The sequence below is a fragment of the Phocoena sinus genome, chromosome 8 (assembly GCF_008692025.1).
Source record: "Phocoena sinus isolate mPhoSin1 chromosome 8, mPhoSin1.pri, whole genome shotgun sequence".
NCBI classification, from domain to species: Eukaryota; Metazoa; Chordata; class Mammalia; order Artiodactyla; family Phocoenidae; genus Phocoena; species Phocoena sinus.
In genome coordinates, this window is record NC_045770.1 from 28,576,482 (window position 1) to 28,648,570 (window position 72,089).

Below are 72,089 nucleotides of genomic sequence, written 5' to 3' on the forward strand. Positions count from 1 at the left end.
AGTGGTGCTGGCATCAGCTGTCCTTAGTAAATTCATTCAGTCTCCAATCATAGTCTCTTAAATCATTCTTGAATGAATATCTGCTTTCAGTCTTCTCTAAGAGGAAGATGGCGGACTTTTCATCCCATCATTTTTTTTTCACTTACCTTCCAATCCTTTTTATTTTTACTTTGCTTATTTAAACAGGAAGGATATTTTTACTTGAAGTGTAATCAGTAGAACATTAACTTGACTTTAATAATTTTCTTTTATCTTTCCTAAGCAAAAATCCTGATAGAAAAAGAGAAAGTGGACCCAGGCAAAAATCATAAAGTGGAATGTAATTTGACTCTAGTGTGAGGCCAGTCCTCCATCTGCACTCCTCTATTGTTAGTGGTTTGGGAGCAACCACTATTACAACTAAAGCAAAGCTTGACCCTCTCAGAATGTGGTCTCATATTCCAAAATTAAGATATCTCTTTCTCCATCCATTCTCACCCTTTAAAGTTATAATTTCAAGTGACTCTTTAAAATAATAATAATTGCCAATATTTCCTGAGTCCTTACCCTATGTCAGGTACTATTCTAAGTGTTTTACATGAACTAGCTCATTTAATATTAGTAAACCCATCCTGTGAGGTAGGTACTATTATTCCTAGTTTACACATGATGAGTCTGTGTTCTAGTTTGCAAAATTGAATGCAGGCAGAAAACACTTTTTGTGGTGTTCAAATACAGTATTTCAAATACTATTTGCGGGTTTAAAAGTTGGTGTTGTAAGATATGGGTCTATATGTATATGTATAGCTGATTCACTTTGTTATAAAGCAGAAACTAACACACCATTGTAAAGCAATTATACTCCAATAAAGATGTTAAAAAAAAAATTTGGTGTGAATAAATATACTACATGAGTATCTGTCTCAGTTTTTTTTACCTAAAATATATGAAGAGGATTTTAAAAAGAGTTAAAAATAAAACTTCTGCTAAGACCTTTTTTATAGCAATAGAAATTATAGCATTTTTCTGAACCACTCTTAAAAATATATATTTAAAATTTTTTTTCCAATCTTCTGTTAACAAGTTTACAAGTGTTCAAATACTAGAATGCTATGTTCAGATTTAATTGCCCTTGCAAAGCTCTTTCTGTATAAGGTTTATGTAGTTTGCAAATAGGCTAATATACAGGGAAAATTTACTTTCTAGCCAGCATTTTTCTCTAAATGAGGTCATCTTTCTTTAATTCTCTGAAGATAAAGCCTAAGAAAACTATATTTGGCCGGGCCAACTCAAATGGCAGACCAGAAAAGAAGCTGTAAAACACAGCCTGACAGGGTTGCCACAGCTCATTTTAGTTCTGTGTACCTCCTTCCTACCCACCTGACTTCATGACAAAGAAAGTCCACAGGGAACCTGGGGGGAGAAAAGTGCTGTGGTCTCTGATCATTTGATCTATTCTGTATTAGACTAAATTAAAATTTATTTTGTACTCCTTTATTAAAACCTTTATCAACAAATGTGTTCTATATTTCTAATGTACATTTGATTCTGGCAAGAGGTAACCTGATTTTAGCTATTCCCATGATACAATCTCATTCTGACTATAAAAGTTTGAAAGATAAAAATGGTTTATGTTTTTCTCTAACGGTACATCTGTTCAGCACAAAACATAAAGAGAATCAGCTACTTCACATGATCAGTTTAGACAAATATTTTTTAAAAGACTTAAATATGAGTATTTGTGTTTGTATTTTTTCCCATTATTCTCTAAATTAGCTGGTTGTGTGATAGCAAACAATCAAAACACAATGGTTAACTTATTCTTCCTCTTTATGCTAACCTGAGAAAGGAACTATTCATATGAATATAGAACCACCTATTGTGTAGCATGAATCTTTTGACAACAAACTCCTTGAGTAATATTGATCTGGACATCTTATCCTGTGGATGGGTAGAAGAACAGTGTTTTTAGTGTATTAGATATGACCTAAGTGAAGCTTTATATACCTCATTAAATATCACACTTTTTTTTTTTCTTTTTAAGGGGTTCAAACACAGAAACACAGAAATAGAGGCATTTTCTAAAAGTACCAATGTGAAGAAAAACTCAACATTTTTACCGCAATATTCAAAAACAAAGATAACTTGTAGCAATGATCCTGCCCTATAAAGATAGCTTAGACGTAGCATTTTTTAATGCAATTACCCTGAGTACTTCAAGAAGAAGAAATGAATCACAAAAGGAAAATTTCTTGATTGCCAGACTTACTAGTTTCCAAAAGGTTATTATTTATCTTGACTTTGTTTTTTCTGAGTCACATTGTCAAGTATGGATTAAATGCTTGTGTATTATTTGCCTATTCTTTAGGAATGAATGAAGGGTTTTTTTTTTAAATGATTCTATAAAAAGAATGTATGAAATCATTATACCTTAAAAGTCTAAATATGTGGAGGCAAAGTTTGATTCTATAGTTTGGTGGTAGAAAGAAACCTTTATGAAGTAGCCCTTCAATAGACGCACACATTTAATTTATGACATAACTTCCTTATGAAGAGAATTTGAATAATCTAAGAAGAATGTATAAAGTAATTATAAAAACAATTGGGTTTCTCATATTTTTTATTGTTTGTAGTATTACCTTACATCCTGAAAACAGATGTTTCTCCTTTCATAATGTACCTTCCTTTTTCTACACTACCTCTCTACAAATGTGCAGGGCTTCTTTCCCTCCCATTTTTGACTTGGGTAGCAATAAACCTAATCTCCTTTATTCTATCACAAAATCTTTTATTTAAAACCTCTTATTTTTCTAAGAGAACCACTATTAACTTGAGCAGCAGTGCTAAAGTATAAATAAATTTTGGGTGCGGGGTGTTGTGCTGGTTTTGGGTGTGTATGAGCACTCATGCATTTTTATGCTGTTGCTTTTCTCTTTAACATAATTATTCTTATTAAAAGAGCTGTGGTCTCAATCCTGTCTGCATATTAGATACACCCAAGGAGTTTATTCAAATGACATGGACCCATCCCAAACAAACCCCAGAATCTCTAGGCATGAAGCCCTGGTGTTGTTATTTTCAAACTGCTCCCCAGGGGATAATAAGGGCAGATAGGTTTGATAACCACTGACCTAGAGCCATCAAGCATTCCCAGAAAATCAAAATGATTATAAGTGAAATCACTGATCTACTTGTCACTTATGTGTTTGTCTCTAAATCACAGTTAAGCAGGTAAAATCCATTTTATTAGGATTTGTAATTACAAATCAGCCTCAAAATTTAAGTGCCCACAAATGTAAACATTCCTATGTGATGGGCTACTATACACCAATAAATATGTGAAATCATAGAGAAGGAATTAATTTCCTATTATTCTTACCTTTATTTTCTCTCATTAATTCTTATAATCTACATGTATACATTAATACATCTGGAGGAATAAATATAATTATAGCATTAACAACATCTTCAAACTTTTTTTCTTTTTTTTGAATGACTTACAGAAAATAAAATTATATAAGACCTTAGCAGAGTCTCCCTTGGGATAATGACTCCTTAATATGAAAAAAAAAACTTTTTAGAATTTGTGCATTAGTATTCTATAACCACTGTTCCTAAAGCTATTGTGCTTTTTTGGCTAATAACTAAAAGCATAAATTTTATGAATTAGAAAATATTGTTGAAGGTTTTTGAAATCTGATTCACCAATCAAAACTCTCTCTCAGCCTCTCAATCCCCACACAATTATTCCTCTCCTCCATCTCTCTCACTCTCTTCTTCATGCACGTGCACACACACACACTCCAAAGCACATTTGATTTTTTTTCTTTGATTCTATCTTTATACTTGGTACTTTGGGGGCCAGGATCAGTATAGATAATAACTCCTCTTTTTACAATATTATTATTTCTCTTACTTCATTAACATAGGTTAAAATTGTCTAAAGGAAAAATAGCTATCAAGAATCAACAGAGTGGAATGGGAAGAATATATGATTAATTCCACGCACTTTAGTTTCACTTTATATGACCATGGGCAAGTCAAGTAAAATTGGTGAATCTCTATTTCTTCATCTCTAAATTGAAGATAAAATTAAATCTTCCCTGTTTATCTTATAGAAATTGTGGTAAGAGCAAATGATATAATTTCCCTGTGAACAACAATGTGCTGGTGAATTTTTAGTTGTAGTTCAAATTTTGAAAAGAGATTTAATAATAGAAGCAACCTAAATTCTAATTTCTTCACTTCTTGAGTGTGTGTGTATATGTGTAAACAATAAGAGCAATTAAAATCTTTACATCACCAATAGTTCATACCTCTAGTATAATTGGGAAAGAATTTACTGTGATAATAAATTTACATATAACTGGGGATATAACAATCCCAACCACAGGGCAGGCTCAAGAGATTACAGCACAGCAGAGAGTCAGGTAGCACTTGGCTTTAATAAGGGAAAGAGTGGCAAGCTTATGATTTTATAAGAAACACTAAGTAGAGTTTACACCCAGAAGCAGATGGTGCCATACTGAGTGGCTAAAATCTGAAACTTTTGCTCTTCATAAGATACTGTGATTAAGCTGAAAAAGCAGTATAGAGATGATGAGAAAAAAATATATATGTATATACATATATACATGTCTGTGAAAAGATTAAATTTAGAATATGAATAAATTGATAAGAAAACAAGCAATCCAATATAACATGAGCAAAGATTTCAACAACTATTTCATTAAAGAAGATATATTAATGATCAATAAAAACACAGAAAGCCACACAACATCATTGGTCATTGGGAAAAAAGAAAATTAAAACCACAGTGTGATGCTACTACACACCTGTTAGAATTGCTGAAATTTAAAGGCTTGATAACTATAAGTGTTGATCCAGACATGAAGTCACGATAATTTTCTTACAGTGGGAGAAATATAAAATGCTTCAACTACTTGGATTAAAAGTTTTGCAGTTTCTTATAAAGTTAAATAACATAGAAATTTCACTCTTAATTTTTAACCAAGAGAAATGAAAAGGTGCATAAAGATATACACATGGATGTGCAAAGCACTTTTATCCACAATAATTAAACCCTGGAAATAACCCATATGTCCATCAACAGGTAAATAGATAAATAAGTTGGAGTATTTCCATAAAATGAAATATTATTTAGCAATACAGGGGAGGGAGAAACCTACTTATACATGCAAAACTATTAATGAATCTCAAAAATATTCAGTGGAAAAAAAGACAGACTCAAAAGGCTACATAGCATATTATTCCATTTATATGAAACTCTAAAAATGGCAAAACTAATCTATAGCAACCAGAAGTGGATTGATGGTTGGCTGGAGCTGGAATCAATACAAGGGGAACAGGAAGTTTGGGGGGAATGATAGAAATGTTCTATATCTTGCATGTGGTTGTTGTACATGCATACATTTGTCAAAACACATCAAAATATAAACTTATCATGGATACACTTTATTGTAAGTTGTACCTCAATAAATAAGTTGATTTATAGAATTTTTTTGGAAACAAGGAAGCAGTGTTGTTATTCTGTTATCTAACAAATTAGAACACAGGCCAAAGACACTTACCCGGAAAAATAAGTCATTTTATAATGCTAAAAAACACAATACACAATAAAGATGTAACAGTTATCAATATCTTAGAAAAAACACAACTTTTATAAAGCAGAAATTATAAGAGATGCAAGGAAATATGAAGAATAGCACCAATAATTGGAGTTAACCGGCCACTCTCAGTCTAAGACACATCACATGGACAAAAGTAATAAAAGATATTGAAGATCTAAAGTATATAATCAGTGGGATAGATATTTTGAATGTATATGAAATGTTGTATCCCTATAATAGACATACACTTTCAAGTCCATACTAAATATCTCAAAAATTGAACATATTTATTAGGGTCATAAAACAAACCTCAATAAGTACCATAAATTGAACATTATAGAAATCTCATTCAAAGAAAGAAACAAAAACCAAGGAAACACCTTTCCTAAAAATTTATATGTGTGTATTTGTGTATGCATGTGAGTGTGTGTATCATCCTGAGTCAATGGAGTCAAGTCAATGCAAGTCAATGCAAAATTGATATTGCAGACTTTCTAAAAAATAATGCTAAAGATAACACATAAATCATAATCTATAGAATAAAATTGAAGCAGTTATATACAAGATTCATAATTTTAAATATTTAACTCAAGAGAAGTTAGGAAGAAATAAAAATAACTAAGTAACTAGCTATTTAAAAAAAAAAGAACAAAGAAAGAAAGAAAAGACAAAAAAAAAAGATAAAAGTAGATAGAAAGCAGAACCTAAGTTAGGAATCAAAAAATCCAGTAAAATAATTAAACAACAAAACTATTTCCTGAAAAAGCCATTGAACTGAACAGATAGGTAGGTAGTAAACTTAATTAAAAATAAATTCAACTTTAAGAAAAAAATAACAGGAAAATAACCATTGAAAAAGGAGATTTAAAAGTCTATATTGTGTTCATCAATTCAACTGTACTTGAAAACCTAGATGAAATGGTAATATTATAGAAAATTATAGTTTACCAAAATTGACCCAAGTGTAGAAGGAAGTATAAACACTAATTTTCTATAGAAAAAATGGAAATTTTCTAAAAACCGACCACAACACCTGGCCCTGGGAAATTCACAGTGGAATTTGATGAAATCTTCAATTACCAGAGAAGGGCAGTGCTCTTTAAACTCTTCTGACCAAAGGAAAAGAAATTTTCCAGAAGTGTTTTGTTGGTGACTAACTATAACACCAATACTCAAAACTGACAAATATTGTTAAATATAAATAAAAGAAAAAATTAAATAATGATATAAATAATAAATGCCTATGTAATTATAAAAATTTGTAAAATTATAAATAAAATATGAGCAAACATAACCCAATAGTGTACAATATAACATTACAAAGTAATACATCTTTATCATGTGGGGTTTATTCCAGGATTACAAGGTTGACTCAATATTAAGAAATCCATTAATATATTGCTAAAGTTAAAAATGATTACCATATTCAAAGACATTCAACAAATTCAATATCCAATCTATTAAAAATAAACAAATTTTCTTACTTAATGGAAATAAAAACTGAATTCCTGCTAAAATCAGGAATAAGAAAAGAATGTCTGAAAACACTAATTTTTTTAAACATCGTTATTGGACTATAATTGCTTTACAATGGTGTGTTAGTTTCTGCTTTATAACAAAGTGAATCAGCTGTACATATACAATATATCCCATATCTCCTTCCTCTTGCATCTCCCTCCCACCCTCTGTATCCCACCCCTCTAGCTGGACACAAATCACCAATCCGATCTCCCTGTGCTATGCATCTGCTTCCCACTAGCTATCTATTTTACATTTGGTAGTGTATACATGTCCATGCCACTCTCACTTCATCCCAGCTTACCCTTCCCCCTCCCTGTGTCCTCAAGTCCATTCTCTAAGTCTGCGTCTTTATTCCTGTCCTGCCCCTAGGTTTTTCAGAACTTTTTTTTTTTTTTTAGATTACATATATATGTGTTAGTATACAGTATTTCTTTTTCTCTTTCTGACTTACTTCACTATGTATGACAGTCTCTAGGTCCATCCACCTCAGTACAAATAACTCAATTTTGTTTCTTTTTATGGCTGAGTAATATTCCATTGTATATATGTGTGACATCTTCTTTAACCATTCATCTGTCGATGGACACTTAGGTTGCTTCCATGTCCTGGCTATTGTAAATAGAGCTACAATGAACATTGTGGTACATGACTCTTTTTGAATTATGGTTTTCTCAGGGTATATGCCCAGTAGTGGGATTGCTGGGTCATATGGTAGTTCTATTTTTAGTTTTTTAAGGAACCTTCCTACTGTTTTCCATAGTGGCTGTTTCAATTTATATTCCCACCAACAGTGCAAGAGTGTTCCATTTTCTCCACACCCTTGCCAGCGTTTATTGTTTGTAGATATTTTGATGATGGCCATTCTGACCTGTGATACCTCATTGTAGTTTTGATTTGCATTTCTCTAATGATTAGTGATGTTGAGCATCCTTTCATGTGTTTGTTGGCAATCTGTATATCCTCTTTGGAGAAATGTTTATTTAGGTCTTCTGCCCATTTTTGGATTGGATTGTTTGTTTTTTGATATTGAGCTGCATGAACTGCTTGTAAATTTTGGAGATTAATCCCTTATCAGTTGCTTCATTTGCAAATATTTTCTCCTATTCTGAGGGTTGTCTTTATGTCTTGTTTATGGTTTCTTTTGCTGTGCAAAAGCTTTCAAATTTTATTAAGTCCCATTTGTTTATTTTTGTTTTTATTTCCATTTCTCTAGGAGGTGGGTCAAAAAGGATCTTGCTGTGACTTAGGTCATAGAGTGTTCTTCCTGTTTTCCTGTAAGAGTTTTATAGTGTCTGGCCTTACATTTAGGTCTTTAATCCATTTTTAGTTTATTTTTGTGTATGGTGTTAGGAAGCGTTCTAATTTCATTCTTTCACATGTAGCTGTGCAGTTCTCCCAGCACCACTTATTGAAGAGGCTGTCTTTTCTCCATTGTATATTCTTGTCTCCTTTATCAAAGATAAGGTAACTGTATGTGTGTGTGTTTATCTCTGGGCCTTCTATCCTGTTCCATTGATCTATATTTCTGTGATAAGACTACTTTTAAACCATTTTATTAGTGATTTTTAGCCAAAGTGATCAGTCAAGTGAAACAATCAGAGTAGCACTGTGTTTTGTATTAGAAAGGAAGTGAAGCAAAAACTCTCTCTACTTGCAGGTGTTATGGTCCTATATCTGGAAAACCCCAAGAGTTCTACCAAACAACAGAAATGAATTTTCATTATAATTGTTAGTAATTTCATCTTTATATTGAGAAAAAGTTGTGTCTCCTTAACAGTTAATGGTAGTCTTCATTTTGTTCTGTGAAGCCACATAGGATGTCTGAATATTCTCTCACAAGATACTTTCTTACAAATTTGACAAAAAAAAAAAAAATCTTTGCCATTTGCCAAAGTCTGATCTTTTCCAAGAGGGTGCCTGAATCTTTCAAATAGTTCTTATAATGGTTACCAGACTAGGAAAGCATTTAGCGACTGTTTTGCTCAGCATGAACTAAGACCTAACCTATTGCTCTAATGAATCTGAAGGTAAACATATAATTTATCATTCATACTGTTACACTTTTAAGAGTGAAAGGGGTGTTATTAATAACTATGCTGGGACAACAGAAATAAAATGAGTCCGTCTTTTTCAAACAGGAATCTATGTGTCCTCCTCTATTAATCTGCATTATATACTTCTTTAATCTTTCACCAGCCTTCTTAGTTCATGAGAGGTACGGTATTATAGGAAAAAGAATCCCATCTGGCGACTGACTTTCATTCATTTAACAAATGTGTACTGTATATGGGTAAGTATATTATTAATAATAATAATAGCAAAGTGTCACCATTATTGAGGGCAGGCACTTTACATTCAAGTGACAGGCACTTTACATTCATTACCTTTAGTCCTCACAAGGACACTGTAGGAGATTTAGTAAGAGAACTGAGGTTCAGAGATAATAGCTATAATTGCTGCCCAAGCTATAATTGCTGAAAAGTAGTGAGACTAAACTATGCTGACTTTTTTGTGTGCCTTTTTAAAAACTATGGTATAACTCAAATATTCAAAAACAATAGAGAGTAATACGGTAAGCATTAATGCATCAACCATTTATCTATAATAAATCATAATATTTTGCTGTTTGCCACAGTTAGTTTTTATTAAGAAACAAACATAGACACACTGAATTTCTCCTAAATTATATTCACTACCACCTTCCCTAGAAGTAACTACCAGTCTTTGTTATTTTGTTCTATAAACCTCTATACAGTGTCATTTGTGTTTTGTGACATTATATAAGTGAACTATGTTTTATGCGTTCTTTAGCACTCCATGTTTTTTCAACTTTATATTTTTATGATTATCCACTTAATACCTGAAGCTGTATTCGACTCATTTTTTCTGTATTTCTGTATTATCTTGTCAGACATTTAAGTTAATTTCAATGTTTAATAATTGTAAATAATGACAAGCTGAACGCTTATGTATGTCTCCTCTTGTAGATGGGATGAAGTCACTAAGCTACACACTTCCCTAATCCTTCCAAGACCTGACACTACCCTTTTACACTCTGTCTTGTAGTTCTGGAGTTGGGACTCCTGGCTCCCTTGCCGAATGGCTTCCCCTTAGTTTCTGACAACATGAAAAACTGGCAAAAGATTTGGAAAGAAGGAGAAGAGGGGAAGGGAATATGCTTTCTGCTTTGAGGTGAAGCCTGAATCTCTCCAGCAGCAGAGGATTTGAGTAGGACTCCAGTCTCAAACTCCTTTCCACTCCCCAGCTCAGAGTAGAAGCAGCTGCTCCGCAGGGAGGCTCCAGCAGTCTCAGAACCAGTCATGATCAGCCCCAGCCACAAGGGTTGGAGTATCAGCCATACCATAACCTCTACTGAAAATTCATATAGGAAACTTTTCATATTGGATAGAGGTTATTCCAAATACACACAGATCCATAAACTGACATAGACACACATATGTACTTGTCCCTTACTAATTTATGTAGTTCTCAATGTTTCTACATGGTCCTTATTAAGAAATAAGTAAATTATTTGAACAAGGAACTATTCAAGATGGAAAATTGTAGGCTTCAGTAAAATAAATAACCTTAAAATTCAATACATCAATTTATGGAAATTTTCTTTTCTATTCATTGCTTGAGTGCTAATGAAATACAACAATGAATATTTTTTATTTATTTATGTTACTAATATTTCACACCCCTTGAAAGTATTCCAGAATATTCAGAATATGACAGGCACACTAATTAAAATGGTAAAGAACATTTTCTGCATGCTGATGTTTTTAAAAGACTTCACATCGTGAAATGTGTGTTATTAATTTTGTAATGGAAAGAATGAGAATTACATTATTATTTTAAAAATGACTGCTGGACTAAAGAGTTCTATTTAGTTTTCTTGAAAAGTAAGCTAATATTGGAATATAAAGTCTAGAGATGACTAGATTTAAATAAAAGCAAAATGCCTTGTAAAAATTATGTTTATAATGGTATTTTATGACATTAACTATGCTGTGACAGCTAAAGTCTGAGATGAGCTTTGATGCATAATTATCTACAGTCTAGTGTCTCCCATTAGGTAAGTCCTCACATACCTGTCAATGGCACTATAAGACTTACAAGCAGTAGTAACTAGTCAATAGAGGTTAAATGAGAATGACATTGAAAATCAATGATTAGACTTAAAAAGAATACGAAGCTGCTATGAGATTTTGGATCTTCTGAAGGGATTAAAGATGTATGAGTTAAATTTGTAGCTTAGCAGAAGACATCTCTGTTTCTGCTACTTTGGCAGGAATGTTTTTTCACACATTGGATCTTTAATCATCTTTAATCCATCCATCTTTAATCATGGATCTTTAATTATAAACATATCTGTTCATAATTTTGTAATCTGATCATCATCCTGTTTTGCATCTGTCTGGCTTTGCTTCATATCTCTCATTACCTAAAGGAACTTTAGAAAGTTTGGATATTTAGAACATTTTAGAGGATTCTGGTTGTTTGAATAGGCGTTTTGTTGACATGTAGGGTTTTGGTTATGGTGAATCAGTGTGTGTGTTGGGGGAGGGGCGAGGTTGGAGGGAGTGGGGCAGGTAGAAGAAAAAGAAAGAGAAGGTTACTGTGTAGCGTGCTAATCCATGTTAGTTTCCTACTGACAGGTAATGATCAGCCTGGATGAACATATATTCCCCTGTGTGTTTAGCAAGAGTAATATGTAAAGGATCATCTATTTATGACAAGGAAAAAAGATGTGGAAGACTTGAAAGAGAAGAACAAAAATTAAATATTTGCAGACTCTGTGCTTTTTATAAACACAGCCTCTTAAAGAACATTTGTTCAGTGATGAATAAGAGGAGGACCAGTGAAAGAAATAAAATGGAAGAGAAAATTTCCTGATTTAAGAGTGTCCTGGGTTCCAACCCCAGTTCTTCCCTCAAATATTAATGGAATTTTGCAACACATGACTGCTTAGGGTCAACTTCCCTAATCTGAAATATAAAGTAATTCAGAAATTGTTTCTAAGGTACTCTACTCTGACACTACTACACTGTGGGCACCCAGATATTTCTTCGTGTGTTTGGGCTCAGGATAAGAGTTTCTACAAAGGAAATTTGATGAAACTCACATATTTTATACTTTGGCTGAGAAAGGATAAATAACAATCAAATAGGAAAAAATTTAGCTCAGCAAGCTAACTACTAGTTGAAGAGCCCAGAAACAGCCACTTCAATTGACCTCAATGACTTTTTAGTTACATTCTTAACTTCCTTTCTAGTTGTTGTAGGGGAAGAAACAGAGAGGCTTAATATTTTATTTAAATCCTAATCAACCTAATACAAGATGGTATTTGGATTTTCCCACATCCTTTCTTTCAGCAAAAACTCATGAAATTTTTGAAAAAAATATTTTAGTAGTGATTTATTTCACATTAGATCATAATAACCTAAGCTTAACACTTTAGATGATTTACGAATATAACCAGATGATGTGAGAAAATGAAGAAGAGATTGATGGTTTGGAAATTTTAATGCTAAAACACTTCCAATGAAATACTCTCTCCTAAAGTCTCTCTTATAATGACTGAAAAACAGTAGCTCATGAGAAAGAATTATACTCAAATTGAGAGTGCTTTAGCTTTTAATAGGAAATCACTACACTTCAAATTAATTTATAAAATGTTTTTTAAATGCTTTTCATGCTCTTTAAATTTTATGATAATTTCATTACCATAATCTTTCTTTTCTAATTAATGATTGCAATTTCTTTTGGGTGATTAACAGTTCTTTTTAAAAATTCTGGCTAGGGCTTCCCTGGTGGCGCAGTGGCTGAGAGTCCGCCTGCCAATGCAGGGGACACGGGTTCCTGCCCCAGTCTGGGAGGATCCCACATGCCGCAGAGCGGCTGGGCCCATGAGCCATGGCCGCTGAGCCTGCGCGTCCAGATCCTGTGCTCTGCAACGGGAAAGGCCACGAGCGGTGAGAGACCCACGTACCGCAACAACAACAACAACAACAAAATTCTGGCTAACTTGAGTGTTTCTTAAAATATGGTTATGCTGTCCTGACTAGTCTGCAGTGCAATAGTGGAAAATACTGACAATGCCCATCGTAATGTCATAAAGGTTAAAATTTAAAAGAGCCTAACAAGCTTTTTCCCTACCTGTGTAAAAGGGATTTCTAATAATGCTTTAATATCTGAACTTAGCTCTTTATGATGACGTGGCTAGAATTTGAAAAGAGATATTGAACATTAGTTTGAGATGATAATTTGAAACATTTTGCTATAAAAATAACATACACATACAAAGTAACAACTTTCTAATGAGCCCCCATGTATCCATCACAGATTATCAACACAATTCCTTCCACCAAGGTTTTTCTTTAAATATGAAACTTCATATTTAGATCATCATGAAGAAAAAAATAAATAGGATTTTGAAAGAAAGGCAGAACATTCTCTCAGATGTGCTCCGGTTTAGGAAATTAACATAGCGAGCACCACGGAGTGGAAGGAACACCAGACCAGACACCATGAGACCAGGGTTCTGGGGTTGGGAGTCATTTGACAATACTGTGGACTTATGTGATTCCTGTAACCTTTCAGTGTTCTTATCTGTATAATGGAGGTAGTATTAAGCATCCTACTGACCTCACAGTGTTGTGAAGAAAAATGGAATTCATAGTATTATGGGAGTGCTTAGCAAACTGCATTATATTCATTTACTTATCTGACTTCCCTACTAAACAGAAAACTTCTTAAACTCAGGTATTACATCTGATGCTTCTTTCTACCCCAGCACATTGCCTGAAACACAGTAGGTTTGATTAATAGTTATTGAGTAAAAAAAATACTTTAACCAAATAAGTATTATAAAGCAGGCTATTGAAATTTTAAAAGAATACCAAATTATCTTCTAAAATAAAAGCTACCATGCTACCACTACTGAGACTTGGATGTTGGAGGGGTCAGCCAGGCTTCCTCATTTATGAAATTTGTGAACACAAGGTGAGGAAGAAAATATTAGAACTTAAAATTTTTTTCATCCAGACTTTTAAAAAGAAAGTTTTGCTGACATTTAATAATCTGTTTGAAACTTGATACCTCTCTTTTTATTTCAAATAAACACAAGTCCCATTAGTTTCAGGAAAAGTGGTTATTCCTGAATGTGTGGGTGTCCTTACACTGTCACATACTTTTTGTATATTGCCACACATTACAAACCATTAAATAGACTTATGTATCCTTTTATCGGGTTTAATAAAATTAATCATCCAAAAATGGATGATTAGTTTTAAAATAATTTTACCACATGCCACAGAGCAACTAGGCCCGTGAGCCACAACTACTGAGCCTGCGCGTCTGGAGCCTGTGCTCCGCAAAAAGAGAGGCCGCAATAGTGAGAGGCCCATGCACCGCAATGAAGAGTGGCCACCCCCTTGCCACAACTGGGGAAAGCCCTCGCACAGAAACGAAAACCCAACATAGCCATAAATAAATAAATAAATAAATAATAATTTTACAATAAACTACACATTAAAAACAATTCCTAATAATGAAAATAAACAAGAGGAAGAGCTGATGCTTCTTTTTGTCCTAAAATGAGTCTTTAGTCAGCCACTTTATGAAATGAAAACAATAAATATCTAACCACTCTATGTAGTAAAAAGGTTCTAAAATATCTAGGGCACCATTGGAAATATAGATTTATATTCACTAGTATTGATTATGTACTGTTAATATGTAAAACTTAATCACTTAAAATATTGTTCATCTCTTTTATATATTTTATTTATATTTTTATGTATTTATAATGTATGTAGTGTATTAGTATAGTATAATTTTTACATTAGTGGTACTAACATGATTGAAAGATATATATGTTAGGATTGTATATAAAAGTTTTTATTGATAAAGTTAAAAACTTTTAGACCTCTGACAAAAAAGTGGTAGTAACAGTTAACATTTATTGGTCACATGCTATATGATACTATAAAATAATTTCCCCATTTTCTTAATCCTTATGAATTTCTATAAATATTATCACTTTATTTTAAAATATATAAAATGTGATACACCATAATCACATTTATACCAATTAGATAAGTTATGAATTATAATAATGAAATTATTATATTATTATTATTTATAATATATTATATATGTTGTACATAATATATTATAAATATAATATATTTATAATGTAATTATTATTATTCCTGAACACAAAACCTAAGAAAAAGAATACTACACATAACCTATAAGCCACCATTATGTTCCTCCCTTTGCCTCAGATCCCAGAGATAATTGCCATCATGAAATTTAGTGTTGATAATTACTGTGCCACCTTTAAAACACATATGTGTGTATTTTTAAATACTGTGTTTAGTTTTGTATGCTAGCATGCTATGTGTAGCCTTCTGTGACTTGCCTTTCATTTAAGATTATGTCCCCACAATAATTTCATATATATATATATATATATATATATATATATATATATATATATATACGACTCATTTATTTAGTGCTATATAATACATGTGATTGTACATTCCAAGAGGGACTTTTTTCCCATTTTCTTCTGTTTCCATTTTCTTCAATTACATTCAGTGTTAATATGAACATTTTCGGATATTTTTCAGTACATAAATGTGACTGTAAATTTATGTTCTACTTCTCATAAAGAAGTGACCAGTGAGTAAGAAATATACAAGTTCAATTTTTCAAAATAATACCAAAGTATTTTCCAAATTGGTTAGACTAATTCACACACTGACTAGCAAAGTCATGTGTCTTTATTTTTGCTTATTGAGTGGTTTCTCACAATGGTTTTAATTTCATATCTCTCAGGACTAATGAGGTTTAGTATCCTTTCATATACATCTCATTTTTTTACCATAAAATTTTTCATAGACTCTTATTAACTTTTAACTTTTAAATTTCTATTGCATCAGTAATTATTGTCAATATTGTTTCTCTGTTTCTTTCTCTCACCCCCACCTCAATCTATTTTACCATTTTACCATGCATTTCAATTTCATCAATTTCAGTCTTCAGCTTTATTATTTTCTTCTAATTTCTTTGGGTTTATGATACTATATTATTCTTATAAAAATAATTTGACAGACATAAAAGATAACATATTTTATGATTATATTCACATGAAACATCTAAAATAAGTAAGTAGATTGGTGGTTGCCAGGGACTGGGTGGAGGGGAGAATGGCATGTAAGTTCTTAATGGTGACAAGGTTTCTTTTAGGGCAGTGAAAATAATTTGGAAGTACAGAGAGGAGTGGTTACACAACATTGTGAATACACTAAATGCCACTGGGCTGTTAACTTTCAAATGATTATTTTTTTGTTATCTGGATTTCCTCTTAATAAAAATAACTTAATTTGGACCATTAGTCTATTAATTTTCAATCTTTATGTTTTCTAATATAGCCATAGTGATATATCTATGACAATATTTATATTCTACATTTGTTGTATCATCTCAGTTTTCAATGTATTGTTTTTGGTATCATGATGTTCTAAATATTTTCAAAAATACTATTATGAGTAATTGTTTGACCAATGTATTTAACTACTGGAACATCCACTAATAAAACGCTCAGTCATTTGCATGCACTAGATCTTCATCTCCTGAAAGAATACTACAAGATTAGTGTCACTTTCCCTGTACAGACATAAAAACTTCCCATCTATAAATGTTTAAAACTAGAAATTTTACATCATCAAATTCCAAAGTTTGATTGTACACACATACAGAAGAAGTTATTGAAAGACTTAAATGAAAAGGGACAATACTGTGCAACTAGATTCCTGTTTTGAGGGAATTTGCATTTTTCTGGCATAAAAATGGCATATGTTAAGTGTAGTCCCACTATCTTAACATAAATTTTAAATGTTATCAAAGATACCTAGGAAATATTTCTCAGCTATTTTCTTAGATCCACTGAATTCATCTTTTATCTAAAGGTTAAAATGTACCAAATATAGTGTAGGTGTTTAATAAATATGCATTGAATTCACTAGGTAATGGAGACAGACTTAAGGATTTCCTACTCTGAAAACTAAACATTGATTGTTAGGATTAACCATTAAAACACAAGACCCTTAAAAACAAAAATAAAAGCAAAATTTTAAAATACCTTAATTTTTTCTTTCTTCCATACTTGTATTTTGCAAGACATTTTGTTTTCTTGGCAGGAGGGACCATGGGATTTTAGGATTCCTCATGATGATTACTGAGAAGAATTTATCAATCTTTGACTCTCACCACAGATCCTTTGCTACAAATGTTGCATTTGACTATGACTAAAGATAGTTTGATACAAAGTTTGCCTTTATATTTACTCCTTCTGTTGGTTCCTTAAGTGCAAATTTTCTTTATCAGATCATTAATCTCAGTGGGAGCAGTACAAACATTTAGTGGTAGATAATTAAATAACTGGATCTTTTTCTCCATAAGAAGTTTCTAAAACTTGGAACTTGATTATGTGTGATTATGTGTCATTCCTCCTCAAAGCCAATATTGATATTGGATTGTTCAATGAATGAGAAATGTATAACTTCTATATTAAGTCAACTCAGATTATACTAAAAAGAGAATCATGAAGTTGATTTACTAAATACTCCAAATTCAAAACACTACAGGAAAATTAGATAATATCTATTCAGAGAAAATATTTTTTTTAATTTTTGAAAAATTTGATTAAATATCATTCATAACCAGGTATATAATTTCATTTATTACTTATTTATATATACATTTTTGCTTATTCAGTGATTAGTGTACTGTTCTAATAGAAAATAAAAATTATTGTGAAAATTTCTTATTTGAGAAATCAATTTTTAATTGAAAATCTATAATTGAACTTTGCTAGTCTGTAAAATAATTTTAAGTAATGACTAATAATTATTTTGTTTCTAGCACAAATCAATAAGAAACACAGTTACTATATTCAAGTCACTGTGCTAAACACTGCACTGTCCAGTCAATCCTTATACTCACTTACAGAAAAAAAAAAAAAAAAAAAAACTCCTTACCTGGAAATATTTTTATTTAATACAGTCTACATTTTCCAGGGCTTCATGTTTTGCAAACCTGTTTATTTGAGGTCACATAACAAAGAACCATTTTTTGCTATTGCTTGCCATGTTTCATTTGCTTTTTCCAGTGTTTGAAGTGAAAACATCAGCAACACCAGCAAAAGACAACATATATATTGGTAGATTTAATCTCATAGCCATGAACTTACAAAAGCAACTTTCTGGAATAAATGTGTCTAAAAATGAGCCCCAAATGAAAAGCACATGAAAGTGCTATCAACTTTAAATTTTGGAAAGTACCTTAGAACTGATCACACCAAATACTTCCTTCAATTTACAGATGAAGAAACTCGTCTATATCATATTATTGTTATAGCCAAAGTTTGTAAAATCTTATGCAATACTCATCCTGTGGCTTCAAAAAACTTTTTCTCTTCCTTAGAATGTCTTAGTTTACATTGGGGAAGTACTTTTCCCATGATAATTACAAACATTTAAAATGTGGAGTTTGAATAGAAAGGGAAGCACAAGAGCTGATATAATTTTATTAGCACATCATAGAATTATATACGTATGCACACACATATATACATAAACAGCTGATAGATGATAGATAGATAGATAGATAGACAGATAGCTTTCTTTAACTGATGAAGTTAAGTTGCTTGGAAACATTTTGGTTCTTTTGGGTCTTCTTTTTAAGCCTTGTAAGGAGAAAACAGGGTGTCCTTTAACTTAAGATTAATTTACCATTCTACTGAAGCAAGACCCTTTTGAGCTTTCTACTTGATGCCCCATGAATCCACTCTGAGTGGTGGGAATATGCATTATTACAGAACCTGTAGGAGAAATAGGTACTGTTTCCTCTAATCCTTCTGGGTAGTTCTTTCCCTGGTTCCAGGTAATTTCCTTACACACAATTCTGCCAATTCGAATTCTGCCAATCCGAATTCTGCCAAAGACTCAAGAGGGATCCTCCGCAGATTGCCAACATCCTCTCTCTGTGCAGCTCTTTCCTCTTCACTGTGCCCTGTAGTCTAGAAGCCTACAGCTGCAAGCAGATGATTTGGTCTCCCCATCCTCCCTTTCCTCTCCTCAGCTCAGGGAGACTACCAGAGTCCAACAAGGTTCTGTCTCCCCACTCTGTGGCCTGGAAACTTTCTTCTGTCAGTGGCCTAGGACAATCCTAGGGCATATGTCATTTGTTTATCTCTCAGGGATCACTATCCTTCATTGTCTGATGCCTAATGTTCAGAAACTGTGGCTTCATGTATTTTGTCTTTTTTTTAGTCATTTCTTATGGGAGGGTAAATCTGATTCTTGTTACTCCATTTTAGATAGAAGTAGAACTCCTCATTCAGATTTTTTAACTCTTCTTATTCTTACAAGTGAACAGCTCAGTACTTAACAAAAATTTACCAAGAAGCTCTTTTGTGCCAGGTTCTGGGAAATGACAATGAGAAAAGCACAACAACTTACCTTAAGAAACACAGAGTTCATTGTTTACAACAGACAAACAAGTAGTTCCTGACAATATTATACGTTAAGTGCTCTAAAGTAAGCTTGCACAAAGCTCTATGGGAACATCATATGTGTTGCTCCCTTGAGAAAGTAAATTGCTTATATGTTTTTGGATTCAGGCATCTAACAGTGCCTGTTACACACTTGTTACTCAATAACTGTTTGAATATTTAACAAATCTGGAGGTTTCCCTCCTGGTAAGCCTTATGATATAACAAATGATATACAACAAAATCTTGAGTTGGCTGAATCCAGTTATATGTTCAAATAAACCAAACTTTGTAAAGTATATATATATATAACTCCATGCCCTTTGTTGAGATTATGAGCAATAAAAGAACATTTTGTAAAAAAAAAAATTACATATTAATCTTTATCCTTCTTTTTTTTTTTTTTTTTTAATGTGTGGTACGCAGGCCTCCCACTGCTGTGGCCTCTCCCGTTGCAGAGCACAGTCTCCGGACGCGCAGGCCCAGCAGCCATGGGTCACGGGCCCAGCTACTCCGAGGCATGTGGGATCTTCCCAGACCGGGGCACGAACCCGTGTCCCCTGCATCGGCAGGCAGACTCTCAACTACTGCGCCACCAGAGAAGCCCCTCTTTGTCCTTCTTGAAACTAAAATTTTAGGATTTATCTTCTTGATTTTTGGAAGCCTTTCAAAGCTTTATAAACTGTATTTTTCAATTTGACTGAGAGATACAGTGAGCTACTAGTCGTTACTTATTATTGAGGTCCTACTGATGAATGGAGGTTTTCTTTACTTTTTCTCCCCTCAGTTTTCTTTAGAAGTAGAAAGGTCACTCAATATCATTTTTAAGATCCTCATTCACCACAGTATTCCCTAGAGAAATGTAACTCTCACAGGTAGGATGCAAAATGATGAAGTTGGTATAATTATTATTTTGGGCTCAAGGGGTTAATTAAAACATGGAAGTCAAATGGTAAATACAAAATAGAATTGGAATTCAAACTCTCCAGTTGGGCTTCAACGTCAATTGCTTAATCTCTAGATTACACTGGCTCCTTTCTAGATCATGGAATCTAAGTCACAGTGTTAAGAAAGTACCAGGGATTTAAGGAATAAACTTTGATTTAGAACAATGCTAGGATATTTGCTTATTTATCCCAAGTGCAATAACCCTCAGGATTCTAAACCTGAGTGATTGCACAGGAAGGCAGGGACCCCAGTTAGGCAATGCCATATGATTCCCTTCTCCTCCTATAACTCATGTTCCTTGCTGTGCTAAGTCAATTAGAACTTTCTTAAGAGGGCTATATTAGTGAATACCAAAATGAGAAAATAAGAAAACTAACAGAAATGGTTCTACAAGTTGATGAGTTGAACAAAGTCCCTGAAAACTAAACCAATCAAGCCTACTTACAAGGTAAAAGTGATCTAGTGGTACAAGGCTTCAATTTCAACCAAGAAAACTATGTATTAACTGTTCTACTGCTTGAAGATCCAATTTTGGAAGAAAAAAGAAAATGTATGTTTGTCCCCTTTATAGTCACTCTGGAAATAAAAGTGTAATTCTTAACATCAAAAAATACCATTAAAGCAGCTGTGTCTTACCTGTGTTAAGGCCAAACAACAAATGTGTCTGACTGCTGCTCATTTAATAAGTGGAATTTACCTGTGTAGTGTTGAGTAGCTGAAATATCAAAGTGATCACACCTTTCAACTGCCTCACTTATAAGGCTGTTATAAAGCAAACTGAATAATTTTATCACAAACTAAGGACAAATGGTTCCTATTTGGTATTGTGAAGAAAATTTGACTGACTTATTTCAAGAACACTAATTTTTTTTCAATTACCACCCTTTTATTTTTCACTGTGCAATTGTGCCACATTAATACAAATCAAATACAAAATGTTACTCTAGCTCTCTGAAATTCTGACATGGAATGCAGTCATACATATTTTCCTGGCCTACCCATAATATACAAGCAACCATAACTCCCAGAATCTTTACACTAAAGTATATAATCAAAGCAAATCAAACTGGATGAATATACACTGGACCTAGAATCCAGTATCATTAGAAAATCTGAGTTCAAGGCCTGGCTTTACCACTTACTAGGTCTGTGATAATGAATATGTCAACTTTCCTACTGGGACTCTAGGAGGAAAAGATTATTTCTATGGTCCCTTACAACACCAGCATTCTACAAAGTCTGAATAATTGGGGCTCATATAATTGAACTTTGCTTATCAAGTTATAACCCATGTGTATTTGTTGTGATGTATTTCTTAAATATGCTGTGTTTTCAGTAAACAAGACTATAACTGTGAAACCTATATGGAAATCAAATTTTTAAACCAAACATTTAGCTTGTAGAACTATTACAGTGGATTAATAATCCTCACTGGCAGAACAACAGTAATTGGGTTGGTGCCTACACTTCCAGGTGGAAACTAATCCTGCCCTGACATTACTGAGCAAAGTAATTAGGAAACCTCTCAATTTGCACAGAATCCACAATCATGTATATGGAGTACCAGAAAATGAAAAGGTTTTTAATTAAAATTGGCATTTATGATCTCACAGCTGCTCCTTCTCATGTCCTATAAAGTGCATTGATTTTGATACCAGGAGGATAGAGATCTATAATATAATTCCAGAAGGAAGATTTTATTTGGCTACAAACAGGACAATTACTAGCTTGATCAGAATAAAAGCTTCCCTAAGGCACAGCTCAAGACTCAGGTAAAACCTTTTTTTGGGGGGATGGAGATGTTCAATTTGGTTAGATAAATGTTATTGGAATGAATTTACTTTCATGTATCATAATAAAAGAAGATAAATCATGAACAGACAACAGAAGAAACAGAAAAAGCAACTGTGAAATTTCCAACTATAGTCAAGAATCTCAGAGATTTTGTAGGTTTTGCAGTAGTGTTAATGAGGTTGAATCAGGCCTTCACTAAGCAAATTATGGTTTTTGCTAGTACCTGAGCTGACTGACAGAAGGAGGTGGGCTGGCCAGATCAAAGACATACATTCAGGAGTCCCTAGGTCAACAGAAACCTGGGGGCAGCACAGTATCACAGCTGAAGGACAGTTTATGTGAAATTTCCAAAGAGAGTCAGAGGAAGTTAATTCCATTTGGATGCAAGAAGCAAGGAAACCAAAGAAGCTGTATGAACAACTTGTAAGGAATGTAACAAATCTATGTTCTTACATTGTTAGCAACCATATCAGTTAAAAGGTAAGGCTTGACTTATAGTGTGAAAATGAGATGTGAAAACAAGACATTGAATGATTGCCCTGGCTAATCACATATTTATCGAATTAAGCGTGTGCAAATATTTACAGAAAAAGAAAAAGTATTTAAAAAGTTACTTCAAAGTAATTGGAATAGGAGTTTTTCTACTTTTTTCTGTATTTTCAAAGTTTTTAAAGTTTCCATACCAAGAGCTTGTAATACAAAAATACACTTTGGAGACTCCCCAGGCAGGCATCCAGGTCTACCACCTTTCCAGGGTTAAGGTGTTTTTAGCTGAGAAGAGAAAGAGAGAGAGCTGTGTGGATGAAAGGCTCTTCGTTCTCCAGCCAGGAGTCAGTGCTGTGCCTCTGAGCTGGGAGAGCCAACTTCAGGACACTGGTCCACAAGAGACCTCCCAGCTCCACGTAATATCAAATGACGAAAATCTCCCAGAGATCTCCATCCCAACACCAACACCCAGCTTCACTCAATGACCAGCAAGATACAGTGTTGGACACCCTATGCCAAACAACTAGCAAGACAGGAACACAACCCCACTCATTAGCAGAGAGGCTGCCTAAAATCATAATAAGTCTACAGACACCCCAAAACACACCACCAGACGTCGACCTGCTCACCAGAAAACAAGATCCAGCCTCATCCACCAGAACACAGGCACTAGTCTCCTCCACCAGGAAACCTACACAACCCACTGAACCAACTTTAGACATGGGGGACAGACACCAAAAACAATGGGAACTATGAACCTGCAGCCTGAAAAAATGGATAACCCAAACACAGTAAGATAAGCAAAATGAGAAGACAGAAAAACACACAGCAGATGAAGGAGCAAGATAAAAACATACCAGACATAACAAATGAAGAGGAAATAGGCAGTCTACCTGAAAAAGAATTCAGAATAATGATAGTAAAGATGATCCACAATCTTGTAAATAGAATAGACAAAATGCAAGAAACATTTAACAAGAAAAACTAAAGATGAAACAAGCAATGATGAACAACACAATAAATGAAATTAAAAATACTCTAGAAGGGATCAATAGCAGAATAACTGAGGCAGAAGAATGGATAAGTGAGCTGGAAGATAAAATAGTGGAAATAACTACTGCAGAGCAGAATAAAGAAAAAACAATGAAAAGAACTGAGGACAGTCTTAGAGACCTCTAGGAAAACAGTAAACACAACAGCATCAAATTATAGGGGTTCCAGAAGAAGAAGAGAAAAAGAAAGGAACGGAGAAAATATTTGAAGAGATTACAGTTGAAAACTTCCCTGATATGGGAAAGGAAATAGTTAATCAAGTCCATGAAGCACAGAGATGAGCATAGAAGATAAATCCAAGGAGAAATTTGCCAAGACACATATTAATTAAACTGTCAAAAATTAAATACAAAGAAAACATATTAAAAGCAGCAAGGGAAAACCAACAAATAACACACAAGGGAATCCCCATAAGGTTAACAGCTGATCCTTCAGCAGAAACTCTGCAAGCCAGAAGGGATTGGCAGATCATAGTTAAAGTGATGAAGGACAAAAACCTACAACCAAGATTACTTTACCCAGCAAGGATCTCATTCAGATATGATGGAGAAATTAAAACCTTTACATACAAGCAAAAGCTGATACAGTTCAGCATGACAAAACCAGCTTTACAACAAATGCTAAAGGATATTCTCTAGGCAAGAAACACAAGAGAAGGAAAAGACCTACAATAACAAATCCAAAACAATTAAAAAAATGGGAATAGGAACATACATATCAATAATTACCTTAAATGTAAATGGATTAAATACTCCCAGCAAAAGACACAGACTGGCTGAATGGATACAAAAACAAGACCCATATATATGCTGTCTACAAGAGACCCACATCAGACCTAGAGACACATACAGACTGAAAGTAAGGGGATGGAAAAAGATATTCCATGCAAGTGGCAACCAAAAGAAATCTGGAGTAGCAATTCTCATATCAGACAAAATAGACTTTAAAATAAAGACTATTAGAAGAGACAAAGAAGGACACTACATAATGATCAAGGGATGGTTCCAAGAAGAAGATATAACAATTATAAATATTTATGCACCCAACATAGGAGCACCTCAATACATAAGGCAAATACTAACAGCCATAAAAGGGGAAATCGACAGTAAAAAATTCATAAAGGGGACTTTAACACCACACTTTCACCAATGGACAGATCATCCAAAATTAAGATAAATAAGGACACACAGGCTTTAAATGATACATTAAACAAGATGGACTTAATAGATATTTATAGGACATTCCATCCAAAAACAACAGAATACACATTTTTCTCAAGTGCCCATGGAACATTCTCCAGGATAGATCATATCTTGGGTCACAAATCAAGCCTTGGTAAATTTAAGAAAATTGAAATCTTATCAAGTATCTTTTCCAACCACAGCGATATGAGACTAGATATTAATTACAGGAAAAGATCTGTAAAAAATACAAACACATGGAGGCTAAACAATACACTACTTAATAATGAAGTGATCACTGAAGAAATCAAAGTGGAAATCAAAAAATACCTAGAAACAAATGACCATGGAGACATGATGACCCAAAACCTATGGGATGCAGCAAAAGCAGTTCTAAGAGGGAAGTTTATAGCAATGCAATCCTACCTTAAGAAACAGGAAACATCGGAAATAAATAACCTAACCTCGCACCTAAAGCAATTAGAGAAAGAAGAACAAAAAAACCCCAAAGTTAGCAGAAGGAAAGAAATCATAAAGATCAGAGCAGAAATAAATGAAAAAGAAATGAAGGAAATTATAGCAAAGCTCAATAAAACTAAAAGCAGGTTCATTGAGAAGATAAACAAAATTGATAAACCATTAGCCAGACTCATCAAGAAAAAAAGGGAGAAGACTCAAATGAATACAATTAGAAATGAAAAAGGAGAAGTAACAACTGACACTGCAGAAATACAAAAGATCATGAGAGATAACTACAAGCAACTCTATGCCAATAAAATGGACAACCTGGAAGAAATGGACAAATTCTTAGAAATGCACAACCTGCCAAGACTGAATCAGGAAGAAATATAAAATATGAACAGACCAATCACAAGCACTGAAATTGAAACTGTGATTAAAAATCTTCCAACAAACAAAAGTCCAGGACCAGATGGCTACACAGGCAAATTCTATCAAACATTTAGAGAAGAGCTAACACCTATCCTTCTCAAACTCTTCCAAAATATAGCAGAGGGAGGACCAATCTCAAACTCATTCTACAAGGCCACCATCACCCTGATACCAAAACGAGACAAGGATGTCACAAAGAAAGAAAACTACAGGCCAATATCACTGATGAACATAGATGCAAAAATCCTCAACAAAATACTAGCAAACAAATCCAACAGCACTTTACGAGGATCACACACCATGATCAAGTGAGGTTTATTCCAGGAATGCAAGGATTCTTCAGTATATGCAAAGCAATCAATGTGATACACCATATTAACAAACTGAAGGAGAAAAACCATGTGATCATCTCAATAGATGCAGAGAAGGCTTTCGACAAAATTCAACACCCATTTATGATAAAAACCCTGCAGAAAGTAGGCATAGAGGGAACTTTCCTCAACATAATAAAGGCCATATATGACAAACCCACAGCCAACATCGTCCTCAATGGTGAAAAACTGAAAGCATTTCCAATAAGATCAGGAACAAGACAAGGTTGCCCACTCTAACCACTCTTACTCTACATAGTTTTGGAAGTTTTAGCCACAGCAATCAGAGAAGAAAAGGAAATAAAAGGAATCCAAATCGGAAAAGAAGTAGTAAATCTGTCACTGTTGGCAGATGACATGACACTATACACAGAGAATCCTAAAGATGCTACCAGAAAACTACTAGAGCTAATCAATGAATTTGGTAAAGTAGCAGGATAGAAAATTAATGCACAGATATCTCTGGCATTTCTGTACACTAATGATGAAAAATCTGAAAATGAAATCAAGAAAATATTCCCATTTACCATTGCAACAAAAAGAATAAAATATCTAGAAATAAACCTACCTAAGGAGACAAAAGACCTGTATGCAGAAAATTATAAGACACTGATGAAAGAAATTAAAGATAATACAAATAGATGGAGAGATATACAATGTTCTTGGATTGGAAGAATCAACATTGTGAAAATGACTCTACTACCCAAAGCAATCTACAGATTCAATGCAATCCCTATCAAACTACCAATGGCATTTTTCACAGAACTAGAACAAAAAATTTCACAATTTGTATGGAAACCCAAAGGCCCGAAATAGCCAAAGCAATCTTGAGAACAAAAAACGGAGCTGGAGGAATCAGGCTCCCTGACTTCAGACTATTCTACAAAGCTACAATAATTAAGACAGTATGGTACTGGTACAAAAACGGAAATATAGATGAATGGGACAGGATAGAAAGCCCAGAGATAAACCCATGCACATATGGTCACCTTATCTTTGATAAAGGAGGCAGGAATGTACAGTGGAGAAAGGACAGCCTCTTCAATAAGTGGTGCTGGGAAAACTGGACAGGTAAATGTAAAAGTATGAGATTAGAACACTCCCTAACACCATACACAAAAATAAACTCAAAAAGGATTAAAGACCTAAATATAAGGCCAGAAACTGTCAAAGTCTTAGAGGAAAACATAAGCAGAATGCTCTATGATATAAATCACAGCAAGATCCTTTTTGACCCACCTCCTAGATAAATGGAAATAAAAACAAAAATAAACAATTGGGACCTAATGAAACTTCAAAGGTTTTGCACAGCAAAAGAAACCATAAACAAGACCAAAAGACAACCCTCAGAATGGGAGAAAATATTTGCAAATGAAGCAACTGACAAAGGATTAATCTCCAAAATTTACAAGACCTCTTGCAGCTCAATAACAAAAAAACAAACAACCTAATCCAAAAATAGGCCGAAGACCTAAATAGACATTTCTCCAAAGAAGATATGCAGGATGCCAACAAACACATGAAAGAATGCTCAACATCATTAATCACTAGAGAAATGCAAATCAAAACCACAATGAGATATCATCTCACACCAGAGAGAATGGCCATCATCAAAAAATCTAGAAACAATAAAGGCTGGAGAGGGTGTGGAGAAAGGAACACTCTTGCACTGTTTGTGGGAATGTGAATTGGTACAGCCACTATGGAGAACAGTATGGAGGTTCCTTAAAAAACTACAAATAGAACTACCATATGACCCAGCAATGCCACTACTGGGCATATACCCTGAGAAAACTATAATTCAAAAAGGGTCATGTACCAAAATGTTCACTGCAGCTCTATTTACAATAGCCAGGAGATGGAAACAACCTAAGTGTTCATCATTGGATGAATGGATAAACAAGATGTGGCACATATACAATGGAATATTACTCAGCCATAAAAAGAAACAAAATTGAGTTATTTGTAGTGAGGTGAATGGACCTATAGTCTGTCATACAGAGTGAAGTAAATCAGAAAGGGAAAGACAAATACCATATGCTAACACATATATATGGAATCTAAGAAATAAAAATGTCATGAAGAGCCTAGGGGTAAGACAGGAATAAAGTCACAGACCTACTAGAGAATGGACTTGAGGATATGGGGAGGGGGAAGGGTAAGCTGTGACAAATTGAGAGAGTGACATCAATGTATATACACTACCAAACGTAAAATAGATAGCTAGTGGTGAGCAGCCGCATAGCACACGGGGATCAGCTCGGTGCTTTGTGACCACCTAGCAGGGTGGGATAGGAGGGTGCGAGGGAGGGAAATGCAAGAGGGAAGAGATATGGGAACATATGTATATATTAACTGATTCACTTTGTTATAAAGCAGAAACTAACACACCATTGTAAAGCAATTATACTCCAATAAAGGTGTAAAAAAAAAAAAAAAAAGAGAGGCTACAAAAGTAAATAAATAAATAAAATAAACTTTGTATCTCCAAATATATATGGGCTAATTTCCCAGAGAAAGGACAGAATGCAAGAACAAAACAAATAAAAGCCATTCTATGATGCACTATGTTAGGATGAAAAACAATTCTTAAGTAAGGAAAAATTCTGAGAATAAAATCATAAAAAATGATACTTGGGAGTTTTATTTGGACTCTGATTCATCTCCAACTTTCTGATTTCATTGCTGAATTTTTGGATCTGATAAAGTATACTTCTTAATAATGGAAATTTATTGAGGATACAGTGTGTGCTCACCACTATCCCAAGCACTTGGTGTTATTAATGTCACTTAATCTTCATCCATACTGGAAGGTAGGGACTAAGTACCCTGGTTTAAAGATGTTAATTATAGATTCTAAGAGTTTAAGAAATTTGCCCAAGCCACACAACCAATAAGCTGTAGAGTCAAGGTTAAAGCCCATGCTTTTTAGGCACATGTCTCCATTTTTAAGGAGATAGTAATGTTTTATCTAATCAAGACTAGCTTGTTTACTGGGAGACCCAGTTTAAGTTTCAACAATTTCTCAGTTCTCTGTGGTTTGTTCTGAGCAATGCACATGCTAAGGTCCACATATGATTTTCCTTTGCAATTCAAAAAATCATATAAGTAGATGATTAGAGGCCCCAAGCAGTTTCATTCTGGGTTCTAAATTGCATTACTTTTAAGTTTTTTAGGGGTATTTAACTTCAAAGACTTCTAAAGCAGATCACTGTGGGTTAATAAAATCTTGGTTGTACTTTGCAGCATCCTTTTGAAGCTGAATTCAATTTCTTTATGCTTTTATAATCAAAATTCATAATTTCTTTTTTATTTTCTGTTATGTCAGTGCATTGAGCTTTGGAAGTTCTGCTTATCAGTGTGTTTTTCTGAGACATTAGAAAGTTTGTTCACTTAAAGTTGTTCTTTGGGAAATGTCTGTGATGTCACCATGAGACATCAATGAAAGGTCAATTAACAATTTATTTCCCAAACTCAGTAACTGGAAGAATCTATTCATTTGTAAGTTATGTGACCAAAGTTATAGATTTGAAGTTTTTATACTACAGAGGAAACAACATCTGTGTTTTCACTATAATTGTGAAGATCATGGGTTACAAAATGAATCAGACAGACCTGGGTTCAAATCTCAGTTTTGTAGTTTATAAACCAAGTGACCTTAGGCACATTTCCTTACTTGTAGACTGAGGGTAATGGCACTGCCTCATATATTAATTATTTTAAGCATTAACTGAGCTAATACATTTAGAGTGATTAGCAAATTGCCTGACACCTAGACTCAGTAAAGGATCAAATTCTTTGTCATTATTATTATTGATGATTGATATTTTATATATAATCTCCTCACATGAAATGACACTAAATAAAGGTTTAAAAATAGAATTGCTGTACACTCCCCCCACTTCTATATCTTCCTTCCACATCCAATGAATGACTTCAAAGTATTGTTGCTTTCCTGGGGCTGGGGTATCAATTACATTTGACACAATTAGCCTACTTTGAAACCTGAGGAAATGGCCTTCCTGCCTGGGAATGAGGAATAAGAAAGAGGGTATCCTGCTCCTTTGTCAGGAGGACAAAACACCCTCCCATCTTCCAAATGTCAAAGTTTTAGGGAAAACCGTTGGGCCAGACATCTAAATGTTAGCAAATCCCTGAGTATCAAAAAAACTGCAAAAGGGGCAGAGTCAAATGCACAGGCTGGCTGCACCAAAGTAATAAAGATAGGCAACTCATGAGAGCCAAAAGCAGGTCACAGCCTGCAGAATGAAATCAGGGAAAAAGTAAAAATCCATGCACGAATAGAGCTAAGAAAACATAGAACCATTCTTTGGATTCAGGAGAGATTGTGTAATGTAATTAACTTACTATGAACCAACTAGAGCTTTCAGAATGAATGTATGTATGTATATATATATATATATACATATATATGTATATATACATATATATACATACATATACACACACACACACACACATATATATATATATATATATATATATATATATATACACACACACATACATCGTGTCAGGCTATATAAATATACATGGAGAGAGAGAGAGAGCGTGCCTCAGTTATTGTTTACCACAATCTTGTCATATAGATAATATAGACTTCTAGCTTTTAAATTAAAAAACATAAGGTTCATAAGAACAAAAGGTATTGTGCAGCCTCCCAAGTGAAGTGTGAGAACCAGGATTTAAATTTGATTTCTCAGGCTGCAGACCATCATCGTCACTAGAAAACAAGTGAACAGTGAGTAAGCAGCTGCAGTATTGAAGGGCCCTGAAACACTCCTAAGAGGGATAGAGATAAAGACAACAATGTAGATTCTAGAAAGCTGAAGACAAGAGAGAAACTGCTTTTATAATCATAGGCCAGTACTACCTGATTACCGGGTCCTCATATGGAAGGACTGATCAGGAAATGGGTGGTTCTCAGCCTAAGACGACTCAGCACCCTTTACCACATCAAATATTCCATATAACCTCTTTCTTTTCCTATGCTGAAATAAAATTAATAGATAACATAATCTAACTACACAATTCATTTTTTAAAGAAAATAAATATTATGCTCTTATTGCAACCTACAGGAGAAATAAATTTTAAAAATTTAGAAAAATAATATGCATTACATTGTGTAAGTTATCAGGCATGACTATCCTAGATAAACTGATGGAATAGTTAGATTCTCGTACCTATATATAGAGTGACAGGGATGTGACAGCTCCAAACACAGAGTGATATAAATGAGTCTTATTGACAACTTAAATGCCACAAGTGGCTTCCTCTCCATGGACAATTTTTGGCAATATTCCAGCCCCGCAAAAAAAAGTACACTCTCTCTACAATTTGTATGCTGATTGCATCCTTGAACACATAGTATATATCAAAGCCATGCAAAAAACAAAAACATTGGGCACTTAGTGAAGTAGAATTAGGTTTTAGGCTCAGATAATAAGAAAAGGGTTTTCACCTTCATGTTATATCTGATTTTTAAAATTCAGCAGGTCACATGGAAGTTCTTTCTTGTATGAAACTGTACCAAGAATTGCAGGAATTCTAGCACCCTTGCCAAACACTCCCCTGTACCTCTGCCACCACCAATAGCACCAAATATCAGGTGCATCCCTTATAATAATTGTCACAAGCAAAAAGCCATCTACGTGTCTACAAATCACCATCTAAGAGGCCAAAACTGTCATTTTATTTTTATTTCATAAAACAATTCATATAGCCTTTAGATGATTTAATTAGTCTAGTGTTTCATTGATCACAAATAGAGAGAAAATGGACCTTGGAGTACACAGTTCTGAATTCAAATCCCAACTCTGGAGCTCATTATCTTATGATCTTGGGCCAGTTGTTTTACCTTTCCTAAAATTCCTCACTGGGAAATGATAATAATGCAAGCATCTCAGAAATTTTTTGATGATTATTTAAAATAACACATAGTGATTGGTACAATGACCACATATTATGATTGCTCACTAAATTTTTATTGCTATACTTGACATATCATTAACCATTATAATATTTGACAATAAAATATTGAAAATATATTTGGTTAGCATGAAGGGGAAAACTAGACAGAGTGTTTAGAGTTGCTTCCTAGCTTAGGCTGGTGGAGTAGTCTGGCATGAAGAAGAGGCACTTGAGTCAAAGTAACAGAATCATCAATTTAGGTTAAGAAGTTACAGCGAATCAACTTTGTGTATATCTCATAATTTTAAAAGCCCCATATGACTGGCATAACTTCCTGTACATACGTCCACTTCTCTTCAAGAAGAAAAATTAGTTTTGTAATGCAGATGCTGTTTTTATTACTTTCATGATTTTAAATTCAAACAAGTTGAGAGAGGATTAGAATACATTTTGAAGAGTTATTTCCAGAAACAGCAGGGGTGGATGTGTAAAATCTATGAACCAGGGACATGCTTATAGACACAGGGAAATACGTAATTATATTTAAACTGTTAAAGCCTTCAAAATAATCCAGCAAAATGTGCTATAGGGCTTCCCTGGTGGCGCAGTGGTTGAGAGTCCGCCTGCCGTTGCAGGGGACACGGGTGCATGCCCTGGTCCGGGAAGATCCCATATGCCGCGGAGCGGCTAGGCCCGTGAGCCATGGCCACTTAGCCTGCGCGTCCGGAGCCTGTGCTCCGCAACGGGAGAGGCCACAACAGTGAGAGGCCCGCATACCACTAAAAAAAAAAAAAAAAATGTGCTATAAAATTTGTTGTTTTACTTTATAATTGGCTTTAGGATGAATATCACAGACTTTAGTTCTTTTCTCATTATTATGAAGATTAGCATTTTTTTCCATTCAATGGAAATCTCCATTATTACTTTTATTTTAGGGCTTCATTGTAAATAATTAATAAAAAATATAAGAAGTTATTTCAGATGTTAAAATAGATAACTAAACTAGGATATAATGAATAAATAACTGAAATAGTCATATCTGAATAGGTCAAGCTGAATTCTGTAAAATGTACTTTAATAGAATAGGCAATATATGATAAAATTATTTCCATGTTATTATAGTATTAAAATACATAGAAGAAATAAGTAGCATAGGGTCATGATCCTAATAATTCATCTTATTTTTGTTTTAATATGTAAAAGGTCAACCAATCTATGATGGGGAAGTAACATTTTATTTAAATAAGCTATACAGAAAATATTTCCTTGAAAATACCTCCCAAATTATCCATATTTGAGATAATACAGTCACCCTAGTTCATTCACAGGAGTGAAGGGTAGTATGTGGGGTTAGGAATGCAAGACTGAATGTTTTTGGAGAATCACAAGGGTGGTTGAGGACAGAAGAAGGGAAGCTCTGCACTTACCTCCTGGGAGTTTGTAATTAAACAAAGCATGTGTCCTAAACTAATTTGCCATTCAACAAACTGTAAATTTTTTTTTCAATTAACTCTCATTCCTATCTCATATTGTTTTATAATCAAAGGCACAGGTATTGAAGGCAATATAAGTGGTTATTTTATGTCCCACAACAGCAGACGTGTAAAACTTATATTTTTACTTTTTTGGAATAATGCAACATTACTTATGATTGTATGTGGAGGCTGTAAACATGCCAGTTGTATATTATTAATAAAAGAACAAAGTCTCACATTACCATCCCACATTATTTTATTAAGCCATGAAGCTTAATAATGCTTAACAAATAAGACAGTCTGTCCGCCTACTTGGTGTTTCTTTTGCCCAACATTTGAAAACAGGAATAAAAATTATGAAAGGCACTTAGGAAGAGAAATAGGTTGAGTCATAAGATAGACTGCTTTTGAACTAAGAACAATATAAAAATGAAAATTAAAACAATTTAGCAACTAGTATTTTTCCTTATTATAGTGTGATGTGTGATTATTTGGACATTGTTTTTTCCAGATTTTTTCACTTACATGAATTAACGACAAACCAAATTTCTAATGATCTTGAAATCTATCTCCGAAAGTACTAATGTGCTTCCTAAATTACTGAATTAACATCTCAAAAATTTCTTAAAAGGCCTCTATAAGAGGAACAGAAATGCATCTCAGTATATACACTGCATACTTTAAAGCTGAGTGAGACACATGAAATCTAAGAATGTTATAAAACCCAGGTTTTAAACCCAAAGATCAAGTCCACTCCAATTGTGCACATCATCTGTTCAGGGAACCTAGAGAAAGTATAGCCTTTCACTACAATGAAATGTATTTTATCTTTTATACTTCTGCTGTTGGGAATGATATATGTTCTACAACTGATTCTTAGAGCTGCAAAGGAATTGTAACACTACACAAAAGAAACAAACTCTTTCATTTAGAAGAATGAAATTTCTTTCACACTATCAGTTCAAACACGCAAGGCACATATAAAGGGACCCTGGCTACCTCTTTTGTTATAGAACTTGGAAACAGGAACCTGCTGTCTCAGTTTGCCTTTACTTCTGACTAACTGTTCAGTCCGGGGAGAACTCGATTAACAAATCTGGGCCTCAGTGCTTCCCATGGAGAAGAAAGAGCTTTAAAAAGAGCCTTTTAAAACCTAGACAAAATTCTTCTTTTTTTTGCGCTTTCTATTTACATTATTTTTTCCATGAATTTTGGATATTTCAAGAGAATTTCTCAGAACTTATCAAAATATTAACTATCAGAATCAATCTAGATTTTACCAAATCAATAACATCCCAAGATTCTCTTTAGTTTATGACTTTTCTAACCTGCCTATGGAGGATAGCTTACACAAAACAAGTAGTCCTAGGATGTAGGGGAGTGGCAGAAAGTGATAAAGAGGCAATATTTAATGAGGATTGTTAAGTGAATTAAAAATCATCCTGTGGTCATCAAAAGTTTTAAACAGTAGAATAAAATTAGATTCCCAAACATTGTGAAGAAAATTTGGAGCATGAATTAGAATAGGGAGATAGACTGAAGAAACAATGTCACTGAATGATGTAAGCAAGTGAAGATGATGTCAAAACTACAGCAGTAAAAGAAGAGGGTCATACAGGTGAGGAGTTCCCGCTTTTCAACAGGCACATGGTAAGACATAATTACCTGTCCTATTATAGTTAGCCTCAAGCTCAAAAGAATTGTCCCTTCTGACATTTATCATAAAAGATGATATATGTCACAGTGCCTTCTCAAATAATCTGCATGTGATATCATAGAACTGTTTTTCTAGAGACTTTCTTCTATAACCTGGCTCTGAATCTGGTTGGACTTTTTCATCATTCCTTTAACAAACCCAAGGAAGAGGAAATACAATTTATCTATAACTGTAAAAGTTAGCAATGAAGCATGTTCACATCAGTTACCACTGTCTCTAACATACTGAATGAACCGCTACAGTTGTGTTTCTTCTGGTCTCCCTATTTATTGCTTGTATTATCCAGTCTTAGTCATGGTCACATCTCCAACAATAATGTTGGACAGGTCCCAAGAAAATGATCACTGGAGAATTTTATCTGGAATATCAATTCCTTTCTTCTACCCCCACCCGCCCCAGTATAGCCTTACCACACTAATCATTCAAGTCTGCATTCAGAGCTTAGCATTCTTACTGCCCTGGAGCCCTGAGCATGGAACCCTATAATGTACTTTAGCCTTAAGGAGAATACTCTGTGGCATATTCCAACCTGCCATAATCCTGTCAGATTGAGGCTCAAGGATCACTACAATTTTCAACCCTTCAGGATTGGGACACTAGTTCTTTAAAAAATGTTCAAAAACATCTCTCCACAAAAATATATTGAGTTCACCTTGTATCAGTTTGCTGCCTTGCCATCCATGTCTCCCAGTTAACTTCTGCCATATTTTTGATCTTCTGTTTTCTAAAAGGTCTGACTTTCAAGTTATCATGTACAAATGAGGTCCCAGAATCCCTAAGACTCAGATCTTATTTTCCAGACTAAATATTGGTGCCTCGACCAACTTCCTTGGTATTTGACCCTTACCTTTGCCAATGTGTCTTTACTATTCCCTTCTAAAAACTAACAAATTATAACAACTTTATTATGCTATGCAAACATCATAACCTGCTGTCTCTCTAATGGATCTTTAGCATCTGATTGGTTAAGATGGGACAAAAACCTTCCTTTACCTACTAAGTCTTCCAGAATTGTTTCTTTGAATAGTCAAGTTGGAGTTCCACGTGCACTGGGGACTACCTAAAGTTAATGACTCAACAAAAAAATTATTGAGCCCCAGTAACTCTACCTTGGATTATTTGAGGCATTAAGAGTTAGAAATGTGAATAAGTTACAGACTGACTTGGCAAAGGAGAAAAGCACATGAAAAGTAGTATACAGAATTACACATATATCAGTGAGAACCAACTATTGTGTCAAGAGACTAGATACCCTATTTTTATGCTCATGGAAGTCTCCTGGAGAAGATTACAAACTGAGTTGAATTTGAAAGAATGAGTAGAAGAAAGAACATTCCCATGAGAAAAGACAGCATGGTCATCAATACTAATGCAAGAAATAGCACAGAAGTTATGGAAATCTCTATATGGTGTTACTGGGACATAAAGTGTGAGAGAAGGTGTTAAGTGATGGGACCAGAAAAGACTAAATCAGGGAGAACTACAAGATTATGCTAGGGCATCAACTGAACTTAGTTAAAACAACATCAACAGAAAAAAAAAAAAAAAGTTACAGAGATCTTGCTTGGTAGGGTTCCTTGGGTTAACAGTTATCTGTGGCCTCAAAACTCCCCCCACCCCGATAACTGTTAGTTTTGGTGAGACAAAACTTGAGCTATAATTTTAAATCTTTTATTTCTATAATTGTCTTTCTGCTGATCAAATCTGAGGTATGATGTTTGGTCTGCTAATAGTGATTACAGTGGGTTATAACCTCCCCAAAGGCGCAAAGCAAGGTTGTGAACATTTTATGCAATCTGTTTCACTCAGTAATGCATGACAAACCAGAAGAATCCTGAAAGCTGGTCTTACAATATGCTTTTAGTCCTCAAGGAAATTCTTCCAGCTCATTGAGCTGTGAGCATCCTTGTAAGTTCCTGAGACAATCATTTAGGAATTGCTGACTGCTTATGACTATGCTCTGGAAATGCAAGCTCTAGCAGATATCGGGCCAAACATATGTAAAAGCTTACCAAATACTTGAAATAATGATATGCAAGAGAAGAAAGACCTCGATGCTAAATCAGCATAGTGATATGAACTATATTGAGCCAGAAGCAAACCAAGGTCAAGCAGTAGCAGAATGAAAACAGTTTCCTCTCATGACATTTACTGTGCATAAGGATCAGAATATTCCTCTGATGCATTATTCATTATGTTAGTGCTGCTCAAGAACCCATCCTGCATTTACTCTTTCTCATAAAATATCAACTCTTCAGCCTAGAACTTAAGATCTTTATTTACATTCTTTCTGTATATCCATCATAATTTATTACATGCCAACTGGGTCCTCCCTCTGATCCAACCAAAGTTATTTACTTACCAAAGTCCATTCATCTAAAATATACACGAAATATACATGTATGCCTACATGTACAAAAACACACACACACTACTAATTCCCATTACTTTGGTATATTGCATGTTTCATAATTTTCATGTATTCATTTGTAAAATCAAATCATGCAAATATGAAAGCTTTAATTGAGCCTCCCTTTTCTATTTGTATTTGAAGTTGTTTTATGTTATAGAAAGAACATAAGAAATCTTGGGTTCTATCATCATTTTCACTTATGAATGTGTCCTATTTTATGTTCTGGGGATGTTATTTTAAACCATATGATCTATTTTTCCCTTCCTATGAAAGGAGACTAACAGTATGGATTCATGAGAAGATTATGATGAGTACTGAATGGGTAAATGAGTGAGAAACTGCTTACCACTGGGATTGGAACATGGAAAATGTTGAATAAATCCTAGGTAAATAAGAATGAACTATCTTACAGAAAACTTTGTATTTATTAAATTAATAAGCATTTACTGAGTGTGCCTGTTCTATGCCAGGTACTATGCTAGATGCTGGAGTATGATTCCTGCCTGCAAAATGATTAACTTCTTTTGGCCCATTTAGTTAAAAAAGAAAGAATGCATGTATATTTATATATGTATACAGATAAAACAGAGACAGATTTATAATACGAATGAGTCTTGTTTTCCTTTTTTTTTTTTTTACTGCTTTTATTTATTTTTTAAAAACATTTTATTGGAGTATAATTGCTTTACAATGGTGTGTTACTTTCTGCTTTATAACAAAGTGAAGCAGCTATACATATACATATATCCCCATATATCTTCCCTCTTGCATCTCCCTCCCTCCAACCTCCCTTATCCCACCCCTCTAGGTGGTCACAAAGCACCGAGCTGATCCCCCTGTGCCATGCGACTGCTTCCCACTAGCTATCGGTTTTACATCAGTAGTGTATATATATCCATGCCCCTCTCTCACTTTGTTCCAACTTACCCTTCCCCCCGCCATGTCCTCAAGTTTATTCTCTAGTAGGTCTGCATCTTTATTCCGGTCTTGCCCCTAGGTTCTTCATGACCACTTTTTTTTCTTTTTTTTTAGATTCCATATATATATGTTAGTATATGGTATTTGTTTTTCTCTTTCTGACTTACTTCACTCTGTATGACAGACTCTAGGTCCATCCACCTCACTACAAATAACTCAATTTCGTTTCTTTTTATGGCTGAGTAATATTCCATTGTATATATGTGCCACAGCTTCTTTATCCATTCAACTGTTGATGGACACTTAGGTGGCTTCCAGGTCCTGGCTATTGTAAATAGAGCTGCAATGAACACTGTGGTACATGACTCTTTTTGAATTATGGTTTTCTCAGGGTATATGCCCAGTAGTGGGATTGCTATATCATATGGTAGTTCTATTTTTAGATTTTTAAGGAACCTCCACACTGTTCTCCATAGTGGCTGCATCAATTTACATTCCCACCAACAGTGCAAGAGGGTTCCCTTTTCTCCACACCCTCTCCAGAATTTATTGCTTCTAGATTTTTTGATGATGGCCATTCTGACTGCTGTGAGCTGATATCTGCTTTGATTTTCATTTCTCTAATGATTAATGATGTTGAGCATTCTTTCATGTGTTTGTTGGCAATCTGTATATCTTCTTTGGAGAAATGTCTATTTAGGTCTTCTGCCCATTTTTGGATTGGGTTATTTGTTTTTTTGATATTGAGCTGCATGAGCTGCCTGTAAATTTTAGAGATTAATCCTTTGTCAGTTGCTTCATTTGCAAATACTTTCTCCCATTCTGAGGGTGGTCTTTAGGTCTTGTTTCTGGTTTCCTTTGCTATACAAAAGCTTTTAAGTTTCCTTAGGTTCCATTTGTTTATTTTTCTTTTTATTTCCATTTCTCTAGGAGGTGGGTCAAAAAGGATCTTGCTGTGATGTATGTCATAGAGTGTTCTGCCTATGTTTTCCTCTAAGAGTTTTATGTTGTCTGGCCTTACATTTAGGTCTTTAATCCATTTTGAGCTTATTTTTGTGTATGGTGTTAGGGAGTGTTCTAATTTCATTCTTTTACATGTAGCTGTCCAGTTTTCCAAGCACCACTTATTGAAGAGACTGTCTTTTCTCCATTGTATATTCTTGCCTCCTTTATCAAAAATAAGGTAACCATATGTGCGTGGGTTTATCTCTGGGCTTTCTATCCTGTTCCATTGATCTATATTTCTGTTTTTGTGTCAGTACCATACTGTCTTAATTACTGTAGCTTTGTAGTGTAATCTGACACCAGGGTTTCCTCCAGCTCCGTGTTTCTTCCTCAAGATTGCTTTGGCTATTTGGGGTCTTTTGTGTTTCCATAGAAATTGTGAAATTTTTTGTTCTAGTTCTGTGAAAAATGCCACTGGTAGTTTGATAGTGATTGCATTGGATCTGTAGATTGCTTTGGGTAGTATAGTCATTTTCACAATGCTAATTCTTCCAATCAAAGAACATGGTATAGCTCTCCATCTATTTGTATCACCTTTAATTTCTTTCATCAGTGTCTTATCGTTTTCTGCATACAGGTCTTTTGTCTCCTTAGGTATGTTTATTCCTAGGTATTTTATTCTTTTTGTTGCAGTGGTAAATAGGAGTGTTTCCTTAATTTCTCTTTCAGATTTTTCATTCTTAGTGTATAAGAATGCAAGACATTTCTGTGCATTAATTTTGTATCCTGCTACTTTTCCAGATTCTGTGATTAGCTCTAGTAGTTTTCTGGTAGCATCTTTAGGATTCTCTATGTATAGAATCATGTCATCTGCAAAAAGTTACAGCTTTACTTCTTCTTTTCCAATTTGGATTTGTTTTATTTCTTTTTCTTCTCTGACTGCTGTGGCTAAAACTTTGAAAACAATGTTGAATAATAGTGGTGAGAGTGGGCAACCTTGTCTTGTTCCTGATTTTAGTGGAAATGGTTTCAGTTTTTCACCATTGAGGATGATGTTGGCTGTGGGTTTGTCATATACAGTCTTTATTATGTTGAGGTAAGTTACCTCTATGCCTACTTTCTGGAGGGTTTTTATCATAAGTGGGTGTTGAATTTTGTCAAAAGTTTTTTCTGCATCTATTGAGACGATCATATTTTTTTTTTCTTCAATATGTTAATATGGTATATCACACTGATTGATTTGTGTATATTGAAGAATCCTTGCATTCCTGCAATAAACCCCACTAGATCATGGTGTATGATCCTTTTAATGTGCTGTTGGATTCCCTCTGCTAGTATTTTGTTGAGGATTTTTGCATATATGTTCATCAGTGATATTGGCCTGTAGTTTTTTTTCTTTGTGACATCTTTGTCTGGTTCTGGTAGCAGGGCAATGGTGGTGTCGTAGAAAGAGTTTGGGAGTGGTCCTCCCTCTGCTATATTTTGGAAGTGTTTGAGAAGGATAGGTATTATCTCTTCTCTAAATATTTGATAGAATTCGCCTGTGAAGCCTTCTGGTCCTGGGCTTTTGTTTATTGGAAGATTTTTAATTACAGTTTCAATTTCATTACCTGTGATTGTTCTGTTTATATTTTCTCTTTCTTCTTGGTTCAGTCTCAGAAGGTTGTACTTTTCTAAGAATTTGTCCATTTCTTCCAGGTTGTCCATTTTATTGGCATATAGTTGCTTGTAGTAATTTCTCATGATCCTTTGTATTTCTACAGTGTCAGTTGTTACTTCTTTTTCATTTCTAATTCTATTGATTTGAGTGTTCTCCCTTTTTCCTTGATGAGTCTGGCTAATGGTTTATCAATTTTGTTTATCTTCTCAAAGAACCAGCTTTTAGTTTTATTTATCTTTGCTATTGTTTCCTTCATTTCTTTTTCATTTCTTTCTTTTTTTTTTTCTTTTTCATTTATTTCTGAGCTGATCTTTATGAATGAGTTTTTAAATTGTAATATTTTCAAATTCTGACTCATTGATACCAAGAATAAATATAAATTGAATACAGTCAAGGAGGAAAAGAACCAGAGGGCAATACAGCTTGCTTTTGATTAAAATTGTTTCACTAAGGAATTGTCTATTATTGTTTGCCATAAACTACCAGCTTTTAGAAATTGCAAGTCAACACAAATCTCCTCTATTGCTCTCTTCACCCTGCTTCACTCTATTCCAACGGCTATTAGGAATAACATCGAAGAATCTTCTTCCTAGTGGACCATGAAATTAAAGCTCAGCAACTGAAACAGCCAGTGTGTCTGTTTGTTGCATAAGGGCCAATCTGTGAAGTCAATAAAGAATGCAATGGAAGAAAGTAATGTGTCTAGGAAAATGTTTAAGTCTTGATATCAGGAGAGCCTAATGATAGGAAGAGGCAACCAGATGTAATCAGAGTAAAGCCTTAGGATTTTGAGTAGGGTACTCAGAGAGCAGATAGAAGAAAGTATACCAGGAAATTTACCTGCCTTTGTTCACATGATTTTTAAATAATAAAAATGGCTTCTTCTCAGAAAAAGAAAAAAAAAAAGATGAAAAAAAGTCTTTTAAATGAAATCTCTATTTTTCTGGTCATAGGGAAATCTCTTTTAATAGTCCCATGACACTAGGGACTTGAAACTTTGGTATTTGTGGGTAAGATCATGATACCATCTACCATTTTCTTTTTATTTATAAATTCAATTTTACAACAATAGAGAACAATAGAGACTAGTTTTATAAACTATTATTATTTATTAAGTTCTGATCATAGGCCAAGCCATATTCTAATCACTGTATATGTATGTATTCACTTAATTTTTATAACAACTCTATAATGTAGGCATATAATCATCCTTATTTTATCAAAGTGGAGACTGAGGCACAGGGAGATTAAATGATTAGTCTATAGTCATACAGCTAGTATATGACCAAACCAGTATTTAAACCAATGCAATCTGATTCCAGATGTTTTAAATCACTACACAGCACCTTTTAAGCACTAGGCTATGCAAAGTGTTAAAGATCCACAGAAGAATAAATGTAATATTTGCCCTTTAGGATATGCAGTAGGAGACAGTAGGTAATTTTTAAGGTGTGATAAAATGTAAAATATGCTATCATAGCAGTATATGCTAGGTTAGATGGGGCTACAAAGGAGAGAGCAGTTCATTCTACCTATATAAATGGAGATGGTCAAGAATATCTTGAGTTAAACATTGAACTAATTCCTCCTATTAAAATAGGTATGCCTTTAGTAAGAGACAATAAAATTTATTGAATGTGTCCCTATGTCACACATTATTCCAAGCTCTTCATGTGAATTTGGTCATTTAGTATCTATAAAAAACATATGAATTAAGAAATATTTGCCCATTTTACAGCTGAAAAATTTGAGGTACGGAATGCAAGATTGATTTACCGGAGTATAAAGGGGTGGGGCCCAAATTGAAATCCAAGAGGTCTAATTCCAGAATCTGAGCTCTTAACTACTATTCTCTTAACTACACTTTTAGAACTAAGGGCCTATAGGGAGACTCCATCAAATTGTAATTGGCAACATTGGTCCTGAGGATTCCTGTAACTGCAAGTTGATCAGGCAGAAGAACAGATCAAAGCTAAAATGTTTATTATCCTTCATGCTAGAATCTATTTTCAAACAGCCTAAAACAGTATTGAGGTAAAAGATCATATTATAATAGAGCTGATAGGCAATCATTAACAATCCTAAAAAGAGTCATAAATGAACAAAGAGTGAGAAAGATAATATTTATTGGGGACCTATGATGTTTCAGGTACTGTACACATTTAATTAACCTTATTTAATCCTTAAAAATAGCTATCATTATGTTGTGTATGACACATTAAATATAAAGATCAAATCATTTACAAAGGATTGTATAGCTAATAAATCCTGAGTTCAAATTCAAGTCAATATGACTCAAAAAAAAATCCTTTTTTTACTTCATTATACCACACTGCTACTTATCTGGAAGTCTAACCACTGAAAGCATCAGAACAAAGTCCAGAATAGTTCTCCAAAAGTTATCATCATCTGTGTTTAAAGTCGTGAATTGAAGCAGTTCTTGTTATATTCTGAAGCATGAAGTGATGGTGCAATCTACGTCCCTGGGAAAGATCTGTCAGGGACAACTCAGCAGCCCAGTACTCTCATGATCATATGTGTAATGAATTGGACAATAAATTGGGTAATCTACTGTAATGAATTATCACACTGATGTCACAGAGGTATCACTAATAATTCACAGGGGCTCCAGGTTCAAGGTTGTTTGTATGTTTTGGCTAAAAGTGGCATCTTTGTATCATTATAAATCTTTGGAGTCAAGATATACGAAGTGTGGCTACATTGTTTATTTCAAATAGGCCAGACACCAGGTTATTTTATAACAATAGACAATTAAGAAAAATAACTGGGGACAATTAAATTAAAGAGAAACAAAATGAGACTAAAAATAACAAAATAAATCAGTATTACAGAATTTTCCTTCATTAAAAAAGATAGATAAAATTATTTTTTAAATATGCACAGCAATTAAACAAGGGAAGGCATCTTCAGGCAAAAGGTTTATAACTGTGGCCATAAAAAGAAATGGTAAAACTCAGCGATGCCATTATTTCAACAATCTCACCCCCACTTCCAGATGCAATGCTGAACAACAAAAAAAAAGTTTGACAAAATTCTGAAAGTTTTTGTGAATATCCTCCAATTTGTAGAGAAACAGACCAAGGGAACATATAGGAAATTCTAAAAATAAATAAATAAATAAACAGATAAGGCAAACCCCTTATCATTAGGACCAACTACATGTTACAGAAGCATCTGTAAATGAATGATAACCAGGACTTGCCATTCCAGGACCATGCTCCCAATCGTGTGCCCTCATGAAGTACTGTGTGGAGTGACACCCAATAGGATCTCAGAAGAGAGAGCAGATGCCATGTCAATAGTCAGCCTAGTGCTTCCTTTCCCCAATCACATACCCTCGTACTACTGGACAATGGCTTGAAAGAAACATCCAGTCCTTGCTCCTACAACTCAAAAGGAAGATGGAAAATTGATCACAGTTCAGATGGGGACTGTGTCAAGGAGAATTAAGCTATAATTTTATCAGAGCAGGAAGACAGTCTAGAATCAGAGCACCCAAATTAAATATAAACAAGATGAAAATAAATGGCATGCCAACTGCACACATGGCACAGCAAAAATACATCAAAATAAAATATGAAGCAAAAAAAAAATATGAAGAGCCAGGCTGGAAGGAAAGATGACTCAAGCAAGAGAAGTAGGTATTTTGCAATTGTCTCATGTTAGATAATTTCTCAAAAATATAAATGTAACAAAAATAGATCTCAAGAAAGAAAAAAGATAATAAAATGGGAATGACAAGGTAAGTTGTGGACTAAGGTGAAATGTTGAAAACACAGCATCATGTCTTACCTAATAAGTAAGTTGGAAACAACAAGAAACAATAGACACTTCTAAATATCAAATTAATGATATGGAGAATAGGTAAGGTAAACAGTGATTGCAGAGGCAAAAAAAAAAAAAATCTACTGTAAAGACAACAATTTCTAGGGTAGATAGACTGGTAAGGTAGACAGACTCAGGATGACTCAACATGAAGAAAATTAATATACAATTGACCCTTGAACAACATGGGTTTGAACTGTGCAGGTCCACTTGAACAAGGAATTTTTTCAATAAATATATTGAAAAAAATTTTGATTTGTGACAATTTGAAAAAACTTGCTGACAAATTACATATCCTAGAAATGTCAAAAAATTAAGAAAAATTTAGATATGTCATGGATGCATAAAATATGTGTAAATACTATTCTATCATACACTACCATAAAATATACACAAATCTATTATAAAAAGTTAAAATTTATCCAAACTTATGCACATAAACACTTACAGACCATATGCAGCACCATTTGCAGTTGAGAGAACTGTAAACAAATATAAATATGCAGTATTAAATCATAACTGCATAAAATGCACTGTAATACATATGGTACTACTAAAATAATTTCATAACCTCCTCCTGTTGCTATTGTGGTGAGCTCAAGTGCTGTACCTGCTTAAAATTCCATGTGACAGCATGAGCAGTTCCTCTCTCCAATAAATTGCATATCACAGTAAAAATTGATCTTTTGTGGTTCTCACATTATTTTTCATGTGTTTAATTCAATTCCATAAACCGTGAATAACACCATAGGATTCATAGGAAGTGCCACTAGTGATGCTGGAAGTGTTTCCAAGAAGCAGAAAAAAGTCACGGCATGACAAGAGAAAGTTGAATTGCTTGATATGTATTGTAGAATGAGATCTGTAGCTGTGGTTGCCCGCCACTACAAGATAAATAAATTTATTGTTAAAAAAAAGAAAAAAGAATAAAAGTAAAGAAAAGAAAATTTGTGAAACAGTTGCTGCAGCTACACATCAGCTGTGAAAAGCTTGCACTTTCTGTGAAATAACCTTTTATCTTATATCAAAAATGCAGCTTTTAGCAGGATTGCTATAAGAAAGGCATACCTATAGACTCTAATATGATTTGAGAAAAAGCAAATCCATTATATGAAAACTTAGAGCAAAAGGAAAGTGAAGGATCTAAAGCTGGAGAATTAAATGCCAACAAAGGATGGTTTGATAATTTTAGAAAGAGGTTTGGCTTTAAAAATGTCAAGATAATACGAGAAGCAGCTTCTGCTGATCAAGAGGCAGCAACAGACATTTCCCAGACACCATTAAGAAAATCATTGAGGAAAATGGATATCTGCCTGAACAGGTTTTTCAGACAAAAGTGCCCTATTTGGAAAAAAAAAAAAATGCCACAAAGGACATTTATCAGTAAGAAAGAGAAGCAAGCACTAGGACTTAAGGCAGGAAGGGATAGGCTAACTCTACCATTTTGTGCAAATGCAGTTGGGTTTATGATCAGGAATGCCCTTATCTGTAAAGCTGCTAACACTTGAGCCTTGAAGGGAAAAGACGTACACAAGCTGCCAGTCTTTTGGTTGTACAACAAGAAGATTTGGACAACCAGAACCATTTTTCTGGATTGGTTCCATAAATGCGTTGTCCCTGAAGTTAGGAAATATCTTCCTAGTAAGGGACTGCCTTTTAAAGTTCTTTTAATATTGGAAAATGTCCCTGGCCAACCAGAACCCCATGAGTTCAACATCAAAGGCATCAAAGTGATCTACTTGGCCCCAAACACAACGTCTCTAATTCAGCCTCTAGATCAGAGGGTCATAAGGACCTTTAAGGCTCATTACACATGGTATTGTATGGAAAGGACTGTCAACACAATGGAAGAGAATCCCAGTAGACAGAACGTCATGAAAGTCTGGAAGGAATACACCATTGAACATGTCATTGTTGTTATAGAAAAAGCCATGAAAGCCATCAAGCTCAAAACAGTAAATTTCTGTTGTAGAAAATTGGGCCCAAATGTTGTCCATGACTTCACAGGATTTACTATAGAGCCAGTCAAGGAAATCATGAAAGATATTATGGATATGGCAAAAAAGGTAGGGGGTAGAGTATTTCAAGATATGGATCTTGGAGAAATTCAAGAGCTAATAGGCATCACACCAGAGAAATTAACAGAAGACCACTTGATGAAGATGAGTGCTTTCAAACCAGATGATGAGGAAGAGATGTAGCAGGAGCAGTGCCAGAAAACAAATTGACATTAGACAGTCTGGCAGAAGGGCTCTGATCATTCAAAACTACTTTTGACTTCTTTTACAACATGGATCCTTATATGACATGAGCACAGAAGCTAAAGCAAATGGCGGAAGAAGCAAAGGGTACTGTATGGAATCATTTCTAGAGAAACGAAAAAGCAAAAAAGTCAGAGAAATTTACAATGTATTTCCATAAAGTTACACTGAGTGTGCCTGCTTCTCCTGTCTCCCCTTCTACCTCCTCCACCTCTTCTGCCTCTGCCACCGTGGCACAGCAAGATCAACCCCTTCTCTTCCTCCTCCTCCTCAGCCTACTCCAGGTGAAGACTATGAGGATGAAGGTCTTTATGATAATCCACTTCCACTTAATGAATAGTAAATAATCGTCATGCTGTACTGTTAATAAACTTATCTGTTGTGTATGTGTGTGTCTTCATGTGAAAATCTAGTGACTGTGCAGCACATACTGTATGAGACATTTTATGTCATCATCATCATCATTACTAAGTAGTCATTGTGTAGAATATCCTACGCAGGACACAAAGTGGAAAACATGTTCTTACATAGGCATAAGGTGAATGATATTTAACATAGAATTAATAATGTATCAGTTTTCTTACTGTTTTATAACTTTACTTTCAAATAATTACATTACCTATAATATGCATCCCTCTTTCTTAATTGGAGAAATTGCATATCCGCCTATCATTACATGTGAGTTTCCAATACTGTATTATGAATATGACCATAATACTGTATGCCATAAAAATTTTATGATTCATTCATTAGTGTATAGTCTAGACTATCATAAAGCAATTATATTGCTGCTTCTGCATTATCGATGCATGTATACATGTAAATAAATATGAATTTCTTTTTCAGATTATCTTTTTATTTTTGATGTCTAGTGTCAGTAATATGTATAACATCTACAGTGTTTTTTATCATATAAGACACTATTGATGTAGGTACTGACAGACGATGCATCTTGTAAACAGATGACATAAAGTTACAGTATCAGTAAATACAGTTCAGTACTACAAATGCATTTTATTTTCCTTATGATTTTCTTAATATTTTCTTTTCTCTAAATTACTTTATTATAAAAATACAGTATATAATACATATAACACAAAATATGTGTTAATAGACTGCTTATGTTATTGATAAGGTTTCTGGTAAACAGTAGGGTTTTAGTAGTTAAGTTTGGGGGGAGTCAAAAGTTATACATGGATTTTCAACCCACTGTGCAGGGGTTCAGTAGTCCCTTACCCCTGCTTTGCCCAAGGGTCAACTGTACTTTAAACACACCTAACAGGAAAAGTGACCAGAGATGCCCACTGAAATAAGGGAGAACTGAAGTTACAAAATATAAGATAATATAATGTGTCAATCAAAGGTATATACGTTAATTTTGAGATAAATTCTGATTAAGTTGTTGAATTACACGATGAAGTATTGATGAGGAGGGGAAGTATAATATGAAAATATATAAGAATGTTAATCACTTCACCACTCATACAAAGTAGTTTAAAATGTGAGATTAAAAAATTAACAATTTTAACATCTTAATGATTTTTATCATTTCTTTTCTTCAAAGAGGAGTCCCTTTATCAAATATTAATTTGTGAATAAATATCTATATGACATTTGCCAATTTAATATCTAATACTTTTTCATTTTTGAAAAGGATGTAAGATAACATTTCTTATAAAATTATTTTCCTTCATAGGTATTGATCCATTATTCTTTTTATACATCTTTAAATAGCGAATTTTGAAATAATATTGTTAACAGGTTATTTCTTGGTGATGAGAGTTCTTTCTTTCGTTCTTTCTTTTTTTTTCGGTGTGTGTGATTCATTGTTTCCCTCTTTGCAGTTTTCAGTATTGTAAGAATTTGTTTCAGGGAATGTATTAATTAATTAATTTTATTTTAAGGAAAACATTCATATAGTGCTTACTATGTTCCAAGGGTCATTCTAAGTGCTTTACAAACATTAACTCAATTTTCATAACTACACTATAAATATTATTATTATATATCCACTTCTTACAAATGATATATATGATATGCAAATGAGGTACAGAGAGGTTAAGTATCTTGCTCAAGGTCACACATGTAGAAAGTGGCAGAACCAGGATTTGAACCCAGGCACCTGGATCCAAAGGCTATACCTCTACCCACTATACTGAGATGACTCTAATAAATCATTTCAATAAAGTCTTTAGTTTTAAAAAGTGATGTAAAAGGCTACAATAGGGAAAGTCAGCATTTAAAAATTCTGATGAAAAGAATTATAGTATTAATCAGTCACCTCCAATGCCTTGTGACAATTTTTGTTTCCCTTGATCAGCCTTTGTGAATAGCTGTTACCTATAAATTCTCAAGATCTTCAAAGTTTAACCCCTGCCAAATGGTAATTCCTTGATAAAAAGTTAAGATGCCATTTGGAAAGTAATAAAATCTAATAACCAGATGCATCCTAATGAAAGACAAGTAGTCCTATATTCTGGAGATATCTATGTATACAAATCAATTTGACTCAATTCTGATAAAATAATTGGTTTTTAAGTGTATTTGAATTTAATTTTTTGCATGGGTATAATATAATGACTGAATAGTTGCATTTTTCCATTGGTTGTTTTAATGTAGATACAACTGATACAGGAGGGAAGAAAGCTGCTTTGACACTTCATCAATCATTACTATTTATTGAGTTTTCACTAAATGCAGAGTACTGTACTGCACTAATTTCACCCACGGTTTCAGATCCTGAAACAAGAATATGCTCCTCAGAATAGCAATGAAGATAATGACTTTATTGAGAATTATTATATGAATGGCAGAAAACCTTTATCTTTTGAAATATTTAATTTTGTTTTAAAAAGACTTCTTTATGTTTCTGTGCGAAATTAAAGCATATTGTCAAAATTGATATTTCCTGATTCTTGTATTTCTCAATTAGCTAATAATTAATTAGTGACTCCTATTAGCTTTCAGTTGGCAAATAATGTATAGCTTATTCTGTGGAGTGTTAAAAGTGCTAGAAAGTTATTTTATTTAATCATATAAAATATATTACCCCTAAATGAAGTTCTTTACATGTCAGCTTTGACACTGGAACTGTGCCTAACAATATTTGAGAGCTTTTGAGCTTTGTTTTAATTTGGAAAGCTCATAAGTTAATCACAACATGTTTTTGAAACTTGAAAACAGCAATGAATAGAAACATAAGAACATTCGTCTAAATCAATATCGTCCTGTACGTAAATTGGAAATGTAATTTCTCACTCAGTTAAAATGGCCAGGTATGCTACTGGTACCCACGAGATGAAAACACAGTAGCAATTTTAAATATTTATGTATGGTTCCTGTAGAGATCAGTGGCAGTTGCCTTTGCCAGGTTTAATACTAAAAAAAACCAAAAAAACAAAACAAACTTCCGTGATGGTCCAGTGGTAAAGAATCTGCCTTCCAATTCAGGGCACACAGGTTTGATCCCTGGTCGGGAAACTAAAATCTCACATGCCACGGGGTAACTAAGCCTGCATGGCACAACTACTGAGCTCACGCACCTAAACTAGAGAGCCCACATGCCACAAACTACAGAGTCAACGTGCTCTGGAGCCCATGTGCCACAACTAAGGAAGAGAAAACCTGCATGATGCAACTACAGAGAAGCCTGTGTGCCACAACAAAAGATCCTGCATGCCTCAATGAAGATCCCATGTGCCACAACTAAAACCCGATGTAGCCAAAAAAAAAAATTAAATAAATATTAAAAAGTTAAAACAGAAAAACGAAAACAAACAGCAAAAAAAATGTAGCTTAATACTGATGAGTCACCTAGCTTAAACGTCTGATGGTCAAAGCAGCCCTAATATACCCTGAATCCAGAAGATCCAGTCAAATATATCCAAAACAGAAAATTTAATGAACAGCAGAGTTAAAATGGAAACCGTTGCTATGAAAATTATAAATGGGAGGGTAGAACCAAGAATCTAGACTACTGAATGAGGATAAGCGTGAACTGTGTACAGGTTAGGATTAATCAAAAGAGGTCTGGATAAATTATAAAACTGTGTTGAAACATTAGTTATCCAAGTCTTGGTTTAAGGATTATTCATTATGGAATGCATGAGTTTTTCAGGACTTTACAGATGTAGGGTTGATATTCACATCTAAACTTGCCTTCCACAGCTTCTTTGCCCTGAGCTCCACTCAAATCACACAAACGTACAACTTGTATGCAAGCACTCTATGGAATTACTTGCATTTGACTAAAGAAACTAGTTGTTTCATGCCTTGGTGCGTGTTCTGTCTTCCCAGTTAAAATTCTCTAGCTCATCTGTCTGGAAAATTGCTGGTCATTTTTTAAACTGTGTAAGTGCTGCTCTGTAAAGTCTCCGAAAACTTCCTACTCCTTAATTTGAGAGGGTCCTTTCCTCCATTATACACCCACTGGAACGTGCATATATGTTTTTATTATATATACTATACCATGCTTACAATTATCTATATTCTGCTTCCCCTACCATGCTCTGAACTCTTAGATGCTATATATATACATAATTTATCTTCACATTCCAGTTGCCTATGACATTCGTTGACACATAAGAGTCACTCAATATATGAGAGAAGAATGATTAGTAAATTTAGTAAAATCTCTGGTGAATCTATATTGAAGATTAAATACAAGGGAAAGTTTGCTTGTTCACCATCAATGGCCTGAACCAATCTCTTTTATATATCTTGATAAATAACTGATTACATATTTTAATAGTATAGATACAAATAGTAGAGTGAAGTAAGAAAAAAAATCTTATCTTACCATATGGTGCAGAGTTCCACATAAATAGTTCAGCTTGTTTGCATTGGTCAGGCCTAGGACCTTGGCAGACGTTACATTGGGACCCCAGGATTCCGAGCCAAAAGCCGTTGTCCTGGTGCCAGGCCTTTCAGGTTCCTGAAGGCTATAGTTTTAGGTTTGCGCATGCGTAGTTCACTTCACAGGTCTGGCTACTTGAGGTCCACTCCATGAGCAGCCTTTGTGCCAGAGTTTCCTCCGCATCTGGCCGGACCACTGGCCCTAGATGTCCCTTCCTAGTGACTCAGATTGGGGGGTGGGGGGGTGCTGTGAAGAGTACACCAAGCACTTGGGATCGCGAGCTTGGTGGTGTGACCCAAATACCCTAAGGATGAGGACGGAAGGAAGGACCTTTAGCACAGGGGCACCCGGGTGTTTCTCATCCCAGGACTCCACTGCCGCGCGGTAAATCTCCCGAGATCCTGCTATTTCAGGCTTCCTCTGGAAAGGGACTGCAGCTGCAGCACCTCCAGCCTTATTCCACCAGTCTCTGAGCTGCTCCTGACACTGAGCAACCCAGCCCATCCTCTCCCTGCCGCTCCATCAGGACCCCGCACTTACAGCTCCCAAACACCGGAAATCACGTAGCACACCCTGACAGCTCGAACTGCACCCTGTTTGCCTTCATAGGAAACTCCACACTCTACTCACCACAACCAAGCCAGACCTCAACCCCCCAACCTCCCACATGGTCTCCAAAACTTCCTGGCGAGGGTGCCGGGGCGGGGGGTGGGGTGGTGGATTGGATAAAAGAGTCGCTTCCCCAGTACAGGGTACTGATAGGTGAGCTGTGGAAGAAACAAGAGTGAGGCCCTGAGGCTGCTTTTCATGGCAAATGTTTCAGGAACAAGCAGAGATTGTCTCCTGGGATGAATTTTAGACCTTGCAGCTGCTGGGAGGAGCAGCTGGCCCTGAGGATGTTCACGAGTGCCTGGGGGTGTTTGGGGTTTTTCTTTTCTTTTCTTTTTCTTTGGTCTTTGTGTGAATGAAGAAAAAAAGGATGACTGAATACATCCTTCAATGGCTTCCTGAGAAACCATCTATGGAGGCTAACTGTTTGGAAGCTTTGCTTCCCTGAAAAATGCCATTAGTTTTTCTTCACTCACATTTAATTAATAGTTTTGACAGGGAACTATATATAATATCCTGTGATAAACCATATTGGAAAAGAATATGAAAAAAGAATGTGTATATGTATAACTGAGTCACTTTGCTGTACAGCAGTTAATTAACACAACATTGTACTGGATTGGCCAAAAAGTGCCTTTGGTTTTTAAGTAAAAGACACATTTTTCATTTTCACCAAGAACTTTATTGAACAATGTATTCACCCTTTTGTTCCACTACCTTCTGCTATTTTTCAGGCAACTCCATAATTCCATCTTCCCAAAACTTTTATCCTTTTGAACAAACTGTTCCTAGTGCCTTTTACAGTCTTCCAGGGAAATGAAATTTTTTCCATTAAGAGAATTTTGTAAAGACTTAAATAAATGGAAATCCAAAGGTGCAATGTCTGGTGAATATGGGGGATGAATCAGAACTTCCCAGCAAAGCTTTAACAGCTTTTGCCTGTCATCAAAGAAACATGTGGTCTTTCGTTGGAAGATTGTATTTTCTGATGGAAGATTGTATTTTCTGTTGACTAATTCTGGACGTTTTTCATCAAGTGCTGCTTCCAGCTGGTCTAATTGGGAGCAATATTTGTTGGGATTAATTGTTTGGTTTTCCGGAAGGAGCTCATATTAGAGGACTCCCTTCCAATCCCACCATATACACAGCATCACCTTCTTTGGATAAAGACTGGCCTTTGGTGTGGTTGGTGGTGGTTCATTTCACTTGCTCCATTCCACATTATTGTACAGTATCCACTTTTCATTGCCCATAACAATTTGTTTTAAAACTGGAACATTTTCATTACATTTAAGTTGAGAATCGCATGTGGAAATACAGTCAAGAAGAGTTTTTTTGCTTAACTTATGTGGAACCCAAACATCAAAGCGATGAACATAACCCAGCTGGTACAAATGATTTTCAATGCTTGATTTGGATATTTTGAGTTTGTCAGCTATTTCCCATGTGGTATAACGTTCACTGTTCTCAATTAATGTCTCAATTTGATCTCTATCAACTTCAACTGGTCCACCTGACTGTGGAGCATCGTCCAGTGAGAAATCTCCAGTATGGAACTTCGCAAACCACTTTTGACATGTTCGATTGGTCACAGCACCTTCTCCATATACTGCACAAATCTTTTCTTACATTTTGGTTGCGTTTTTACCTTTCTTGAAATAATAAAGCTTAATATGCCGAAAATGTTGCTTTTTTTCTTCCATCTTCAATATGAAAATGGCTACACAAAAATTCACCAATTTTGATGTCTTTTTTTAAATGCACACTGATATGACAGCTGTCACATACAATTTAACAAAATTGTTTCAAATGAAGTTAAAGACAACTAAATGTACTAGAGCCATCTTATGGAAAAAACAAAAAGAACATTTTGGTCAACCCAATAATTCAACTATACTTCAATAAAAAATAAATTTAAAAAAGACATAAAAAAGTAAAAATAAAATATACACAAAAATAGTTTTCAGTGAAAAAAATACCATTTTGGAAGTAGTTTTCCTTCAGAAATTTGAAGCTATTTCTTCTTTAAGTTCCAGTGTATAGTTAACCTCTGAATCTTTTCTGATTCTTGACCCTTTGCATGTGGCCTTCTTGTTCCCTCTGGAAAATTTTGGGAATATTTTTTTTCTGCAGTGGTCTGAAATTTCTCTGTGATGTGCTTTGGTGATACCTGTATGCATTGTGCTGTGTCCTCAATAGGCCCTTTTAATCTATAACTGTGGGAAATTTTCCAGAATTATTTTTTTGATGAGTGTCTCTCTGTATTTTCTGTTTTCTCCTCTTGGAGTGCCTATCACTCAGATGTTTGACCTCCTAGAATTAACTTCTAATTTTGTTATACCTCCTTGATCTTTTGCATCATCTTATATATTTTTTTCTATTCTCTGGAAAAATTTCCCAACCTTCCTCATAAACTTTTTACTTGAGTTCTTTATTTCTCTTAAATTATGTACATATTTTTTAACTTTAAAAGTTTATTTTTGATCTCTGATATTTCTTTTGTTGTTTTTAGTAGCATCCTGTTCTTATTTGAGAGTTAAAATATCGTTTCTTGTTTCTCTGCTGAATCAATGATGGTTCCTCTGCTTTTCATATTAAGGCATTTCTGCTTTCTTGCTGTATACTCTAATTTAGGTAGTTTAACCCTGTGTACAAGTGTAGGGCTTTTGAATTATGGGCTCCACTGCAAGTTAATAGTGCTGTGCCAACTATTTGAAGACTCCAGTGTCTTTAAATCTTTCCTCTTAAGCTGGTTGGATTGATGAGGGAAGGATGTTACAAACTCTTGCCTAGAGGGTGTCAAACACATCTATAAGTATTTTAGAAGCTACAAGGGGTAAGAGTGCTAGGGTTTTTAATAATGACTTTGCAAATTTCTACAGAATTATTTTTTTATGTTGTACCTTTACCCTACAATATGACTCAACTTTTCCTGATGTCAAAGTCCTACTGTACTGTACTCTCCAGGAAAAAGAGACTTTAAAAAGCAAATAAAACCAACCAACATACAAACAAAACAACTTTGCATCATCTGCTCCATACAGGAAAGGACGTTATCCAGTCTGCTGAGAGAGGAAGTGATCTGGGTGTCCAACTCCTTCTTGAAGAGTGTTCATTAACAGCCACACAATAATCCTGCTTCCAGAGTTACCTGGTTCCACCAGTTAGCGATCCTTTGGGAATTTCTGCAATGCAAGTTAGGTTATATCTCCATTTCCTCAATGGGATTCAACTTGCTCTGGTCTGCTACACCAATGACCATTCTTTCTTTAGCTTTCTAGCTACAAAATATTGTTATTTTTCTTCTAAAGAGTACTGTATGAATATAGACGAAAGAGCAGTTTTATAGTGTAGAAACCTGACAAACAATGTTTAGCCAAGTGATCAAAGTCAACATCAATAGTTTTAAAGTCATGTTGATAGTATACATATTGTTATGATATGATGAAAATGACTCTTGACATCTATGGTATTCCTCCCCAAAACACAAAACCCAAACCCCAGTCTGGTCAGAAAACAACACCAGACAAATACCAATTGCTTTCACAAAATACCTGACTAGTACTCTTCAAAATTGTCAAAGTCATTAAAAACAAGGAAAGTTTGAGAAAGTGTCACAGTCAGGAGGAGCCTAAGGAGACATGATTACTAAATGTAATGTGGTGTTCTGGATGAGATCCTGGACTAGAAGAGAGACATAAGGTAAAAACTAAAGAAATCTAAATTAAGCATGGACTTTAGTTAATGAGTTAATATTGATATTTGTCCATTAATTGTAATAATGTGCCATACTAATGTAAGATGTTAATAGGGGAAGATGGGTATGGTGCATATGTCAACCTCTGTACTATCCTTGTACATTTCTGGTAAATCTAAGACTGTTCTAATAAAGTTTATTTTAAAATTCCAGTATCATCTCTTCTTTGTTCTCTCTTTACTTATGAGTTTATATAATAAAATATTTTGCATTACTGTCATTTCGTGTAGCTTTGAAAGGGATGAACACAGTGTTCAGTCCACTGTTCTTACCTAGAAGCATCTAACATTCAATTTTAATTCATCTGCTCTATGAATCAGTGATGACCCCATGACTATCACTGGATCTCCTTAAATGCAAGCACAACATCCTTATGTGAATGATAATGGGGAGAGGGAGTGAATCAGAGTAATTAAAAGAGTCATAGTCCATGGATAGGCCACACCTAGGGCATGGTAAACCTAGAGTAGTATGTTGTAAATTAAGTAATGAGAATTCTGCAGAAACTGGAAATCTAATCAGAAGTTACTAGGTGAACCAGAAATATCCAGAAATTTTTAAAAAGAGAGAGAGAAAGAATCTTGGGGAACGGTACTAAATCTTGGATGGGCATTTAATATATTTTCAATAGGATTTCAGGGTCAGGGTGACCTTGCTTAGTTGAGTGTGCTGAAGTCTGTCATCCTTAACTCTTGTAACACTCAGTTATTGTAATAAACAATTTTTGCAGTCACAACTTTGTCTTCTATTTCCTTTATATGGTCTCTACTGTGCTTGATACTGAGTTTACAACAAAATGGATTTATTAAAAATCCTGACTGAGCAATAAATGAAGAATGCTCCTAAAATTAAGAATGTACTTTGTACTTGTTCTGCCCTAGGACACAGTTAAATATCCTGAATTCCCAAGTTTTGCTAGTAGCACTTCCATCCAGTGAAAGGACAGATGCATCAATGACTTTTGAAAGTATTTCTTTAGTGGCAATTAAAAGCTGATTGTCTTACTAAAATCCAATTAAAAATTATTTCTACATAAGCTGTGCTAAATAATGTCCTTTGAGTGACTTGGTAGATAAGCCTAAAATAGCCAGCAGGACTACAATCCAATAGCAGTTTCAGATATCTTCCATCTTAAACAAATTCCAATGTTCTGTCATGACACTGACCAGAATTCCAAATGGCCAAAACAGTTGGTACTACTTCACTGTAAAAATAACAAGGGTTCTTAAAGATACAGTCTATATTTAAATTTTTATTATGGCATACTTCTGTTCCAGATTCAACTTTGCAGTTTTATGATGCATTTGGTTGTGTCACACCCTTTGATTACCACCATGATTCCTATCTCATGTGTCCCTTTACTATAGAAATTAGTTCTCTCCTTTCTTCAGTACACATATATCACATATAAAGACACTTTGTTTCCCATTGATCAATCCATCATTTTACATGGACCAAGCCATTCTCTTTCTTTATATTCAAGTTTAAACTCCTATTTTATCCATTTGAGGAATTTATCTAAATTAGTTGTCTCAGTAGAGGTTAAGATATTGACTGATGAATGAAAAACCTTTCAGAGTTTATAACAAAAGTCTTACAGAATATGTTTTGCTACTCATATGATTATATTTGAAAGTAAGATAAAAGAAGTAAGGCACTTTTCTTCAGCATGTGATCTATTTAATACCTGGCAAGTTATAAATGTATACAAGAATCTTTATAATTCACAACACTGTGTGTTGGTACTGAGTTCAAACTCACCGTGTATATGCTGTGCCCTAGGCCATAGTTAAAATTCCTATTTCCCTGTTTTTCTCTAAGGAAAGACATACCTTAATATGCAATAATTCAGGAAAATTCCTAGATCTGGAAAATAATATTACCATATATATGTGGCCATTTGATCCTGGCTGAGGTCAATTTATGAAAGAAGAACCTTTAAAATAACTTTTAAGATATAAAAAAAATATTAAGTGGGATGGAATTCTATCTGATCATATTTCATTTATGCCACTTACTACACTATCCCCAGAATCTTTAATCCCAAATCTCACCAGCTTTTGAATTCCTGAAATCAGCTGCTACCAAGAGTTCAGCCAGATGCTGATCTCTAACAAATCGGTTCTCAAAGGAATTGTAGGTAGGAAATTGCACTTTATTTTAACTTTAGTTTTAGTCTCATCTTTAGGGATTTTTAGGAGTTGAGTCATTATTTCCCCTTACCTGTACTCTGAGACACATCTGTTACTCATCAGCTAGAATTGCTCCCATTGAACCTGGGGGTTCAGAACTGCCCATGAAGAAGAAACAGGTCATTCTCAGCAAATGCAAAGACTAAAAAGTGGCAGAATTTTAACTAGAAAGAAAAATTATTGGCCAAGTTCTCATTCAGAGACAGCTCATAGGAGTATTTTCCTAAATCCAACATGCACTTTACAACACCTTTATTCAAAATAAGTAAGTCCTATAACTGAAAATATCTGACATGACAGACTGTGGGAAGTTCTGTAAATGTGTGAGGCTTCAGAGGTCCTGACAAAGACAAAATATGTTACTGGCAGCAATTATTTAGAATGTGAATATGTAGGGTTAAAAAAAAAAAAAAAAAAGAAAACACCTGAATATGATGACAGTGTTAGGTAGCTCAAGAAGGGGATGAATCAAGTCTTAAACGGGCTCATTGTTGACTCTGTAACATGGGCTCTCCATATACAATGATATTTTACACTCAGCAATTCCCAGAGATAAACACCACTGTAGCCAGTTTGCAGATGTGGAAGTTGTTTTGGAGAAGCTAAATAACTAGCAGTTTCTGAATCAGTTTTGTTGATTCTCATTATTCATAGTACCTATGTTCTATAAAGTTACTGTGACCACTGAATTAACAAATATGGAACTCTTGCTCCTAGGGGAAATACAGGGTTATACTCCTACAAGCCTCTGGTCACAACATTTTTGGAAACTGATCTATATATAACACAGCTTTATGTGTATTTTTGTTTAAAGACATCTTATTTAATATATATTATTGACTCATTAACATTGAATTCATGACCAATAGTACAAGAACTCATGCCTGAACAAAGTTTATCTGACACATTTGTTTTCTCTGTAAGGTACACCACAGCCTTCTTGCACTTAGAAACACTAGACAGCACATCAGCACTACCAAAAAGTGAGGCAAGCAACAAAGACACAAAATGAGCAAAACATGGCACTAAATAGACCACAAAATGGACACTGGATTACAGTATGAGATGAAACAAGAAAGTGGTGTCCCCTTGTTCAGCCTCAGCTGGGTACATGCTCTTCAGACAGCTCAATTTTTTCACCACCCTGCACGTGTCTACAAATGACTGCAAAAGTGCTTTGAGTATTGATTTTAAGATTACAAATAAATTTTAGTAAGTGGTATATTCACAAATAATGAAGGTGGCTGTATTTAATTTTAGATATGTTGAAATTCAATGTACATTTGCTTTTTTTGTCCCCCACTTATTTTTCCCTTGGTTATAAATGTAATGCACTCTCATGTAGAAAAATAAAGCCATACAAAAACTCTTGTCAAAAGATTTTTTTTCCATCACCATAAATCAATGATGTCTTTCTGTATATATGTATATATTTACATATATACATAATGCCTATAAAAACAATTCTGGAAAAGAATAATCATAGAGGTCTTTCCCTTAAGTATTGAGTATAGCTAGCTATCATCATTTAATCTCCAGCTGATGGACATATAGACTACTTGTAAATATCTATTCTGAACACTGCTGAAAAATCTCAACGTTTGTCTGTATATTTTTATTTTTGCAATAAATTCTAAAAAGTACAAGTTATATTTAATTGTCTATTATATTGCACTTGAGAAATGTTTTCCCAATTTTAAGCCATGCTCTATCTATTGTCCCATGTGCTACAGTGTCAACTTCCCTATTTAAGTTGATGCTGGGACTTCATAACTAAGTGGACATCATACCCTGTAGCCATGGGAAAAGAGATGATTACAAGACATGATTCACACAACCAAATGTCTGTAGGTGACACAGTACTAAAAAAGTAAGCACTGGAAGAATTGCAAGAGTATACAAGTTAAAGAGCCAATATTGATGGATTCTGGGAAGGTGTCAGTGGTGGCAGCATAAATTTTGAATTTCTCCAAAAATAGAGAAGCTAGGTAGCAAAATCGAAATTCCATGGAAAGCATAAACAACAAAACTAGGGGAAAGGGTATTTAAATCCAAGCAGATTCTCAGCTACAGGACCTTCAATTTATTAGCATCTGTAAGGGCAAAAACAGGAAACCAACGAAGCAGCTTGATGAACCTGAAACGGAAGAATCCCAAAATAGCAACATGTAATCATTGGAAAGCAACCCTGGTCAGTTTGAAAAATGCAATTGAAATGGGAGGAACTTACCCTGCTCCAATAGCAGGTGAGTTCAAGGGCCCCACAGTAAGACCCTGTGATGGAAAGAAGTCTACTAGCCTTTATGAAACTGAAAAACTGACTTTGTTGCCTCCATTCCAGAATAGGACCTAAAACTGAGGAAAACTTACTGAGAGTGAATTCAAAATTTAGCAAGTTAGGGGTGATGGAGATAGAAGAAGGAGAATGCCCAGAGAAAAGAAGGGGAATGGAAGTGAAACAGAGCTCACATTCTCACAAACTCTTTTTTTTTTTTTAAACATCTTTATTGGGGTATAATTGCTTTACAATGGTGTGTTAGTTTCTGCTTTATAACAAAGTGAATCAGTTATACATACACACATGTTCCCATATGTCTTCCCTCTTGCGTCTCCCTCCCTCCCACTCTCCCTATCCCACCCCTCCAGGCTGTCACAAAGCACCGAGCTAATATCCCTGTGCTTTGTGGCTGCTTCCCCCTAGCTATCTACCTTACTACGTTTGTTAGTGTGTATATGTCCATGACTCTCTCTCGCCCTGTCAAAGCTCACCCTTCCCCCTCCCCATATCCTCAAGTCCGTTTTCCAGTAGGTCTGCGTCTTTATTCCTGTCTTACCCCTGATTCTTCATGACATTTTTTCCCCCATAAATTCCATATATATGTGTTAGCATACGGTATTTGTCTTTTTCTTTCTGACTTACTTCACTCTGTATGACAGACTCTAGGTCTATCCATCTCATTACAAATAGCTCAATTTCATTTCTTTTTAAGGCTGAGTAATATTCCATTGTGTATATGTGCCACATCTTCTTTATCCATTCATTCAATGATGGGCGCTTAGGTTGTTTCCATCTCCGGGCTATTGTAAATAGAGCTGCAATGAGCATTTTGGTACATGACTCCTTTTGAATTTTGGTTTTCTCAGGGTATATGCTCAGTAGTGGGATTGCTGGGTCATATGGTAATTCTATCTGTAGTTTTTTCAGGAACCTCCATACTGTTCTCCATAGTGGCTGAACCAATTCACATTCCCACCAGCAGTGCAAGAGTGTTCCCTTTTCTCCACACCCTTTCCAGCATTTATTGTTTCTACATTTTTTGATGATGGCCATTCTGACTGGTGTGAGACGATAACTCATTGTAGTTTTGATTTGCATTTCTCTAATGATTAATGATGTTGAGCATTCTTTCATGTGTTTGTTGGCATTCTGTATATCTTCTTTGGAGAAATGTCTATTTAGGTCTTCTGCCCATTTTTGGATTGGGTTGTTTGTTTTTTTGTGATTGAGCTGCATGAGCTGCTTGTAAATTTTGGAGATTAATCCTTTGTCAGTTGCTTCATTTGCAAATATTTTCTCCCATTCTGAGGGTTGTCTTGATTATGGTTTCCTTTGCTGTGTAAAAGCTTTGAAGTTTCATTAGGTCCCATTTGTTTATTTTTGTTTTTATTTCCATTACTCTAGGAGGTGGGTCAGAAAGGATCTTGTTGTGATTTATGTCATAGAGTGTTCTTCCTATGTTTTCCTCTAAGAGTTTGATAGTTTCTGGTCTTACATTTAGGTCTTTAATCCATTTTGAGCTTATTTTTGTGTATGGTGTTAGGGAGTGATCTAATCTCATACTTTTACATGTACCGGTCCAGTTTTCCCAGCACCATTTATTGAAGAGGCTGTCCTGTCTCCACTGTACATTCCTGCCTCCTTTATCAAAGATAAGGTGTCCATATGTGCGTGGGTTTATCTCTGGGCTTTCTATCCTGCTCCATTGATCTATCTTTCTGTTTTTGTGCCAGTACCATATTGTCTTGATTACTGTAGCTTTGTAGTATAGTCTGAAGTCAGGGAGCCTGATTCCTCCAGCTCCTTTTTTCGTTCTCAAGAGTGCTTTGGCTATTCGGGGTCTTTTGTGTTTCCATACAAATTGCGAAATTTTTTGTTCTAGTTCTGTGAAAAATGCCAGTGGTAGTTTCATAGGGATTGCTTTGAATCTGTAGATTGCTTTGGGTAGTAGAGTCATTTTCACAATGTTGATTCTTCCCATCCAAGAACATGGTATATCTCTCCATCTATTTGTATCATCTTTAATTTCTTTCATCAGTGTCTTATAATTTTCTGCATACAGGTCTTTTGTCTCCTTGGGTAGGTTTATTCCTAGATATTTTATTCTTTTTGTTGCAATGGTAAATGGGAGTGTTTTCTTGATTTCACTTTCAGATTTTTCATCATTAGTATATAGGAATGCCAGAGATTTCTGTGCATTAATTTTGTATCCTGCTACTTTACCAAATTCATTGATTAGCTCTAGTAGTTTTCTGGTAGCATCTTTAGGATTCTATATGTAGAGTATCATGTCCTCTGCAAACAGTCATAGCTTTACTTCTTCTTTTCCAATTTGGATTCCTTTTATTTCCTTTTCTTCTCTGATTGCTGTGGCTAAAACTTCCAAAGGTATGTTGAATAAGAGTGGTGAGAGTGGGCAACCTTGTCTTGTTCCTGATCTTAGTGGAAATGCTTTCAGTTTTTCACCATTGAGGATGATGTTTGCTGTGGGCTTGTCATATATGGCCTTTATTATGTTGAGGAAAGTTCCCTCTATGCCAACTTTCCGCAGGGTTTTTATCATAAATGGGTGTTGAATTTTGTCGAAAGCTTTCTCTGCATCTATTGAGAGGATCATATGGTTTTTCTCCTTCAATTCGTTAATATGGTTTATCACATTGATAGATTTGCGTATATTGAAGAATCCTTGCATTCCTGGAATAAACCCCACTTGATCATGGTGTATGATCCTTTTAATGTGCTGTTGGATTCTGTTTGCTAGTATTTTGTTGAGGATTTTTGCATCTATGTTCATCAGTGATATTGGCCTGTAGTTTTCTTTCTTTGTGACATCCTTGTCTGGTTTTGGTATCAAGGTGATGGTGGCCTCGTAGAAGGAATTTGGGAGTGTTCCTCCCTCTGCTATATTTTGGAAGAGTTCGAGAAGGATAGGTGTTAGCTCTTCTCTAAACGTTTGATAGAATTCACCTGTGAAGCCATCTGGTCCTGGGCTTTTGTTTGTTGGAAGATTTTTAATCACAGTTTCAATTTCAGTGCTTGTGATTGGTCTGTTCATATTTTCTATTTCTTCCTGATTCAGTCTTGGCAGGTTGTGCATTTCTAAGGATTTGTCCATTTCTTCCAGATTGTCCATTTTATTGGCATAGAGTTGCTTGTAGTAATCACTCATGATTTTTTTTATTTCTGCAGTGTCAGTTGTTACTTCTCCTTTTTCATTTCTAATTCTATTGATTTGAGTCTTCTCCCTTTTTTTCTTGATGAGTCTGGCTAGTGGTTTATCTATTTTGTTTATCTTCTCAAAGAACCAGCTTTTAGTTTTATTGATCTTTGCTATCGTTTCCTTCATTTCTTTTTCATTTATTTCTGATATGATTTTTATGATTTCTTTCCTTCTGCTAGCTTTGGGGCTTTTTTGTTCTTCTTTCTCTAATTGCTTGAGGTGCAAGGTTAGGTTGTTTATTCAAGATGTTTCCTGCTTCTTAAGGTGGGCTTGTATTGCTATAAACTTCCCCCTTAGAACTGCTTTTGCTGCATCCCATAGGTTTTGGGTCATTGTGTCTCCATTGTCTTTTGTTTCTAGGTATTTTTTTATTTCCTCTTTGATTTCTTCAGTGATCACTTCATTATTAAGTAGTGTATTGTTTAGCCTCCATGTGTTTGTATTTTTTACAGATCTTTTCCTGTAATTGATACCTAGTCTCATGGCTTTGTGGTCAGAAACGATACTTGATACAATTTCAGTTTTCTTAAATTTACCAAGGCTTGATTTGTGACCCAAGATATGATCTATCCTGGTGAATGTTCCATGAGCACTTGAGAAAAATGTGTATTCTGTTGTATTTGGATGGAGTGTCCTATAAATATCAATTAAGTCCATCTTGTTTAATGTATCATTTAAAGCTTGTGTTTCCTTATTTATTTTCATTTTGGATGATCTGTCCATGGGTGAAAGTGGGGTGTTAAAGTCCCCTACTATGAATGTGTTACTGTCGATCTCCCCTTTTATGGCTGTTAGTATTTGCCTTATGTATTGAGGTGCTCCTATGTTGGGTGCATAAATATTTACAATTGTTATATCTTCTTCTTGGATCAATCCCTTGATCCTTATGTAGTGTCCTTCTTTGTCTCTTTTAATAGTCCTTATTTTAAAGTCTATTTTGTCTGATATGAGAATTGGTACTCCAGCTTTCTTTTGGTTTCCATGTGCATGGAATATATTGTTCCATCCCCTTACTTTCAGTCTTATGTGTCTCTAGGTCTGAAGTGGGTCTCTTGTAGACAGCATATATAAGGGTCTTGTTTTTGTATCCATTCAGTCAATCTGTGTCTTTTGGTGGGAGCACTTAGTCCATTTACATTTAAGGTAATTATCGATATGTATGTTCCTATTCCCATTTTCTATATTGTTTTGGGTTCGTTATTATAGGTCTTTTCCTTCTCTTGTGTTTCTTGTCTAGAGAAGTTCCTTTAGCATTTGTTGTAAAGCTGATTTGGTGGTGATGAACTCTCTCAGCTTTTGCTTGTCTGTAAAGGTTCTAATTTCTCCATCAAATCTGAATGAGATCCTTGCTGGGTAGAGTAATCTTGGTTGCAGGTTTTTCTCCTTCATCACTTTCAGTATGTCCTGCCACTCCCTTCTGGCTTGTAGGGTTTCTGCTGAAAGATCAGCTGTTAACCTTATGGGGATTCCCTTGTGTGTTATTTGTTGTTTTTCCCTTGCTGCTTTTAATATGCTTTCTTTGTATTTAATTTTTGACAGTTTGATTAATACGTGTCTTGGCGTGTTTCTCCTTGTATTTATCCTGTATGGGACTCTCTGTGCTTCCTGGACTTGATTAACTATTTCCTTTCCCATATTAGGGAAGTTTTCAACTATAATCTCTTCAAATATTTTCTCAGTCCCTTTCTTTTTCTCTTCTTCTTCTGGAACCCCTATAATTCGAATGTTGGTGCGTTTAATGTTGTCCCAAAGGTCTCTGAGACTGTCCTCAGTTCTTTTCATTCTTTTTTCTTTATTCTGCTCTGCAGTAGTTATTTCCACTATTTTATCTTCCAGGTCACTTATCCGTTCTTCTGCCTCAGTTATTCTGCTATTGATCCCATCTAGGGTACTTTTAATTTCATTTATTGCATTGTTCATCATTGCTTGTTTCATCTTTATTTCTTCTAGGTCCTTGTTAACTGTTTCTTGCATTTTGTCCATTCTGCTTCCAAGATTTCGGATCATCCTTACTATCATTATTCTGAATTCTTTTTCAGGTAGACTGCCTATTTCCTCTTCATTTGTTAGGTCTGGTGGGTTTTTATCTTGCTCCTTCATCTGCTGTGTGTTTTTCTGTCTTCTCATTTTGCTTATCTTACTGTGTTTGGGGTCTCCTTTTTGCAGGCTGCACGTTCGTAGTTCCCATTGTTTTTGATGTCTGTCTCTAGTGGCTAAGGTTGTTTCAGTGGGTTGTATAGGCTTCCTGGTGGAGGGGACTAGTGCCTGTGTTGTGCTGGATGAGGCTGGATCTTGTCTCTCTAGTGGGCAGGTTCACGTCTGGTGGTGTGTTTTGGGGTGTCTGTGGCCTTATTATGATTTTAGGCAGCCTCTCTGCTAATGGGTCGGGTTGTGTTCCTGTTTTGCTAGCTGTCTGGCATAGGTTGTCCAGCACTGTGGCTTGCTGGTCGTTGAGTGAAGCTGGGTGCTGGTGTTAAGATGGAGGTCTCTGGGAGATTTCCCCCGTTTAATATTATGTGGAGCTGGGAGGTCTCTTGTTGACCAGTGTCCTGAAGTTGGCTCTCCTACCTCAGAGGCAGAGCCCTGACTCCTGAGCTGGAGCACCAAGAGGCTTTCATCCACATGGCTCAGAATAAAAGGGAGAAAAAGTAGAGAGAATTAGTAGAAGTATGAGGAAAGAAAGAAGGAAAGGAGGAAAGGAAGGAAGGAAAAAAGAAGCAAAGAAGGAAAGAAAGGAGGGAGGGAGGGAGGGAGGAAGGAAGGAAAGAAGGAAGGAGGGAAAGAAGGAAAAAAGACAGAAAGACAGAAGATACAGTAAAAATAAAATAAAGTATAATATAGTTATTGAATTAAAAAATATTTAGAAAAAAATAAAAGGGACGGATAGAACCTTAGGACAAATGTTGGAAGCAAAGCTATACAGAGAAAATCTTACACAGAAGCATACACATACACGTTCACAAAAAGAGGTAAAGGGGGAAAAATCATAAATCTTGCTCTCAGAGACCACTTCCTCAATTTGGGGTGATTCGTTGTCTAAAGGAGGGAAGGAAGGAAGGAAAGAAAGAAAGAAAGAACAAAGGTAAACTATAATAAAGTTATTACAATTAAAATTAATTATTAAGAAAAAAAATTTTTTTAAAAACCATGGACGGATAGAGCCCTAGGACAAATGGTGGAAGCACGAGTATACAGACAAGATCTCACACAGAAGCATACACGTACACATTCACAAAAAGAGGAAAAGGGAAAAAAATCATAGATCTCGCTCCTAAATTCCACCTCTTCAATTTGGGATCATTCCTTGTCTATTCAGGTATTCTACAGATGCAGGGTATATCAAGTTGATTGTGGAGCTTTAATCCACTGCTTCTGAGGCTGCTGGGAGAGATTTCCCTTTCTCTTCTTTGTTCTCACAGCTCACAGGAGCTCAGCTTTGGATTTGGTTCTGCCTCTGCGTGTAGGTTGCTGGAGGGCATCTGTTTTTTGCTCAGACAGGACGGGGTTAAAGGAGCCGCTGATTCGGGGGCTCCGGCTCACTGAGGCCAGGGGTGGGGGGGGGGGAAGGAGGGGCACTGCGTGCAGGGCGGGCCTGCGGCGTCAGAGGCGGCGTGACGTTGCACCAGCCTGAGGCCTGCCGTGCGTTCTCCCGGGGAAGTTGTCCCTGGATCCCGGGAACCTGGCAGTGGCGGGCTGCACAGGCTCCGCGGAAGAGGGGTGTGGAGAGTGACCTGTGCTCGCACACAGGCCCCTTGGTGGCGGCAGCAGCAGCCTTAGCGTCTCCCGCCCCCAAACTCTTCATATTCTGAACAAGAGAGGAGAGAGAGAGAGAGAGAGAGAGAGAGAGAGTGTGTGTATGTGTGCGTGTTCTGTTATATCCTTTTAAAAAGGACTGTACCATGAACGTGTAACCTGTAAACTCCAGAGGCTGTGGAAAACTGTACAGGTATAACATACTGGTAGGTAAAGAAGTAGATGAAGACTTAAAGAACATATTCGATTGAAAATGGCAAGGTTAAAGTATGGTGTCTAGGAATGCATGCCTGGGTTAAAATACACACACACACACAAAAGAAAGTGATTACTCTAAAAGTCAGGATACTGTTTATGTACGGGGAGGAAAAAAGGTAAAATCTAGGATGAGTCACAGGAAAGGAGCTTCTAGAGTGACTGGCAAAGTAATATTTCTTGACTTCTTAGTTTCACCTTACATTTGATTTGTGTGGTTTTCTGTGTTTTTGTTTTATCTTACAATAAATGGTTTTAAAAAGGGGCTAATTCATCCAAGTATATGACTAAATTCCCAAAAGATCTGGACAGGAATATGAAGAAATATGAATATCATACTAACATTTGTTGCAATTACTTTTAATACAAAATGCAATCATTGAATTAAACCATTTAATCTTACAATATGCCAAAACAATTAACTAAATTGTAAAAACTTCCACCAAAGATGGCTTTTTTTATCCAATCTTTCCAAATAGTGATCTAACCAAATTTCATTACATTAACTATTTTTGCTGAATTGACTGAATTAATTATTATGTGGCATATTTAAGACAAAGACCCAAGAGCTTGACTAAATTGCCTTTGATAACATTATCTACACTCTGTTTTTTGAAATTAACAACATCACAGATATGACAGGAATTACACAACATAGTACAATATAAAACTTGATAACATGCCAAAAAGTCCCTACTATAAGAATAGTTCTCACAAAGATCATCCAATAAATGTCTTAATCTATACTTCTTCAGTCAGGCTTATCCAAAATAGATCAGGCTGATATGGTTTGCTATCCCTGAAGTCTGCAGAGAATATTTTCCATCTGCATGGTGTAGTTATTAGGGGTGACTTATGGGTCAAGTCAAAGAGGAATAATGTGTGTGCTTCCCTTTCATTCCTCTACCCCTCTCCATCTTCGTTCCCACCTGCAATGGTCCCAGCAGCAGGCAGTTAACGCAAATAGAAATCTAAAGTTGTGTTTGTAGGATCGAGGAAGGGCAGGGGGGCAATCAAATAATCAGAACAGCCAGGTCACTGTGAGAGCAGAGATTGTTAGCCTCAGGAAGAGCCTGACTACATCCCCAGGTAACAGCTGTGGTCCCTCATTAGGGATCTACTGAAGTTCTGAAGGAAATAAGGAAACATATTAGCAAAGAGAGTCCTACTTGAGGACAAATTAACTTCTGGAATCTTGCAAGTTTTCCCAACGGTCCTCAGCCTGCGGTAAAACAGTATGAAGCAATTTATGAAATTCTGAGCTCTCCAGAATTTAGAACTTTATTTCACTATGGAGATTTTATCTTATTTAGTCTACATTTTTTTCTAACTTTCTATTCATTATATCCTGCTATGGTCCCCATTCTTCAATACTATAAATTAATTCTTTCCTTGTAGCTTTGACTTTTAAATAGATTGCCACATGCTGATTACTTAGCTCTGCTTCTTCTAAGTTGCTCTCATTATTGCCTTAATCATGGCAGTCATGCTTCTGTGAATCACCTTCTTACCATGTCACCACTGGTAGTAAAGTGCTGGATCTCAGAGATAATTATTGTTTTGCATTTATATTATTATTACTTTGCATTTATATAGCCTATTTCTTCATCTGATACTTTATTCACAACAAGCCTTTTTCTGGTGATTCTTGCTAAGCATACTAAAAAAATTAAAGTGTTACATAAGGAAATGCAAGAGGAGATTTCATGCATCATTTTACTTTATGCCTTAATTTTCAGATGTGAAAACTCAGCCCAACAAAGTTTGACTGAATTTCCCCAAGGCACTTATTTGTAGCAGAGCCAAAATTAAAGAACAGTTTTCTTGACTTGGGCAGCACAAATCAATTTTGAAATAAGGCAAGATATAAATGCATTAATAAATAAATGAATCAATTAAAAAACTAATAAACTGTGACTCATAACCAAGAGTAAAAGCTGTACTGTTGTAAGTACTGCTTGCTGAATAAGACTTACTTAATAAAACAACATCCACTGAGGTCAGCTGTTTCCCTGAATTTGTTCACTCATGGGTGCCAGAGGCTTGACGGATGAGTTCTCCCAGATAGAGCTTCGTACTCATAACGTGTCTGGGTGTGGCGGTGGGGGGGGAGAGCAGTATGGAGAATCGTTCACTTTAAGGATGGCCAGAGTAAGTCCCCTTTGTTGTCCCACACACTCTATTCTGCATTCATCTCTTTAGGGTTGCCTTCCTACTAAAGAGCTCTTAATACTTGGCTAGTCTCAGTTTGCTCCAGTTTTCAAATTTTAGATTGTAAATGACTTTTTTTGATGTCTTCAATATGTTATTCAAAAGTGCTTGCTACCTGCTTTGCTTGTTGACTTTATGAGGGATTTTCTTTCCTTCTCTGTGCAATTTTCTGCAACATTTTCCTAGCAGGCAGGCTTTTACTTAAAAATAAAAATTACTGAAAGGGCAAATTTCTCATTGAGGCTCAAGTTGCAAACAATTTCTCACTGGGCAAAAATATGACTGTCATGGTCCCTTCTAAGGGTAACACTTATTGAAAAATTTTACTTGGTTGCAACAACTAAAGGAGAATGTCTGATTAATTACTTCATTTCCTTATGTAGCAAGCAAAAGAAGAATATTATAAACGTTGCTTTTTAAATTTGGAAATTAGAGAAAATATGTTTGATCTACTCAAAAGTAAAATAGTTACATTTCACAAATTACATAATCATGGAAAAAATGCCTGATTCATCTGTTGTATCGTTTTGGGGTGCTGAAAGCTAAGAAAGTTATTAACTAGGTAATTAGAATTGGTATTTACTAGATATCTATTGTTCAGCTAACTCTTTGGCAAGTTCTGTGAATCTGCAAAAGAGATACAGGATATAATTTATGACCTACAGGTGTTTACAATCTAATTGGGAACTAAACCTAACACACCTGAAACAATTACAGAGCAACTAAAGTAGTAAGATGGTAAATTGCAATCAAACCTTCATGGATTGGAATAGTCCAAAGTGGGAGAAATTTGGTGGAGCAGGTGAGACTTGAGCTGTGTCCCCTGACAATATGGATGGGAGTTAGATTATCAGGTAGAATGAAGTAGGCATGCCAGAAAAGAAAGATTCTACAGGAAAAAAATAATCACAAGAAGGGTAAATAAGCATGTTGTCTGTTGGAAATAGTGAGATGCCCCACTCAACTGAAGCTACATTCCATAGAATAATAAAGAATTATTAATGCCCTTGAAAGCATGCTCATGAATTCCAGGCACCTTTGTATCCTGGGCACCAGGCTGCTCAATAAATACTCATTGAGTTAATATTGTCCTCCTCATTCATTTTACAAAAATGAAACTGAGGGTCAGGGAGGTCAGGATATTTGAACAAGATGTCACTGGTAATGAATTGCACACATTGCCACTACCTCTCAGCTCCACTACAGAAAGTTCCAGGTGGTGGAAGTCATTTTTAAATTCACCCACCCTAAATCCACCAGATGCTTTTAAAGTTTCTGTTGAAGGCAATATATAGGCAGAAAAAGTTAAATATCTTTACAAGCCTTGTTCAAAGGGAAGTGATCCTCCTTCAAATGAGATGTGACTC